Consider the following 72,089-nt stretch of genomic DNA (forward strand, 5'->3'; position numbering starts at 1 on the left):
AACCTATTATTAAATTAACAAGTTGGCGTCGACCCGCGCGTTGCGGCGGGAAGTTAATCATGAATGTATTAGCTTCACTATACTATATGTCGAAATTCTTAAGTTATGCAAAACGTTTTTCATTTTGCCTAACATCCAGAAACCTACAATATGCTTCTTACTTCAATATGTTCTTTTCTTTTTGACTTGCTTCAAAAAAATGTTAACCGTGCACTTTACCAGTCAAACTCAATACTATTAAGCATATTAATTTGTAAACATGCTCCTAAATGCATTACAAATGACTCTTGTTTCAGTGTATGAAATGCGAACGTTTTTTAAGTTTTTCCAAAACAGTTTTTTTCGCTTAGCCTAACCTCTAGCCTACAACATTACACTAAAGCATTATAGTTAAGAACTATGTTTTTCAGTTTGATCAAGACAAAAAAAAGTTAAATCGTTTTTTTTTTTTTTTGGGAATTTTTTGTGGTTTTTTTTTTAGTTTTGCCACTAATGTTGTGGAGTTTTGTATTTTGGCAAAAGTAACACTGTTTTAAATAGTTACTAAAACGCCTTTAATTTAATATTGTTGATTTTAGTTATCTTATAGCTTATTATTATTAATACATGTTTCCTTAATTTATTTTTTAAAATTTTTCTTAATTTATTTTAATCTAACATGCATTCTTAATCTGAGAAAAAAATAGTATATATTTATAAGATGAGGACACGGTTATATAATATCTGACCAAGTGTGATAATTATAAAATTAAATAGTTCGTAATAAATAATAATACTAATAATAACGTACATACTATTACATATTTATCATTATCAAAACCATGTTCTGCGTCTTCTATTTTCTGCACTGCATTGGTTAAAGTAAAACCGCTTATCTCATCCCCTCTATCCGTTGTTTCATAAAAACCATTCCAAAATGCAAACCATAAACCACAATCTGATGCATCCACCTTCTCACCATCGTAATGTTCACCACCGGCGACAAACCGCAACCGTGAACTATACCCGTCGCTGAGTGAAACCCAAAGAATCAACCACTTCAAAACCTCCGATGGCCGGAAAACTATCACTCTTTTCCTCTTTATGTGAGCATAAAACTGCCTCTCCTAATAAAGACTCATTCGCATCCATGTTCATGCACCGGATGCATCATGCATGCTCATGGATCATATACTTCCTACGACTCATGTCGAATACATCCCAAAAAACATTAAAGCCATGGCGGTGGTGGGTGTTATATAGGGTGTGAAATGGTGGCGAACAACGGGGAACGGTCGAGGTAGGAGACGCGTTGGTTGGTGAAAAAAAATCGAACGGTGTGTCGGTTTGGTTCCATTGGCCACCGGTAGGGTTTGAGAATAGACAAATGCATACGTCACGTTGCCTTTAGAAATTTTATATGGATGTTTTAGTTTTAACGTTCGCGTCGGAGGAACTCAGGAAGTATCTGGTTGTTGCTAATGGGATATATCATCTATAATATAAGGTTGTGTCGGTTTGTTAACGGAAGCAACGAAACGGTGTTGTTATATATACAACTAGGCTATCACCCGCGAACATCGCGGGGTAGAAAAATTTATGTTTGAATTAAAAAAATAATACATAAGTAATACTTATAAACTAATGAGTGGATTGTTTCCTTTAGTAACAAATATTTTTTTTTCGGTTTGAATAATATTCACAATTGGCGTCCATGTGTGTTTAAAGGTTTCAGTTAGAATTATTAACTTTTTACATGGGGTAACGGCATGAGGAAAGTTTGTTCGATTTGTTATTATTTTGAAATGCTTTTATTGCAGAAAGTTTACAAAAATAAGTTAGAAATAATGGGTAGTTTAAAATGTTTGGTGAATGTATTTTTTTTGGTTCGCCTTCTATTGAATCAATTTGGGCAATCATGTCTTCGGCTCCAAATGATTATTTTGAAACCTTCTACAGGCAAAATAAAAAGGTGTTTTCATAATGGCCCAACTTCCCTTTGACTCACACAAAATATGTTATGCAATTTATGTTGCTTTGTGATAGTTATGTATTAGTGAAATAACTTAACACAATAAATGGAAACAATAAGAAATCGTTTAAAAAAATACTATACTCTTATGAATATGTGAAATGTTATTCAAGTAGTGTTTCAATAAAATTATAAGTGACCGAGGTTACTTACTGTTAGTAAACACCAACATATGTAAGGTGATATGATAAAAAATAACTAATAATAACCATTCTATTAATAACAACAATTCAAGTAATTTTTAGTACACCTATTAGAATGAAAATTCAATTCAGACACATATCATAAATGTGTGAACACTTCTTTGTAAACCACATTAGTTGTTGTGTTGGTAGGTTTGCCATCCTTATCAAGAATTAACATCTTCACACCTTCCCTTGATTTAACTCTTGACAATGCTACATATAGCTGGCCATGTGTAAAAACGGGCTCTTTTAAAAACAACCCAACCTTAGATAAAGATTGGCCTTGACTCTTGTTGATCGTCATAGCAAAGCACACAGCAACAGGAAACTGTCGTCTTTGAAAAGCAAAAGGAATTTTTTTGTCGGAGGGAATCATGCTAATTCTTGGTATGAATGTTCTGGTTCCGACATTAGCACCTGATATAATTTCAGCTTCTATGACCCTCTTTCCAAGAAATGTAACCTGTAACCTTGTACCATTACACAAACCATTTTGCTGATCAATGTTCCTAAGAAGCATAATTGGAACTCCAAGTTTTAAAACCAAACGATGATTAGGTAAACCAGATATCTTTAAACCATTAAGGACATCAGGTGAATACAACTCTTGTTGGAATGAATCGATACCTTTCTCCGTCGCACATATACTATCAGAACTCAGGTACTCTGTTGCTTCACCAGGAAACAATTCTAGTAGTCGATCATTTATTTCATGTACGACCTCGTTTTTTGGTGTCAGAATCGCCCTTTCAGAAAAATAATCTCGATCCTTATATCTTTCAAGAACAGATGGATATACAAATTGAATTAAACTTTCGATGGGATCCAAAGAATCTGTGATTAACAAATCAGATGGTATTTCTACAGTTGCTACACCATCATTGTCCCCTCCAACTTTACCCTCGCCTATATCAAGAAGCCATTGGGCAAATCTCTTTGTCGACTCGACTGTAGATGGTAAAACACCAACAGTCAATCTCATGTTTTTGGTCAAAGTAAGTAACTTGCAATGAGGCCATATATAGGATGAACTCAATGAAGCGTTAACAATTTCTTGCCTACTTCCGTTTGGAATAACAGGAAGAATTTGTCTAAAATCACCACCAAAAACGATAACCTTACCTCCAAACAAAACATCCGACTGACAATTGCTTTTATCGACAAAAATATCTTTTAATGTTCTACCTAAAGCTTCAAACGCATGTCTATGTACCATGGGTGCTTTGTCCCATATAATCAACCTAGTTTGTTTAAGCAGATAAGCTACATCACCGTCGGGCCTTATGTGACACATAGAACTCTCATCTAAATTAATGGGGATGTGAAATCTAGAATGAGCCGTTCTACCTCTTGACATTAGAAGTGAAGCAATACCACTTGAAGCCACATTTAAAACAATCTGCTCTCTCGACCTAACGGTTAAGGCTAACGTCTTCCACAAAAACGTCTTCCCCGTTCCTCCATATCCGTAAACAAAAAATACACCTCCTTTCTCGCCTTCAACGGCTGTCATTATCTGATTATAAACATATAGTTGTTCGTCAGTCAATGAAGATTTTAGACTATCCAACTCGCTCTGTACCTGAGGAACACTAAAAGACAGTTCTTCGTCAACCAGACGATTGTTTCCAACTGCAAACGAATCGTAATCAGGATAAGGAATTGTTGGCCATCGTGTCAAAGAGGACCCATTTCGAATGAGGTACTTCTCAATCTCCACCAATGTCTTGTTCTTCAATCTGTCATCTGACATTACAAGATCTGTACAGCAAAAAGTAAAGCCATTTAAAATATGTGGGAAAAACTAACTATCAATAGTATTATGCTTAATAAATCATAAACAAACCTTTGTTCTTTGTTTCTTTTCTCGTTTTATATAAAATGTCATCCCCCAAGTATTTCCATGTTTGTTCGAAAACAAATTCAGGTCTTGATAATGTGTTTGACAACAGCAAAGTGACAAACAATGCACGAATATACCGACCATCTCCCGTAAAACTCGCTTCTTTAATAGCTTCTATGTATTCCATGTCATCGTCTAACAAACCCATTGCATAACATGCATCCCTGAAGGTTGGAAACAACTGGCCATCAACAGTTCTAATTTCTTCAAAGGATCTTGGTCCTTTGACTTTGTTTAAAAGAATTCTAAGAAAATATGGTTCACCCAAAGCAGGGGAAACAGAATGAATGCGTCCAATCTGTAATAATTTTCTTTTACGTTCTGCCCAATTTCTATCCTTTAGTTTCCAACAGAATTTTGTAGGAAACTCAACATACGTAAGCTTCCGTGCTTCCTCATTATTTATGTTCATCTCCATCCACTTTAAAAAAATTGATGAAGAGACTGATGGCTTGTCCAACACTTCTTCAATATCATCTTCGGCACCAAAAACAACATTTTGTTGACCTTCCATATGAAAAGGAAGCCTCATAACTGGAGGAAACCTATAGTGAACTTCATTTGCAAATATTCTCCAAGAAGCTTCACAAGCGGAAACGTACCTACAATCATAATAAGCTTTGATCTCATCCTTTGCTGTTTTTTCGTTATCTGTACCGTCTCCATTTGACACCACAAGCGATGCTTTGTCTGGACCTTTATTAATGTATTTAAACAAATATTTGATAGAACCCGCTTGATTGCACCATTCTACATTAATGTGAGCTTGGTATCTTTTCAAAAGAAGCGGATTATATGGAACGACACTTCTGTTGTCCAATTGAACTTTGGACTTCATAATGGTGTTTCCATTATCTCTTCTTCTGTATACAGGGAAACCTTCAGCATCGGTAATTGTTTCATTAATGAATTTTTTTGGAAATTTTTTTGAACATCTATTATCAACCATACAAGGACAATTGGGATTTGCATTTCCACATGGGCCATGAATCATAAACTCGGATACAAGAGCATAAAGAGCGGGATCTTGAATCTTATCTGGTATCTCAGCAGATATGAATTTGTCTATGTGATCAACGGAAAGAAGCTTGGATTCAGGTTTCAAAAAAATACAAATGTGAGCATGTGGCAACCCACGTTTTTGAAATTCAACAGTATAAACCGCTACAAAAAAAAAATTAATAGTATTAGAGTAAGTGTAACAATTTCATACTAAAAATAATAATAATAATAATAATAATAATAATAATAATAATAATAATAATAATAATAATAATAATAATAGTAATAATAATAATAATAATAATAATAATAATAATAATAATAATAATAATAATAATAATAATAATAATAATAACATTTACATTGTATTTATACCTGCACTTAGTGCTCCAAGCACTTTCTTGTCTTTCAAATCCTTTATAATTGAATCCAGTTTCATCTTAAACAAACGACACATAATATCTGGTCTGTCCTCTTGCTTAATAGAAGTATTTCGAAGGTATCGGATAATCTCTGGCCACTTAGGATTACATGTCACCGTAATGAAAAAATCAGGATACCCGAACCATTTGCAAATAGCCATAGCATCTAGATAATTTTGCTGCATATACCGAGACCCACCAGTAAAAGATGATGGTAGTACTAACCGTACCCCAGTGTTAGATAGATCCTCTTTTCCTTCATTCTTAAATTTCTGAAGATTTGTGTATGATTCAGACCTAAGATGTTTTTGTTGAAAACGGATATAATTAAGTCTTTCACTCTCGATCATGGTATATGCATCAACCAAAAATTGCTGGAACAATCTGCGGGCATTTAATATTAGCGAAAATGAAGTTGATCGATCTTGGATTCTATAAGCAAAGAATTCTCTCATTGTACACTTGGGACTAATTTTCTTTAAAGTACTTATACCATCCCTATGAGGAATGTCTATTCTATATCCGTCATCACCATTGGGAAAAAGAATTGGATACTGAAGTGCAAGATATGATGGATGAAGTTCACTTATTCGTTGAAGACCTTCAGTGTGAGACTCAACAACAATATCACGATGGTCAACTATTTGTTGGATACCACCAACAATCAATGCAGCAACTTCGGAAGATGAAGGCAAGTTGTAAGTACGACCATCAAGATCTCTTTTGTAAATGATACGAAGTTTGAAGTTCTCATTAGGATTATCATTGAAGTGGTTTCTTGCTATTCTGTAACTTTTAACCAACTGATTATTATTATCAAGGAAGTCTTTTAAAAACTTTATGAGATGAAGATCTATTTGCTTTAAATGCAAGTCGGACTTATTTTTGGAGTCACTGTGAATTAAGAAAGACGTGTTAACTAAATTTAGCACATAACATAACATCTGTGTATTGATAAATAAAAAAATAATAAAAAGAACAATAGTTTGTACGAAATACCTGAACAACTTATTTCTATTTGAAACTTCATTCTCAGTGTCATAAATATAAAGCTGGGAGAACTTTGGCTGTTTTCCAGGTGCAGGTACCAAACCACCTAATGTATGAAAATTCTGTCCACTTATACGAAATACATAAGGTGCCCTCCCACTATTGATGCTTGAATCTACTTTTCCACCCATGGATGTGAATGAGAACATAGAATTATATCGACGGATATTCTTTAGAAAATACTTGCTGTTTTCATTAGAATTTGCAAATAGATCCTTGTATATTGAAGAAGGCTCTTTCAAATCCGGAAGCTCCACTTTTCCATAACCACAACATAAGCTATAGGTTAACTTACCCAATGTAATTCTCCCTTTACCACCTTCGTCAGTCCATAACAATGAATCACACATCTCACATTTAAGGCTTTGATTACCGTGATCCAAATAATCTAACATAAAACAAATTGATCACTGAGTAATGAATAAATTAACGAATAAAGTTTATGTAACTAATAAATAAAGAATAAATACTCAGAATTATTATAACCTGTCGATACACCCTTACAAGGGTCTTGGATGGGAGCAAAGACTACATTCTCATCATCAGACGTAAGATCTAACATTGGAATAGGATCAATACGGCGTTTCTTAGGTAAAAGCTTTTGTTTACCGGAATTCAGCTTTGTTAACGTTGAAGAAGATTGACCAATGGAGTTACTGCTTTGTGTAACAATGTTTGAAACAATAGAAAACCGAGTACTTGTAGAAGTGGTAAATTCGTTATGCAAAGGAACACCACCTATTGAATAAAAAAATAGTAGTTACTGAGATATATTTAGCAATACATAAAGTATAAAAATTTATAGACTATAATGAGAAATAAAAGTTGATGAGATAACATACTTTTTGTGATGGTACTTGATGATGCTGATGTGTTTACATATTTCAAGTTCCGCACTGTGTGAAAATTATTAGATGATGAAGAAATGTTTGAATTATAATTCTCTTTGTCGATGACCTGAGACCGATTATTGACTTTTGAGCGTCCTCTACTAAAAGGACCAGTAGTGTGTTTCTTTGAATTCGAACGTTTGCTATCAAGTACGAGCTTGCGCATCTTTCTTCTTTCTTTAGCAAGTAATCCTCAAATATTCAATTTAATAAAACTCTATAGATTAGATCGTATTCGTGTAACAAACTAATATAACAACGTAAGAAGTGTAGTCAATGAGAAAACATATATTAAGTTAGTTTAAGATATGACATACCATTTGAGTTATAAGTTATCGAAACTGAATCATTTGTACCTAATATATTATGTATATACAAAATCAATAAGCACAACATACGATATGAAATCGTTAAATAACTGAAAAAAATGAAATATATAACATACCAATAACTGTTTGAGGTGTATGAGCGAATGATATACCTAGATTAGTGGTTAAAAGTTGTCCACAAAATAGAAATATATTTATATTGTACAATAAATTAATTTATAATGATCCAATAATAAATAAAAACTTGTAATATAACAAATTTACCATTGGAAATATTGGACAACGGTGTTCTTGGAAGCGTACCTAAACACATAGTTTTTAACGTGTGAGTATATATAGAGATTACTAATATCAAATGGAATACATGTAATTGTAATTGTTAAAAAAATCAATTGTACTAAAATAACTTACTGTTAGATGATTCCCCGACTAAAGTATTATCAATCAACGGTGTATTTTTAAATCTTCTGTTACTTGCCATTTGCTGTATTCATAAGTCAAAGCAGACAACATACGTTAAATTGAAAAAAAAATGATATAAAGGAATAACAAAATCAAAATATAATAAAGTGTTAAATAGGTCGGTTAGGCAATTGTTAAAAGCCCTAAAATGATGCATGACCAATTCGTATGAAGTATGACTACATTTTTTACTTCACGTTTGTAACTTGAAAACAGATATAAGAAATGTGGATGGAACCTAATAAAATTGACAATAAGAAGGTAATAGGTGACTCAATTGGTTTAGTGTGATGCAATAAGGTTATGCTTAATCTGTAATATGAGTAAATCTGCATATGTACAGGTTATTAGTACTTACGTAACCGTGTATTTTGCGAATATGGAATGACTGGATGATATAAGGTGATGATCAGGAATCTGTATTGCATTCAACTTAAAAAAACAATTTTACGCGCATCGGATATTATAATTTAACAATGGTTAAAACATGAACATATAACATAATATTAGTTTTGCAGATACCTGAGAAATGAGGTTATGTAGAATCGTTGGTATGACGACGAATAAAAGAAAAATGATAGCTAAAGACGAAAGAAAGATAGTGTTAGATGCTTTGACAAGGAATTCAAGTAAGTGGTTGATGAATAACAAAAATGATAACTACTTTTATTCACACAATGAACTTATTTATATAACGTATGTAGGATAACTAATAATTACAATTCATAATATATAAGGAAGTAAATTAAACTAATTAATATTAAAATTTTCGTTACGTTAAAACAAAAATACGTGGTATTTAATTAGAATCTTGTAATTAAAAGAATTATTAAATACTTGTATTTACAATTAGTATAAAATAATACACGCCAAATTTAAATAAGGTTTTACATTCTTTCCATATACTGGTGTTTTATCTATATATAACTCATAGGGTAGGTTGACTAAATATTGTAGAAACAAAAAATTCGATTGCTTTTCCAGTTTTGAAGTTATTTAATATATTTTTAATATTAATAAAATAACCCGAAAATATATGTAAAATTTATAGTTCAGCCATTTTACAAACTTAAGTTCACATAATATGTAAATTAATTTGACTAATGAGTTTGTTTGTTTTTTTGTTATAATTGAAAAAAGGGGTGTATTTAAGTAAGTTGGGCTATGATTGATTATGTATAAGTGTTATATATGCAAAAATAGTCTTTTCATAATGGCCAAAGTAAGTTTTGAAGTACACCTTTTTTTTTATGTATTATTTGTTACTTTCCAATAAAAATTTAGAACATATCTGAAATATAACACCGCTATAAGAAATCCGTCACATTGAATTAAGATAATGAAAACATAAAACACCGAACATTTTGCAAACATAAAAAACCTAAAATCCAATATGATATTATCCATAAATATAAAAAACAGATATTTATTGAAAAACCTAGAAGACAATTCGACACAAAATACGGCCCCCTCATATTATCAGATGAGAAACGGATCAGGATGGATGCCTTCTTCAAGAAGCTTTTCCTGTTACAAATTTCGAAAATAGTTTGACAATCACTACAAGAAGTGTTAAATATAAATATAGCAAATTAAATTTCTTTCCATTTATTATATGGAAAAAAAATATATTACCAATCTATTATTAACGCGGGTGCAATGCTTCATCAGAAATTCAAAACTTGTTAGTGCTTCATACCAATCTTTACATACACTTCTGAACCGAACAACTAATTTGAGTGGGAGCCTAAAAAAAATTTCCATTACCAACAATTCAAATGGCATATTCTCCATGATACAAGCAAACCTAGGAAAAAAAACACACATATAATAACCAACTAAAGTACTTCGTTATCATAAATCAAAAGAGAGTAGGTATTACAAAAGATATTTCGATAGTACCTTATAGAAGAAAGAGAAAAAAAGTATAGAAGTTGATATGTATTGAATGAAAACATTGTTGTTAATTTATATGAAAAAAAAAATTATAAATGGAATGTATATATATATCATTCATTACAAGATTTTGTCATACGTGAGATTATATAATTGGGATAGATATATGCTAGGAATATGTGAGATGAGAATTTAATTATTATGTTTATTATAATTCTTTAATATGTTAATATTATGTTTGAAAAATATTGCAAATTTATCTTCGAATTTGTCATAATTGTTGAGACAAGGATTAGTTTGCTCATAATTATTATTATCAAACAATAAACTAATTTACCGAATTTTAAAACTTTCCAAAAATGAGAACAATAATTTAAGAATTATTAAAAACTTGGCAGGTGTATTCGCATATACTTAACTTAGGAAAATAATGGAAAACGTATATTATATCATAAAACTTTATAAATATGTATTAACTATGTGTATTAACATTAATTTTAAATGAACACCAAAACTTTGTATTTTAATTAAGTGTCTAAATAGATTTTTAAAAAAGTCCATAAAATATAGAGCAACCTAAATTTAACCGGGATTCAATGTAGACTTTAGAAAATTTAGGATGTGTTATAAGTTTATAACATTGGTTGTTGTCTAATAGATAATTAATTAGAATCTTCCTATAGGAACAATATCATAGTAAGTTTGACAACCTAGCAAACGTCCGAACAGTTATCATTCATAACATCATGACGCAAACATTCCAAATCCGTAAAGTTAAAAGATTTAGAAAACATGATTGAGGAAGTTGGAAAGGGAAAATACTAAAACATGTACATATCATGCAAAAATAAGTGTCTGAACATGTCGTTAGTGAATCTAAAGTAGCATACCAAGAAAAACGGCTAATGTACTAATAAGTAAACACAAAAGGATAAGAATACTGTTTTTAAAACCCAACACATCCGATCAAGCACCACCACGTCAACGGTAAATCAAGATACCTTTACTTTTTACGTAAACCATATGAAATTCGGAACCTTTGACTAACTGTTTGTCTCGAACAAAGTTCTTCATACCAGTCACGTTATAGCGCGGATATCCTTCAGAGTGCTCGACACCAATTGACACGTCCCAAGTCAAACCGGCAGAGTCCTTAATAATCAAATCCCTCTTGCGATCCAAACCGTGCAACTGTGCCCACTTCTTTTTTAGTCGCTACGAATAACAATAAAATAATTAAATATTTATATTGGTTATTAAATTGGTCATCGATTTATAATGAATACAAAACAACACATGCAATTGCAGAAGTAATATGTAAATTTCAAAAACTTACATAATGATTGTCAACGCGAAATACAATCGGTACTTCATCGTCCGTACTCTCTTCAACACCAACTACCGGAATGGGATTAGGCAAATCATCATCAGAAATATCAATCACCTCATTTGTAGGTTCTTCTTTGACAACACAAAGTTCTGGTGGTAGAGTTAGTAGGGTGGGTTTGCAACAGAAAACACTCATCTCAAATGTATGCAAATCAAGCATTTCAAAAACGACCAAATGATGATCAGTAATAGACATCTCCTTCTTGATTCGATTCCAACCAGTTGTAATATAGATATCATTGTCAAAAATATCCATACGAACGAACCATTTCCGATTACAAGAGGAACGTACCACAACAGGATAATATGGACAAGTTGAAAGCATCTTGTGATCAACAAACAACCTACTCACAAACTACACGTGATATGCAAACATATATAAGTTCAAACTGTCACACCCCCAAATTACCACCTAGGGAGTGTCCCTGTTAGGCGTGTGACGACTAGCAATGAGCCACCAATTACATTGAATCACAAGTTTGAAATAAAGTTTCATCATTTAATAATACCGAAATCCCAAACATAAGTTGTTCAAAAACCATAAGTTCAGCGGAAGCGTTAACGTAACATAATGTAAATACTTTCCAAACAACCATAGCAAATAAATGTTTGATAAATAGACTCATCAATGTAACCATGACCACTCTCGCCCTCCAGCCAGCAAGTTCCTGTTTCCAAGTACCTAACGACCTGCGAGCATGTAACAAGTGTATCAGACAAAGCTGGCGAGTTCACAGTTTTAGAAAACGTTTGTTACCAGTTGTATGTAAAACAGTTCAATAACCAATGCAAGTAATATTGTTAATATCTCATTTCCGAACAATGACGACTCCTGAAATACACGACTGCCCTTCCCACGTACTCCTATCTAGTACTGGGCCAGACTGGGTCATTAGTTCACCTCCGTCCTCTACAGGAGCGGTGTGAGGGTGCCAAACCTAAGTAGCGCTACTAACTAATACCCGATGAGGGACTTACAAAAGATGATAGGTGAGATTATTAACCAATATACCCGTTTTTACCCAAAGACTTATCCCCCCATGGGATACCCCCTGACTGTCCCCAACCACTGGGACACATGCTCGAATGTAGTGAACTCACCTTGGGTTTGCTCGGTGAGATTGAAATATGTGTTCACAGTGGCTCAATCAATCCTAATATAATTACCAATAACGATCAGTTTCATACACCAAAATCCACTTATTAAAGCAAGTTGTAACACAAATTGATCACTCATGACGTGTATGACATAATATTCATGTTAGTTCATATTACCAGTTGAATCACATGTAATTCACATAATGTTCGACAATTATTCGAAACACATGAAACCACGTATTGCAGCACTTGACTAACTAACAACACTTGACATCCCATCGCATTATCTAAACTGAGTTGGGGTCTAGCGCATTACCAACCCGCCACTTAATCGAACAACCCAGCCCATTTGACCAGTGGCCGAGGATACAGCCCAACATCTTCTGGCCCGCCCCTTAAACCTTCCAGTCCTCATGTCGCGGCCCAGCTGAGCAAGTCCAAGCAACTCGGCGGCCTTCAAAATGTGTCGGCCCTAACGCCTTTTAACATGAATTAATTTGATTGAATTGGCCTAGTTACATCTAAGACTCAATCAATACAAACTAATGTGGTAACTGTTGGGCCCAAAGTTTAAACAGAAACCAGTTCGTGATGTGTGTGCATACTCGGCCCATTCCTAACAACGGATTGTATCAAGTGTGTATTTACATCAGGTCTTTTCCTCATGGTTTGCAATTATCACATGGCAGCATTGAAATTAACAACTATCATACATTTATCCTAATCATTCTCCTCAATTAATTCACTTCACATGGTCATCAGACCATCACATGTAGAATTGGCAACAACTATGTGATTTCTAATGCTTATTGGACCAATTCACTTTAGTGGGTCTGACAAACCTCACTACTAGTTTATCACTACATGGAAAATCATCAGCCATATGTCATGCCATATGAACCAAAATCATTGTTCTAATTAGCCTACTAGGCTTTCAGACTCGTCACATGGTAAGCGATTTATCATTATCAAGAAACACATTGGGACTTAATCTATCAAGATCATTGAAGTCTTTAGTGACACCCTAACCGATAAATGATCAAACCACGGATATACAACAAGTCATGCAAGGGTTATCGGCACCTATTATCCTTGAAAAACAGGATTATCGTCATAATGGATCTTCTACAAATGCATATTAAACACAATAACAATCTCGCAATATCCATGCACACAAGTATGAATACATATCATTTTATGTGAAGATCACTAAAGTTGAACCTCACAATTGTTTAATAGCACATCAGTACATGTATATATCCAAATTTCCTAACATTCATGAACAAAACATAATACCTTACTCTAGTCCCTACAATACGGCCAACACATCATTGAGTCCAGATCATACAAAAACACAAATAATTAACATAGATCATGCAAGGACACAAATAATTAATATAGATATACAAGAACACAAATAATTTCTATAGATATGGTTACTAACCACCAGTCTTGATCAAACCAGGAAGATATCCAAAAGGGGTATGCCTACTGCCGCCACTCAATAGGTAGGTAGGGTTTCTTTTTTTGTTTTTTTTATGTGATAATTTGGAAATATGAGGAGGTTACATACACGTTCTATTCAAATTATAAATAAAGTGCAACCCTAAATCATTGTGAGTGGGCCAACTTAACAGTGTGGGTCGGATCAACATAGGTGTGGGCCGAGGTGTGCAACAACTTAAAGGAGTTCGTGCGTGAGTGCGGCCCGAGTCTTCATTCGGCCCAACATCAAGTATAACGTTTAACAAGTTTAACATAAAAAGAAACGTTTGCGAGGGATAGAGAGAAGTTAAAATCAAGAAACGAAACGACACTAACCTTGGAAGTCGGGTTGTCACATCATCCCCAACTTGAAAGAAATTTCGTCCCGAAATTTGACAAGTAAGCACAAAGGGGTGAAATGAGGAAATCGAGATCATTGCGGGATCATTGCGGATTTTGCTCAGGTGTCACATCATCCCCAACTTGAAAAGGAATCTCGCCCCGAGATTCACCAGTTTTGCTTGATTCTGCTTTGTCTTTGGGAAAGAGATGAGGGTACTTTAGTTTCATCTGATCCTCGCGCTCCCACGTGAACTCCGGTCCCCGTCTTGAGTTCCAACGAACCCTCACAATAGGAATACGACTGTGTTTACGCACTTTGACCTCACGATCCATGATCTCGATAGGTTCTTCTACAAACTGCAGTTTGTCGTCGATCTTTAACTCTTGTAAAGGTACTGATAATGGGTCGTCAGCATAACATTTCTTCAACTGTGACACATGGAATACATCGTGAACATTACCCCGTTCAGTAGGTAACTCCAATCTATAAGCCACTTTACCGATACGCTCCAGAACCTTAAACGGCCCAACATATCGTGGGTTCAGCTTGCCACGTTTCCCAAAGCGTACAACCCCTTTCCACGGTGAGACTTTCAACATGACTCGGTCATTCACTTCAAACACTACCTCTTTGGCACGCTTGTCTGCATAGGCTTTCTGACGATCACGAGCAGCTGCCATACGTTCTCTGATTTTCACGATCTTTTCTGAAGTTTCGAGTACGATCTCAGGACCTGTGATCTGACTATCACCTACCTCAGCCCAGCAAAGAGGTGAACGACACTTCCTCCCGTACAGTGCCTCAAATGGTGCCGCCTTGATACTGGTGTGGTAGCTGTTATTGTAGGAAAACTCGACTAACGGCAAGTGCTTCTCCCACCCCTTTCCAAAATCAATAACGCACGCCCGTAACATATCCTCTAGCGTCTGAATGGTGCGTTCACTCTGACCATCCGTTTGTGGGTGGTAAGCCGTGCTCATATCGAGACGCGAGCCGAACGACTTATGCATAGCCTGCCATAACTCCGAAGTAAAACGAGGATCTCGATCAGAAATAATAGAAGTCGGCACCCCGTGCCTAGAAACCACCTCTTTAAGGTACACTGCTGCGAGCTGTGAATACTTATCTGTCTCCTTGATCGCTAGGAAGTGTGCTGACTTTGTGAGACGATCGACAATCACCCATATAGTATCGTTCCCAGCCTGCGTTCTCGGTAACCCCGTAACAAAATCCATAGCGATCTGTTCCCATTTCCACATGGGTATCTCCGGCTGCTGGAGTAGACCCGAAGGTTTCTGGTACTCTGCTTTGACCCTAGCGCAAGTCAAGCACTTACTCACGTATGTTGCGATGAGAGCTTTCATATTCGGCCACCAATACAAAACCTTGAGGTCCTGATACATCTTATCTGACCCTGGGTGAATAGAATATCGTGACTTGTGTGCTTCGTCCATTACAAGCTCTCGAAGATCACCAAATAAAGGAACCCATATTCGTTCCATGAAGTAGTAAATACCGTCAGACCGTTGCTCGAACTTCTTCTTGTGCAGACCTCGTAATCCTTCAGCCTCGATATTTTCTTCCTTTAATGCCTCAATCTGAGCTGAACGGATCCGAGCAGGTAGATCAGAGTGAATAGTAAGCTGTAGGGCACGAATACGCTTCGGTTTCGGTTCCTTGCGGCTAAGAGCATCTGCTACAACGTTAGCTTTACCCGGGTGATACTTGATGGCACACTCGTAATCATTGAACAACTCTACCCAGCGACGCTGACGCATATTCAATTCTTTTTGGTCGAAGATATGCTGAAGGCTCTTGTGATCCGTATAGATGGTGCATTTCGTGCCGTAGAGATAATGCCTCCAAATCTTCAGTGCAAAGACCACTGCTCCTAGCTCCAAGTCATGTGTCGTGTAGTTTTTCTCGTGTACTTTCAGCTGACGAGAAGCATAAGCTATCACCTTCTCGCGTTGCATCAACACGCAACCGAGACCCTGAATCGAAGCATCACAATAAACCACGAAATCCTCGGTACCATCTGGTAGAGATAGAATCGGCGCGCTGCATAATTTTTGTTTCAAAAGTTGGAATGCATCCTCCTGTTTCGTTCCCCATGAGTAAACGACCTTCTTCTGTGTTAATGAGGTGAGTGGCTGAGCAATCTTCGAGAAATTCTGAATAAAACGACGGTAGTACCCTGCTAGACCGAGAAATTGCCGCACCTCTGAAGGATTCTTTGGTGCCGCCCAATTTCTAATGGCGTCGATCTTGGCAGGATCCACATGTATGCCCAACTCATTAACTATATGCCCCAGAAAATGCACCTCTCGTATCCAAAAATCACACTTTGAAAATTTTGCGTACAGCTGCTCCCTCCTCAGGAGTTCCAAGATGAGGCGCAGATGCCGCTCATGATCTTCCTTGCTCTTGGAATAAATTAGAATGTCGTCGATAAAAACGATAACGAAGTCATCAAGATATGGTTTGCACACGCGGTTCATGAGATCCATGAAGACCGCTGGTGCGTTGGTCAACCCGAATGGCATAACCAAGAATTCATAGTGACCGTATCGCGTCCGAAACGCTGTTTTGGGAACGTCTTCTTCTCTAACTCGCACCTGATGATATCCCGACCTTAAGTCGATTTTTGAATAGAAACTTGACCCTTGCAGCTGGTCAAACAGGTCGTCAATACGAGGCAAAGGATAACGGTTTTTAATCGTCACCTTGTTGAGCTCGCGATAATCTACACACATCCGAAAAGACCCATCCTTCTTCTTCACAAATAGAACTGGGGCTCCCCAAGGGGAAGAGCTAGGTCGGATGAAACCCCTATCCAACAGCTCTTGGAGTTGGTTTGACAATTCCTGCAACTCCCCTGGCGCAAGACGGTATGGCGCACGAGCAACCGGAGCTGCCGCTGGGGCGAGGTCGATCTGGAATTCCACCTGACGATGTGGAGGTAGACCAGGGAGTTCCTCAGGAAATACGTCAGAATATTCACGAACAACTGGAAGATCTTCAATCTTCCTTTCATCTGACTGTGAATCAATGACAAGAGCGAAAATTGCAGGATAACCCTTACGCAGATACTTCTGAGCCTTCATTGCTGAGACAATGCTAACCGGGGTCCCACTGCGATGACCCTGAACTGATAAAAATTCCCCACCAGGAAGGGGAACACGTACGATCTTCTCCTTACAGAGAATCTCCGCTTGATACTTGGACAACCAGTCCATTCCAACGATCACGTCGAAGCTTCCAAGAGTAATAGGTATTAAGTCAATGTCGAATACTTGGCCCAGAAGATCGATTTTACACCCCAGTAGAACATGTGTAGCTTCGATTGTTTTACCATTTGCGATTTCTACTATGTGCTTCATTACGAGAAGTGTAGGACTTAACCCTAACTGAGAACTAAATTCCAAAGACACGTAACTCCAGTCGGCACCAGAATCAAATAAAATTGAAGCAATAACACCGTTCACTGAAAACGTACCAGTAACCACGTTGCCGTCGTTCCGCGCTTCACCAGCTCCCAAAACAAACCCGCGCCCACGCGCGACATTACCCGCATTGTTGTTCCCATTACTACCCCCTGTGTTCTACTTCAGCTGAGGGCAGTCTCGCTTGAAGTGCCCCTCAGCCCCACACTCAAAACACCCCTTCTGAGTACCCTGGTTCTGCTGAGTCTGTTGTCTACCCATCTGCTGTGACTGCTGCTGCTGAGCTGGAAAAGTGGCCCTACAATCCCTAGCCATATGCCCTGGTCGATTACATCGATGACAAACACGAGCACACTGTCCCTTGTGATGATAGTTACACTTGCTGCACAAGGGTAGCTTCCCTGCGTATGATCCCTGCCCTGATTTGTTACTCGAGTTCTGATTCACTGATGCTGTCTGACTGGAACTGCGGGTGCTGCCAGTATCTGTCTTCTTCTGGGGCTGTGCAGAATTGGACCCCTTGTCCGTATCGTTCCACTTACGTTTGCTATCGGCAGCAGATGCAGTGGAAGTAGTGGCAGCTGTGGTAGTGCTAGATATACGAGGTGGCAATGAGTCGCTCTCCACCTCCTGGTCAACGATTTTATGTGCCAATCTAACAATCTGGGTTAGGTTATTGAGGTTCGCTGCTGTAACTAAACCCTTCACCCGTGGTGGTAACCCCTTAATAAACAACTCGATTCTTCGTGGCATGGGTCGGGACAAGTTTGGACACAAATCAGCTAACTCATATGACCGCTTCACATACGCCTCAATTTCAGACCCCACCATTGTCAGATGGTAGTATTCATTCTCTAACTTCGCTATTTCATCTCGAGGACAGTATTCCTCCCTCATCAGTTCTATAAAATCATCCCACGTAGTGGCGTTCGCCGCCTCAATACCTAGCAGTTGGACCTGAGCATTCCACCAGGTCAAGGCACCATCCTGAAGCGTGCCTGCTGCAAACTTTACTCTATCCCCAACTGGGCAGTTACATATCGCAAACACTGACTCCGCCTTTTCGAACCAGCGTATAAGTCCTACAGCCCCTTGAGTGCCACTGAAGGTCTGTGGCTTGCAATCCATGAAAGTTTTAAAAGTGCAGACCGGTGGGTGAGGCTGGTTTTGTGGCGCCGGCTGACCTATTAACGAGGGAAAATAAACCAACAAATAAGACTCAAGTTTACAATTCAAAGGAAAAGAATGTCTGGTACATGTCATACCAGCCTGGTAAGCTGCCAAGGCTGCAGCCACCTGAGCGTTGAGTAATGCTTCTAGCTCAGCTTGGGTCATATGGATTTCGCCACGCCCACCACCGCGGCCTCCATTACGTCCACCACGACGACCTCCACCACGTCCGTTCATTTCAAGCGGATGTCAAGTATTGCTATAGTATTCACAGTTTTCGAGGTTCTAATACAAAATTGACTATCAACGTGGGATTCCTTTTTCACACCAGTCGAGATTTACTGGGACTCACATGCACCCCACGTTGTTATTGTGTGTGCACCCATAATAATAACCCGATTTGCATGCTTATCTCAGTTCCTCCCTACTCATGTTAAAAGGTTTCCCCAGATTCATGCAGTTCGACCGACGACATCACAACATAGAGCATGTAAGTTCAAGTAGAGTCCCATTCTTAAAACACGTAGTATGAACAGATAGCATAGTAATTCGTATTTGCAATATCAAGTGTGCGTTCGAGTGTGGTACTAATCATGAGTATGTACTAACTATGCTATGTAATGGTAAACAAGAGACGAACCTTGCTGCCTGGGGCTGAGTGTCATGGTCAATGTCGTATCAGTTCAGTTATAGTCTGGTTTTATAAATCATTTTTAAAACCAAATTCACTATAACCAGTGGCTCTGATACCAAACTGTCACACCCCCAAATTACCACCTAGGGAGTGTCCCTGTTAGGCGTGTGACGACTAGCAATGAGCCACCAATTACATTGAATCACAAGTTTGAAATAAAGTTTCATCATTTAATAATACCGAAATCCCAAACATAAGTTGTTCAAAAACCATAAGTTCAGCGGAAGCGTTAACGTAACATAATGTAAATACTTTCCAAACAACCATAGCAAATAAATGTTTGATAAATAGACTCATCAATGTAACCATGACCACTCTCGCCCTCCAGCCAGCAAGTTCCTGTTTCCAAGTACCTAACGACCTGCGAGCATGTAACAAGTGTATCAGACAAAGCTGGCGAGTTCACAGTTTTAGAAAACGTTTGTTACCAGTTGTATGTAAAACAGTTCAATAACCAATGCAAGTAATATTGTTAATATCTCATTTCCGAACAATGACGGCTCCTGAAATACACGACTGCCCTTCCCACGTACTCCTATCTAGTACTGGCCAGACTGGGTCATTAGTTCACCTCCGTCCTCTACAGGAGCGGTGTGAGGGTGCCAAACCTAAGTAGCGCTACTAACTAATACCCGATGAGGGACTTACAAAAGATGATAGGTGAGATTATTAACCAATATACCCGTTTTTACCCAAAGACTTATCCCCCCATGGGATACCCCCTGACTGTCCCCAACCACTGGGACACATGCTCGAATGTAGTGAACTCACCTTGGGTTTGCTCGGTGAGGTTGAAATATGTGTTCACAGTGGCTCAATCAATCCTAATATAATTACCAATAACGATCAGTTTCATACACCAAAATCCACTTATTAAAGCAAGTTGTAACACAAATTGATCACTCATGACGTGTATGACATAATATTCATGTTAGTTCATATTACCAGTTGAATCACATGTAATTCACATAATGTTCGACAATTATTCGAAACACATGAAACCACGTATTGCAGCACTTGACTAACTAACAACACTTAACATCCCATCGCATTATCTAAACTGAGTTGGGGTCTAGCGCATTACCAACCCGCCACTTAATCGAACAACCCAGCCCATTTGACCAGTGGCCGAGGATACAGCCCAACATCTTCTGGCCCGCCCCTTAAACCTTCCAGTCCTCATGTCGCGGCCCAGCTGAGCAAGTCCAAGCAACTCGGCGGCCTTCAAAATGTGTCGGCCCTAACGCCTTTTAACATGAATTAATTTGATTGAATTGGCCTAGTTACATCTAAGACTCAATCAATACAAACTAATGTGGTAATTGTTGGGCCCAAAGTTTAAACAGAAACCAGTTCGTGATGTGTGTGCATACTCGGCCCATTCCTAACAACGGATTGTATCAAGTGTGTATTTACATCAGGTCTTTTCCTCATGGTTTGCTATTATCACATGGCAGCATTGAAATTAACAACTATCATACATTTATCCTAATCATTCTCCTCAATTAATTCACTTCACATGGTCATCAGACCATCACATGTAGAATTGGCAACAACTATGTGATTTCTAATGCTTATTGGACCAATTCACTTTAGTGGGTCTGACAAACCTCACTACTAGTTTATCACTACATGGAAAATCATCAGCCATATGTCATGCCATATGAACCAAAATCATTGTTCTAATTAGCCTACTAGGCTTTCAGACTCGTCACATGGTAAGCGATTTATCATTATCAAGAAACACATTGGGACTTAATCTATCAAGATCATTGAAGTCTTTAGTGACACCCTAACCGATAAATGATCAAACCACGGATATACAACAAGTCATGCAAGGGTTATCGGCACCTATTATCCTTGCAAAATAGGATTATCGTCATAATGGATCTTCTACAAATGCATATTAAACACAATAACAATCTCGCAATATCCATGCACACAAGTATGAATACATATCATTTTATGTGAAGATCACTAAAGTTGAACCTCACAATTGTTTAATAGCACATCAGTACATGTATATATCCAAATTTCCTAACATTCATGAACAAAACATAATACCTTACTCTAGTCCCTACAATACGGCCAACACATCATTGAGTCCAGATCATACAAAAACACAAATAATTAACATAGATCATGCAAGGACACAAATAATTAATATAGATATACAAGAACACAAATAATTTCTATAGATATGGTTACTAACCACCAGTCTTGATCGAACCAGGAAGATATCCAAAAGGGGTATGCCTACTGCCGCCACTCAATAGGTAGGTAGGGTTTCTTTTTTTGTTTTTTTTATGTGATAATTTGGAAATATGAGGAGGTTACATACACGTTCTATTCAAATTATAAATAAAGTGCAACCCTAAATCATTGTGAGTGGGCCAACTTAACAGTGTGGGTCGGATCAACATAGTTGTGGGCCGAGGTGTGCAACAACTTAAAGGAGTTCGTGCGTGAGTGCGGCCCGAGTCTTCATTCGGCCCAACATCAAGTATAACGTTTAACAAGTTTAACATAAAAAGAAACGTTTGCGAGGGATAGAGAGAAGTTAAAATCAAGAAACGAAACGACACTAACCTTGGAAGTCGGGTTGTCACACAAACGTTCAAAACAATTATTCACTTCAAAATTTTAAACACATAGAATTTAAAATGGGATAAGTACCATGCAGTTATCACGGTCCCAAGGATTTCCAGGTTGGTAGTAGAAATACTCTCCCGGCGCAAGATTTATGTCTTGATAAAAGTAGATGAGACGAAACGAAGATAAAGCTTCTTCATATTGGAAAACCACCCAGGCAGATGACGGTAACTTCAAAGACGTGACCATATCAAGCCACCCGTTATACAGAAAGTAGTCGCCTGCAATCTTAATAATTTTTACTTTGAAAATCATCCCATCGACAGTGCGGATGACAGCATTCTTAGATGGGTAGTTGAATTGTTTAATCCAGTCGACATATAATGCCGGAAGTTTCTATAAAGAAACACAGTATGTAATGTTAATGTTAATTATAACATGAATAATCAATGACCATTACTTAAAAATTGAATTATGTTGGTCCAAAATTTTATAAGATTAAAACTAACCAACGATTTTCTGTCCTTGTTATGGACACGAGCAGCAAATCCATAAACCATTTTAGCTTCCTACGTATGCGTTCAACATGACACCATTAGTTTAATATTTATACAAGTATAAAAGATAATAGTAAAATTGTAATACTTGAAAAAGGATGTTAAAAAAATATAAAAAAGAAAAATTATAAATAAAAAATGTATCTATATAATCATGAAATCTAACCATTAACAGTTAATCTAATCACAACAAAATCCATTAATAAAAAGACGAAATCTTCAAAATAAGTTAATGTCTAACCGAATACTTTCGATAATTGTACCGTAACAATATAAACAACTTTATAAAAGTACAAAATTGCAAACATAGATTACTAAACTACAGTCCAAACGATTTCGAATGTTTATCTTATATCCGGTTAAATCAGAGACAAATTTAACATCAACAAACACTTAGTATCTAAGATTATACATACTTAAAATGTTATACCAAAAACTCGTATAAGATTCAAGACATTGATTACTACCATAAAGAACAAAGATTTTCGAGTAAAAAGGATGAAAAAAATACACAAAGCGGGTATGAAATCAAACATTTAACCAGAATTAAAAGATGAACACAAAAAAACGATCCAGATATGCGATTGAATCTAAGGTAACATAATCGCCGATGGAAAGCTAACTATGAATGTATGATATTACCGATGAAGATTTTGAGATATTTTTGATGAACTTGTTGAAGATGAAAGTATGCCTTGGTTCTTGTGTTGAGAGATTTAGAAAAAGTGAGATATTGTGGTTATTATTACTAAAATATCTATTTATAATAGTCCGGATAACAAAATGGTTGGGCGGGTCGGGTTTTAGTCCTCTATATCGCGGATACATGTTTAAGGTTTGTAACTTTTAATTAAAAAATATATAATGTATTGAAAGTGATTAATATGTGTATCCATGTACATTAAATATTTTAAATTTGAAAATGCAAACTTATAAAATTTGAAATTTATATTTCTATCTATATAAATGTAATGTATTTAAAGTGAGTACGGGAGATTTTTGAGAGTTAGGTTCATTCATTTGGATGTAGTGCTTTCCTTTTTGTAGGGATAATCACATGGACCACTAAAGTCACCCCACTTTGGTTAGTCAAAAAGAAACTTTTGGACCAATTTGGGTATTGGGCGTTTTGTTTCAAAAGCTATTAGGATTGTTTTTCAAAATTATTAAAGTTTAACGCCCCATGTAATGGGGTTGGCGGCTTTTTAAGGCATTATTTTCCAATGTTTTTTAAAAATTACACCCCACAACGGATTGTGTTATATATAACTTTATTAAGTTGGGAGAGGGGTAATTTTCCAGTGAGAGTTATCAACTTGAAATAGAAAATTAGTTTATGATAATTGTATAAGGTGATAAAAATATTATTCTCAAAATGGGGCAACATCTTTGTGACTGCTTGAACAAATTGTAAGCTTTTAATAATATGTCAAATGGTATCCAAATAGTGATTCTTAAAAAGTGTCATTTAATCATCAAATTTTTAACTAATTGAGGTTAATCAACGTTAATCAATTCGAAAACATGAATATAACTTGGAACATCGAGGAGAGGGAAAATTATATTTGAATTACAAAAACATATAGCAAATTAGTAAACTAATTAGTGTCTTCTCTACCTTCCTAACAAAATCTTGTATTCGGTTTAAGTCAAATTCAAATTTGGCCTCCATGAGTGTTTAAAGTTTGTTATGTAATTATTAACTTTTATGTTACGCGTTCAATATAATTATTATAATGTTTGGAGATTAATGTTTAACTATAATTGTGGTGTTAGAAAATAATATCTATAATTTTTAAAAATAAAATAAATAGAGATTATACTATACAAGTTTTGTTTTTTTATTTTTTTTTATTGTTTCAGATTCAATTACGGTAATTAATTATTTAAAGAAGGAATATCACCACAATGTATGGAAAAATATGTAATTTAATAAACCAAATTTTTGGACAAAAATAAACATTAAAAGCAATACACATAATTCTATTAATATTAAAGTAACCAAAATATAAAACACAAGACACTTAAAACAAATAATATAATTCGATAAACAAAACAGAAAATACTTTCAATTTAAATCCATTTTCCTAACGGAAAGGCGAAACGATTGTCTCCATAAATAATGCGCCTTTAGGTCCGTTAAAGCTGTCAACGTGTTGAATGTAGTTCAAAGATTCGTTGGACATTTGAACTTCAACTGTATCTCCCCAAATACTTGTTACCAACCACTTATTCTCTTGAATTATATTCGTCCTTTGGTGCGGCTCCAACTGTTGAACTTTGCGAGCATTGCTGAAAGTAAAAAACGTTATCCAATCATCATCTTCATATTTCACCAAGTCTGCAATTACCTCATCAGAATATCGAACAAGAATGCCATGTAGCTTGTTCGAAATTGTTATAAAATGCACTTGGCAAGGATTCGCTTGAATACGTTCGGGAAAACGAAGAATACTGAAGGATTCAGATACAACATCAAAAGCAACAATGTTACATTCACCAGGAGGAATCCAGTAATTAGAAGCAGTGAAATAAATTGTTTTGCCTGAATAAATTCCAGTCGACCATGAATAAAAGTTTGAACCTAACAGACATCCTTTGATGAAACTCAGATTTCTCCATGAATCATTATATCGTGAGTATACACGAGCAGTAACTGCACCTGCGAAACAGTTAATATGAAGAACCTTCAGATCGTTGTTCTCGTCAAAGTACATCCCACCCGTATCGTCATGTCGACCAAAATAACGACTAAAATAGTCGTCCGATATCAACTTAAAACGCCGAGTTGTTGGATTCCAAAGGACGAGCTGATTCGCATCAGTCCGCCTAATGCAAACTAACATCAGTCCGTTAAACGAAGCTATAATTAATAGTCTTGATGGCTGGACATCGTATGGAAAATTGATGACTTTTCTGGTATCGACCTCCAAGTTGCCAGATACTATGTCGTCAACGACAATGGTATGTTCATCCAAAGACAGCAGCTTCTTTTGTAGTAACTTTGAAAGTCGTCGTGTATGTATTAAAGCAAACTTTGGTGTAGATAACTCATAACACCATTGTTTGCAAACACACTTGAATTGAGAAACTACCTTTGAAGGTAGTCTCGATAAGATTTCTTCAAACAACATGTCATCACCAATACGATCCATTATCCTTAATACGCTGAAAACAAAAAAAATTTAAAAATTGAACAAAGAACGATCGCATATAAACTTGTTGTATAAACACTTCATAAGTATCATTTGAATAGCAAATATTTTGTAATAGTAAAATTTCATACAATAACCATAGTAGAACAACTTTACCACTGCCAACAGGATGTTAAAAAAATATTAAAAAAAAAGACAATAAAAGAATAGATACATTTTATATAAAATTGCCAAATCTAACCATCATAAGTAAACCTAATCAAAACATAGTCCATTAAAAACAAACGAAATCTTCAAATAAATTTATGTCAAACCAAATACTTTCGATCACTATACCTTAACTATATAAACAAAAATCAATTGTATAAGAATGAAGACATTTCTTATTATCATCCAGACCAAACAATATCGAAAATTGTTTTGGTTTCCGGTTTACTCAGAGATAAAACATCAACAAAAACATACTATCCAAGCATATGATTCGAGATAACCTTATACAAAATAATTGTATACGACTGAAGACATAGATTATTAACATAAAGAACAAATAACTACCAGTAAAAAAGATGAAAAAACACACCAATCGGAGATGTAATCAATCATTTAACCAGAAATAATACATGAAGACAAAGAAAAGATTCAAGTATGCGATTGCATGTATAGATACATAACCGGAAATGGAAAGGTTTACATTTAAAGTAAATAAGATGAAAATAATACACAAACACCATTTTAGGTATGAATAATACATGAAATTACCGATGAAGATTTAGAGGTTTTTTGATGAACTTCTTGAAGATGAAAGGTTTCCTTGGTACTCGTGATGAAGGAATAGAAATAACTGATATATTGTGTGAGAGATATTACTAAAATATCCCCTATATATAGTGTTGATACACATGTATTTTTGGTGGGTTTTTTTGCATATATCGTGGAATATGTTATAAATTTGTAAGATCAAGTTTTAAACTATATAATGTATTGAAATTGACTAATAATATGACTGTACAAGAAATATATTAACTTTGAAAATACAAACTTATTCAATATATCAGTTATATATGTAAATATATATATAATGTATTTTAAGTGAATATGGGAGATCTTTAAGAGTTAGGTTCATTCATTTCGCTGTAGTACCATCTTTTTTGTAGGGATAACCAATGTGAAGACCTTTATGGCGATGCCATCTCATTATCGAAGGCCACTATAACATGACACATCATACCATATTTAGCATGTGTATTACATATAACTTTCTTAACTTGGGATACGGGGTCAGTTTCTAGTGAGAGTTATCGAGTTGAAATACATACTTAGTTTATCATAATTATATTAGGTGTTAAAAATAGTCTTCTCATAATGGCAAAACTTCGTTGTGACTCACACGAAATTGATTATGCATCAGTTCTTATTTTAGGATAAGTATGTATTAATCAAATAATTTTAGACAACTATAAACATAATAAAATTGGTTAACACAAATTCTATACTTTTATGAATATGTGAAATGGTATCGAAGTAGAGATTCTTAAAAAGTCTCATCGAAGCAACAACATTTTAACCGATTGAGGTTAATCAAGGTTAATCAACTCAAAAGTATGAATATAACGTGATATTCAAAACACCTTTTCCGGTACATTTTCTACCAAAAAGCAACTACTGATAAAGCATAAGATATTACCAAATGCAAATATAAAAAACCTTAAATACTTCCAACAAATTGTCAAAATGAAATCCATAAAAACTTCAATAGCATATAATGCCTTATTCCAACACATAAGTCTTAAAAATATGTAAAATGGAAATTCAAATTAAGACCATGCGCAGATTCCTTCATTTCTCTAATTTTGGAGTGATGAGGTCAAACTTGATAGCATCTTTTATTTCAACATCACCCGGAATGTTCGGACGTTTACTTGAAGAACTGTCAACAGCATCAACATCATAAACTTCTTGAAGGTTACGTTTGACGTTTTCCAACTTTGACTGACCATGATCGGCAACATCAACATGTTCTGGTGTAACATTGTCACCAATTACAGATTGTGATTCCTGCAGAATAAATAAAATAATAACATTCAAAATTAATTTCTATGGTTATTATTGTATTAAGTTAAGTGACACTGTGCAAAATTTAAATGTTACCTTGGATATGAATTTTACATTACTGACCGAATCAGACAGTGATTGAACATTTGACTCAGACTGATCAACCTACTCAAAAAAACATATAGATAAAAAAAGTTGTATATTAAGAATAACGGTGATTATAACACCCGCGGGGAGCGTGCTCGGTGGAATAAAAAGATGTTTATAATAGAGATATTTCTTGGGTACTACTAATATACCTCATTAATTTTCCATTTTTTCTCTAGCGCTGAGAGTATGTCATCGTCAGAAGATAACATAGAAATACCATAGTTTTCCGACTGGTTAGCAATGTTATAACTGGAAACTTTGATTTGAAAAGCAAACTTTCTGTTGATCAGCGTATCAAACTCATCTGGAAGTGCTTGAAAGCCTCCTTCAATCGAACTGTCAACCTATTTAAAACATCCAGGAGTTGTTTGAAAGCCTCCTTCAATCGAACTGTCAAGCTAATTAAATTGAGGATAAATAGTTAAAAGGTGTACCTTTGTATAAACATCCAGGAGTTGTTTGGCGGTTTTCTTAAAAAGCTTAATAGCTTCATAATCAAACAACGTACAAGACACAGTCCCTGTCGAATCCTGAACCCTTAGAGGTATCTTGTATCTAGTAGGCAGCAATAAACAACAAAAATCCAAACATGCACTTAGATTATATGTTATGTATGATTACAAAAAACCAGTAATCAAAAGATATATATTATACCGATGAATAGGGGTAATGTCAACAGCCTCGCAATCACCGTTTGAACACTCAATGATATTCTGATCTAAAACGTCAAAGCTGCCATCCTCTTTTTCAACCAGCTGAGATCTCTCTTCAATTTGTTTCTTACGTGATTGCATGCTAAATAGTACCACGGCTTATTATTTGATAATGCAATAACAGTACCAACGATGACAACCTTCTTTTCCTATTATAATAAAGAATTAGAATATAAGCCACAATTAACGACAAAATACATGATGTAGGAAATGTACCACTTCAATGGAAGAAATGAAAGCATTGAACACAAAGTCACCAGCATTTAAAAACTGTTCTTCCACATTGGATATCACTTGAGAACATGACTGTTTACTGGAAGACGACTGAGAAAACTCCTTCTCCACATACCTAGAAATGGAGAAATGTATTTAAAAAAGAAAAATAAAAAAGGACAGTTTAACTTTAATTCCAAAATGAATCAGAAATACCTTTCTTTGAACTCTCTTATCTCATCAATATCAGAATTCATGAAAAGACGACTTGCTTCAAACATATTGGTAAGGCCAACTTTTTCTGAACATCGTTATGCAAATGGAAAAGGAACATAAATAGCATATTTATTTATTAGTATATATATAAGAAAATAAAATAGATGAAAATTTTTTATGTTTCTTGATTAAATTTATTTGAAATGAGTACCTTGATAGATGTTTACCGTGCCAAAATGCACAAGAAGAACCACATGATCTTCTCGGTCCTTACCATTCATGTAATCGGACATCTCGATTGCATAGTTTTCCCATAATGTAAGACTAATCTTGGTATCACTGTACAATAAATTGTTTACATTTTAAGAATAAAAGCTTATATAATATGAAATCTATATATATGTATATATATGTAATGTATTTAAAGTGAGTACTGGAGATCTTTGAGAGTTAGGTTCATTCGTTTGGTTTTAGTGCCATCCTTTTTATCCACATCCTCAATAGGATAAGACACAACCACATATCCAAGAAAATCTACGAAACAGAACAATGTGTTAGTTTAATATACGTTTGACTATTTAAAAAGTATTAACATAGTTTTGATAAAAATACAGACAAGTTAACTATAACTGGTATATAATCCATACCTATAGGAGTATTCGTTGGAACTTTTTTGGTCAACACAGATTTAAAATCAGTGAAACGAAAATAGTAGCGAGGCCCAGACCAATTATCTATTTTAAGAACAGAACTAAATGGATACAAAGATAGCTTCTGATCCTTTCCCGTAACCTTTATCTTTGTAGTATCTTTCGCAAGAGATGGTTTGTAAATCAATAAACAGTCATCAACAACCAAATGCTTGAGGAAGCGTTTGAAAAGCTTGTTCAAACAACTACATTGCATAAACGAACCCTGAAATCAAAATTACATAATGTATTTAAGTTCATCAAGATGCATAACAAATAATCTATAATAAATTGTTAGGAAGTTTCATAAAATAAAATGAAAACAGTAACCTCCTCATCCATCAAAAACCATATCAACTCGATATATTTGCTTTTCATCACCATTCATTTTTTTATGCCACAATGATATGATCTTCGCCTTGATGGTGTAGTTAGTTAGGTGAGCATCGAGTGACCGGAACATAGTAATCTTATTGTTCTCCATTGAAGTGGTATACAAGTATTATCTATTAATCCGTAAACTAATTTATAAACTACGAAATGCTAATTTTTTGGAATGATTGGTAAGTATTTTTGGAAGTTTAAAAAAGACAATCAATCACATATTATTTTAAGAAATGATTGTCGGTTACATTTCAAATATAGAAGATTCAATTTCCTAGTTTATTAAGTTTTGATTATTTTTAAAAATCATGCAATTAATATAAGATATACATTGTATTTATAAGGTCAGTTTTTTCTGTATAATCAATTACAAAATTCAAAAAACATTTCAGCAGTTAAAAAAAACCTACATAGAAGATTTATTAAATCTGTATAATATGTGTATTGAGCAAATATAGTTGATTAGTATACTTTTTTTAACTTATACATGAAAAGATGTTCAACTCGCAAAAATATGGAAAAGAAGAACCACATGAACTTCGACGTTGTTACCATTCATGTATCTGGACTGCTAAAATTTAAAATAACATATCAATTTAAAATTTGGGTACACATAAAGAGTAACAGCAGACTGCAAAAATCAAAAACACCAAATTGTAGAATTGCACTCTGCTACTATATACGGAATAACGATGAGATGTAAACACAAAGAAATACACAAATCTATACTAATCTATACCAATAAGTCAAATAACAGTATTTTCTGATACGTATCTATACCTGGAGGATAAACAACACCATTATATGTGATTTATAAATAAATAAAAGAAATACTTCAATAAAATCCTTCAAACCTAAAGACGAAATCGATCAGGGGATTTAAAGGTTAAGTAATGGAGGATAAACAACACCATTATATGTGATTTACAAATAAATAAAAGACAGACTTCAATAAAATCCTTCAAACATTAAGGTAAAATCGATCAGGGGATGTAAAAACTAAGTAAATTAAAAAGAACAATTACTGGTGAATAAATGGTATACGAAAAGTGAAATAAGAATAGTAGAAATGAAAAGTTAACTAAAATACGAAACATACAAAGGTTGAATCAGTTACGATGATCAACAATCAACGGATGTAAACCCTAACTAAATTAATCATCGAATGTAAAAACAGAAATTAGGAGAAATCATCAGTGAAACAAAATATACATAATACAAACCTTGAATCATATGGAATGATCATGAATGAATGAATATAAGATTGAAGATCGTGTGAGCGGGAGTAGAACAACCGGAGCCGGCCGATGAAGATGGGAGAATTGATAGGTTTCATTTAGGTAGGGTTTTTGTTTAAGTCTTTATATACTCGGGTCACCAATCAACATATGGATACCCAATACGGGATCCGAATGCGAAGATCTACTTTGTGGCTATTGTTTCCCGCCAAAACCATCCATCTAGTTGCATGATGTAGGGACACGTGTCCCACATCTAATTCATTTATTATATATATAGATTAATATATTAATGTATCGGTGTCTTTTTTAAATGATTCGATGCCTTAGATTGAAGGGATGGGAGGGTGTATCGGTGTCTTTTTTAAATGATTCGATGCCTTAGATTGAAGGGATGGGAGGGTGTTATGAGACACCCTAAGTTACTTTTTGTAGTATATAGTAATTTACATAATTTTTCCCATCCGTAATTTTTTAAGGAAATTAATTAGGTCAAATAATAATCAACTTAATTATTCTTCCATGTTTTACAATTCGGTCAAACTTAAACTTTTGCGAGTTAACCACCGCGAGGTGAGTGTTTGATTCAAAGTTTTTATGTATACTTTTTTGTTCGGTCCCGCCGCAAAACGCGATGTTCTAAAAACTAGTTATTATCATTATGCATGTCATCAAGATTCATATTAACCAACATTCTAAACTCAAGAAATTATATTACACATGATTCCAAAACACGGATCCTCATGCTTTATCATGAATAGACTTCAAACCCTCATGAATCTAATCTGGAATTCACATCAAATTATTAGATGAACTAACCAAAAATAACCAGAAACTATGACCTCGTTCTGTTCAAGCAAGGGCGTACCCACATGTATGTTAAGGTGGGCGGGCGCATCCCTTGAAAAAATAAAATTTAGTGCTAAATTTCTGGTAAAATCCCGACTGCACCCCTTGAAAATTTTCGTTCGCACCCTTTGGAAATTTTCGACCACCCCCTTAGAAAAAAAAATATTATGAATTTGTAAAAAAATTACGTAAACACTGATTTTTTTTTAAATACAACCTAATTAACTTTCCACTTAACTATTTAACTTTCAAAAGAATTAACTTTCTCTTAACCTTTAACCCAATAAACACACTTAGTGGTGCACAAATCGGGTTTTTTTTAAAACCGGTTTCGGATATGGAACCGGGTTCGGGTAGGATCGGGTTTTACAAAATCGGGGTTTTTTTTAAATCCTGGTCGGGTCCGGGTCCGAGTTTTCTACCAAAAATGTATACCCTATATACCCGGGTTTGGGTAGGGTTCGGGTTGGGTTTTATAAAACCCGGGTATTATATTACCCTATTTCCGAGTTCGGGTATTCATCGGATAGGGTTCGGGTATGCATCGGGTTGGGAAAAAACCCGCACCGGGTATTAAACAAACCCTACCGGGTATTAATGCTTCTTGCACATTCAAAGAAGGGACCCGCTTCAGCATTGTTGGACGGACAGGGAGCGGAAAAACAACATTAATAACTGCACTTTTCCATCTGGTAGAACCTGATAGTGGAACAATTCATATAGACGGTTTGGACATTTGCTCTATAGGACTAAAGGACCTTAGAATGAAACTAAGTATCATCCCTCAAGACCAACACTTTTCAAGGGTAGGGGCTGTTTGGCTAAGCTCATTTTAGTGACTTATTTACTTATTTACTTTTTGAAAAGTTAAAAGGTGTTTGGGTTGGCTTATTATGTGAAAGGAATAAGTAAATAAGTCATTCCATTATGACTTATTTGCTTTTCAAATAAGCAAATAAGTAAATAAGTCATTCCAATAAGCTTAGCCAAAAAGCCCCGTAGTATAAGAACAAACTTGGACCCATTAGAACTTCACTTTGATGATGAAATATGGAAGGTAAGAGAAACGATATTAAAAAAGTAACTGTTACTTTTATTTTTCTTATCGGAAGTTATTACTTTGTAAAATCGGTTCTTAAAGCGATCATGAGTTCTAACTTCTAAGTAGCGGTGGCAAATGGGTAGGTCGTATCTGGTTAGGTCAATGGATCTTTCCAGCAAATAGAGGGGAATAATGACCAAATACTTCAAATATCATTAGAAACCTAATAATTAAACAAGATTACATCAAAGTGCGTACATAATTTTGTTAAATCATAAGAACTAGAAGTCTTAATGCTTGAAAACATAGATAAAAAAACATAGATATGACTTGAATCGTCATCGCTTCTTGATCTTCTTCTTTTTGGTCGTCTTCGTTTAGTGATATTCCCCCAAAGCTTAAAAGCCCTCACGAAGCCCATAAGCTTAAACAGAAGTGGAATGTCCATAATTAGGTGTGTGTAATCATATTTTTAAAGATGCATTTACTTAAAACTAGAGGTAGCTATATAACCGGGTATAAAAAAACCCAGTTCCGGGTATTCATAAAACCCGGTTCCGGGTATTTATAAAAACCGGGTTTCGGGTATAAACCAGGTATAAAAAAACCCGGTTCCGGGTTCGGGTTTTAGATCAAATATGAACACCTGGTCCCTACCCTATGGGTAGGGTCGGGTATAGAAAACCCAGGTTTTATAATTCCCGGTTCTGGGTTTTTTTCCGGGTTCGGGTTTTTTGTGCACCACTAAACACACCAAAACTCAAGCCCAACCCAATCTAATAATCTAATTTGAACTAAAATATAATAACCCAACCCATCGCAATTTCGGCCACCAAACTCACGAAAACAACATCTCATCACTATTTTCGGGTATGGTTCGATTATTTTTTAGTTTTCTTGTTTTATTTGAATTTTTAGGAGAAATACAATTGTTAAAAAAGTTTGAAATTTTAGTTGTTTTGTTGTTTTTTGAAACTTTAGTTGGTTGATTTTGTTGTTTTAGTTAAAGTTTAGTGTGTTTAAATGGTTAGTTAGAAGGAATCAACAATTAAATCTAGGGTTTGATTTTAAAGTTGAAAATTATGAAGTTTGGTGATGATTGTTTAAGTGTTTAGTGTTGAAATTAGTTGTATATGTTATATAGAGAAAGGCTTGCTAAGAAATAGTAGTTATAGATGTTTTGATAGATTTCAAAAATTGAAAACCAATAGAGCGACATTTTAAATATGTTTGTAACGACGTTTGACATGTTTTTGATAGTTATATAAATTTTAGCTTAATATTTTTTTTTTGTTACATGACCAGACCCAACCCGACCCGATATGATATGAACTGAATTTTTTTATATTCCTAGGCCTAAAATCTTTAAAAATATTCCGCACCCCCATGAAAAAATTTATGGGTACGCCACTGTGTTCAAGACCCGAACCGAGCAAAGCCATGGCTAGGTCAGGCTCAGCTCAAATTTAACCGAGCTAGCTCAGCTCGGCTCAAATTTGAAACCAAGCTAGAAATTTGAGCTGGAGCCCGGCTCAGATTATTTTGGCTTAGGTTTTGAAAAGGAAATGAATGAACACATTTCTAACATAATACATAACTAGTCCAAATCAAATTCAACCAATTTTTTTTTGAAAGTTCATTATCACCCAAAATGTAAAAATAATTCGAGCCGGAACCGAGCTGGCTCGTTCTCAAACTAAGCCAGATCGGCTCGGTTTGAACGACTTTTTTTTCAAGTTGAGGTTTTTGAATCCTAAACCCTACTTACTAAACGTAAAGTAAAATCACACCGTAAGTTGGGCCGTATTTTACATAATACACAAAGTAAAGTAAAATCACTAATGACAAATTTGAGCAATTTTACAAATTTCAAAATGCAATAAAATTAAAACAATCTGAACAAACAAGTTTAACTGAAATGAAATCGGTAATTTCAATTGATGAACTTACATTCGACCGATCGGAGAAATCAGGGATCGTTGGATGGATGACCGATGAAATGCTGTAAAAGTGAAGAAGAAATTAGGGTAAATAACAATTGGAGTGTGGTAACTTCGGACGACACAAGTGGGCTGTGAATGATATTGGGCCGAGTAATTGGAGTCGTTTAGCAAATAGCGATTTTATTACAAACGAGTCCTCACGTTGTGACGGGATTGTTAAATCGAATAAAAAACTAGTCTTAAAGGCATTAAACTATGTGCGCGTGTTACGACATGTTACCTCACAATCCAATGATTGTTTCATTTTAAATAATTAATTAAATACAGAAATGGTAAGTATATAGAGATACTTTGAGTAAAATAATATAAAATAAATGTATATAAATACACGTATGTAATAAAGATAAAGAAAATAAATATGAATACAAACATGAAAAAGATATCAAAATTAAAATCTTTAACTTATTAAAAAAATAATATTCTTTATACTTTTTGAATAAGCTTAGCAAAACAATTTGATTTAGTGAAGTTCACAACTACACATTCTTTAGGGTGTACGGGGCACTAGCGGGGAGGGGGATCGGTGACCCCATTCCCCGATCGGGAACACCGCCGCCATCACCGCGGGGACCCAAATCGGGGAGGGGAATCGGGGGGGGGGGGGGGGAGACACCGCTTGAAATGGCACAAAGATTGAGGAACGGTCATTTTTTTAAACGTTGGCAAACGGTAATAATTAAAAAAAATTCAATTTTAACCAATATAAATAACCAACTTCAATCTAATTTTTTTACCACACTCATTCTCAAATACTCTAAAAATCTATCAAATACAACATAAAGCCAAACCGAGTAATGGAGAACCAACCCCGCGAAGCCAAGAAAAAATCTAAGCGACGCGGCTCGCAACCGTCTCGTGGTGGTTCGAGCGGTGCAAGTGCGCAACCACAACCCCCTTTCGGATATACTTCACAACCCCCCTTTTTTTATCATCTGTTGATGCAGATTTTGTGTCCGATGCTTGTCGAATAGATTAGTTTTATTTTACACTGAAATTGTAAAAGGTAGTGAAACGGTCTATCGAACGTGTATAGACCTGCTCGTTTGAAGTGGTCAAACGAGAGGGTTATTCGGTTGACCGTGTGTGTGTTTGCAAGACAAGGGGTGTGACTATAAATAGAAAACACTTGCCATTTCAAACACTTGGAGATTTTAGGAGGTTTGAGACCTCACCAGGGAGAGATCACCACTTGGTCTCTCACCGGATGTGTACTCCTTTGGTATGGTTCGGTTAGCTTGTTAATCGGGCCGACTTGCTTTGTTATGTTTCAAATCTATACAAGTAAGTACTTTTATCCGTCTCTAATCTCTCCCGTCTTGAACCGATCTCACAAGAATCACGGTTTCGGTCCGAAACAGGGACCTACAACTGGTATCAGAGCCATGGTGCCCGATTTAGTAAATCTAACCGTTTACTAAGTCACATGTGCTCTAGATTTGTGATTTTTGTGCTTTTTGTTCAAGATATAAAAATGGTGAAAATGAAGAAAAACCCAGATTCGAGACCGAATATACGGATCTGAGCTGAGTCGGACCGTACAAAGTGTTGGGTTTTATGTTTCACACCGAAATCAACAAGTTTTCATCATCAAATATCATGTTTTTAAGGATTTTCGTCAGATCTGCATAGTTAACAGAGGCTGTGTTCTTGAAGAAATGGTGGCGGCTGTTAAGAATTTTTAGGGTTTCCGACGAAACATCACTACCTTTGACGAAACAGAAATCCTTCGGCGAAACACAGTATTCCTGTTTCGTCGACCAGTCACACCAGATCTGTTTTGTCGCCAACTTTCATCAGTTTCGCCGGACCTTATACACCAGTCAGTTTCGTCGACATCAACAACTCAGTTTCGTCGCAGCACCTTTAACATCTGTTTCGTCGATTAAAACAACCAACAGGCCCGATATCATCGATCCAGCACTGTTAAGGCCACCGGACGAGGAGTCACGTTATCAGATCTTTAAATTCCCGTTAAGGAAGTTACCTATTTCTAAAGATGTTGATCTCCGAGCTCTTGCCAGGTTGGTATCGCAGAGATTAAAAAAAAGGAAATCTCTGGTTTCTGATGTGTGTGTATCGAAGAGAGAGGATGAGGGAAGATGACACTGCACAATTTTTTTTTTCTTCTTCGGGTTTTGTTTTGTATCACAGAAGAAGAGGGTAATTTTGGGGTTTTGTATGACTTTTGTGGTTGGTTTGACTTTTGGGGTGTGGATGTTTGTATGTCGGCAGAAATGGAGATAGGGTTAGGACTATTGGGTGTTTTACATACCATCAAATGAAATGGGCCGAAATCCTTATGGGTAGTGGAGTTGGGCTGTGATTGCTTAATGATAACTCTTTTGTCTTGGGCCTCTAATATTGAAAGAAATCAATAATTCATGTTGTGGGTTTTGACTAATGAACCCAAGTCTTTGTGGATAACCAATTTCCTTTTCAATCATAAGTCTTCATGGCCCACTAGTATTTGTGGCACAAGTGTTTGTTGGATTTCATTAAAAAAAAATCCATTAGTTGAATTTTTATTCATAGTTTTGGATATGGTTGTATCGAGACAGATCCGATGTATAGTGGCTGATAAACAACTTTACTGTTGTTGACTTTTAGCTAATATTGGATGCCTTTTTTTTATGAAATGGGTCTTGGATTTCTATGATGGGCCAATAGAGTGATGGGCTCATCTAAAAGTCAAGCTGTTATGGGTATTGGATTTTCATTAGTTTATTTGTTTGAGTAAACAAATTACTAGTGGGAGTCGAGTCGGGTGTTCGCGAAGATTATTTGAACCGGGCTTCCAAATCTCAACATCAAATTCGTACGAATTTGGGAGCGCGCGGGATGATGCGACATGATGAAAACAAGAGATGATGAAAATTTGATCTTTGAAAAATGTGGGGTAGTCACGGTTACCGACGCAAACGTCAAATTTGGTGACTTGACTACTATGGGCCAAAAACAAAACGGTATGTTCACTTCCGCACGTCAATGTTTATGATTGATTATCGGTGTTTGTACATGCTCGAAAGAATTTTGTTTATTGTCATATTCTCGCATTTGGTAACGTTGGAGGAACCTAGAGAGCCAAGACAGGTCCTAACGAGTTCACAAAGTCGAAGAGTTATGCCTATGATGGAAGTTTTCAGATTAGGTGTTAGCAGAACTTTGGGGGGATACAAGTCGGATCCTACGGGGCTAGGGGACTGTCACAACCCCCGATCCCTATTTCCCGGGAACGGGCGGCCGTGAGCCAGTTGCGGTGGTATCACGTTATTAATTTATTTGGCAGCGGAAATTTCATCAGGACCGTAGTTAGGAAATATTTAAATCAGAGTAAACCACCTCGTTTTATAATATTAAACAAATGGGTAAAACCCAAGTTTTTTATTACAAACTGAAATACAGGGATAAATCCCACTTTATTGAAATAAAACGCTTTCTTTTATTTGGGTAACTTTTATAGCCACTTTTCCAAGCCTTCAGTGATGTCCAGCTGGCTTCTAATTGGCTTTCACATTGTGTTACCTGAAACGCGTTTTAAAAAGGTTTTGTCAGTGGAAAAATACTGGTGAATAAATCTCAGTTTAATCAAGAATTATTAATTTAATTTAAACAGTATTGAGGGCGATTACAATGTTTATATCTACCATGTGACAACCCGAACTTTCAAGGTCGGTGACGTTCCATCCTTCGATCTTTGCTTCTCGTTATCTTTCTCTAACCTTGTTAGATTGATTGGTACAATAACGTATTAAACAATGTTTTGACATTTGGGCCGCACATTAACTAGGCCGCATCTTCACACCCGAGCCCAAATACACCACTTGTTTTAATTTAATCCTGGCAGCCCACTTACTTTAACTTAATCTTGGCAAGTACTGTTCGGCCCACTAAGCATTCTTATGCCCATGTTCTCCGATTAAAATTAGATTATTTGATATTAATGTGGGCTTAGGCCCAAACCGGTTATGATTACTTATGACTATAACCATACAAGTCGGCCAAATTGGTACCAATAGGTATACGTATATGATTAGGATTACTTCACCAATAAAAACAAACCCTACTCTCTTTTTCTTAATCTCGTTCGACTGAAGAAAACCCCCCCTCCTTCGAGACATTACAGTATCGGATCAACCTTATTTGCTTAGTAAGTTCTCATGTTAAATTTATGTTGAAAACCTTGTTGTGTGAGATCTTGATCGCATGATATTAGATTGCAATAAATATGTTATTAAAACTTTCTATTGAGCCTATCAAGAGGAGCTAGGATGATAGCTTGGTAATGAATAAGTAGGGTTGTATGTATGTTAGATTCGTCGGATAGTGAGAATATGATACGTGTTGCTATTGTTGTGATTCATGTGCAATATGTTAATGAAATCGGTTGTTGATAGGTTTGTTCTTAATTATCACATATGAATTAATTAGTTAGTTGGCAGTAGCATAAACGGTCCAATGGAATATGTGTAAGGTTGACTAAAAGGGGCGGCGCATGTGGATCAATACATATTAAAGAATAAGCTTGTCAGTAAGCATGTGTGCATGATGTAATCCTTGACAAAATAATGTTGGTAATCACAATTGACGGTTAATATTAAATAATGTTTTTATGTAACAAATTCAGAGGTCCAATCGTGCATAAGGTTTTGGGCGGTTTGTATGTATGTATATGTTATATGGAATCAGCCATGACATTATCATATTAATAGGCAAGACATTTAAAATACATATATGTGAGTGGATTGTTCGGCCCAATCAAAAGTCCCACATGTATGCAAGTCATAAATACTAAGAGTACCTTCACGTGATGTGTTTATTAGTTTGCATTATGTCTGTTGTTGATGGTGAGCCGCCAATAGCCACCAATAAGGTGCAGACCTCACCACAATAAGAAGCCATGTGGTTGAGTTGGGAGGTCCAATGAGGCCTTACCACATGGGCATGAAACCATTCTTCACCCATGTGAGTATAATATGGCATGATTAAATGGGAACAACGTTAATTAATGAGTGGATGTGTTGAAATTGGCGGCCACATCTAATCAAATAGGAATAATAATCATTAATCGATGGTCAAATATGGTTGTAAAGCATGATGTGTGATTCGTGTATATAGGCGGCCAAGTAACAACATGTGACCACACCATCACTTGGGCTGATTTGGAGTGATGGGCCACACTCATGAGTAAACTGCACATCCACTTAGTGAATCCGTGAACTTGTAACATGCATAAGGATTTAATTGAGCCGAAGAGTTTCAGTAGATTGCACCAATCCTAAGTGAAGCATTAACTTGAATTATGTACATACTTGTGTGTTGAAGGACTAAACATTGTATTGTCTTACAAGCATGAAGTCATGAAACGAACCTGCTTATTAACAAAATACATGCTAAGTGATTACTTGACGGTGTACTGGGTTGGGTTTAGATTAAATGGTTGGGCGAGTAGTTGCAAGGTGTTGGGTAATATTTGTGATTTAATGCGTGTAACAGTTTAGATGTCATGAATTGATAAATGTTTTCGTGAGACATTTCACACTGTTGATGGATTGATATCACTTGCACAACTTGTTAAATACTAGTGCACTATCTGATGAATACATGTGAAACAATACGCACTAAGCTTGTATGCGAACTAACTGTTATGTGCAACTATCATAGGATTCGATTGATCATTTCTGTTTAACGTGTAACTAGTCTTACCGAGCAAACCAAGGTGAGTTCACTGCACTTTTCTCAAGCATGCGTCCCGGTGGTTTGGGACAACGGGTAAACATTTGGAAGGGAAACATTGGGTAAACAACTTAATCGGTTTTGGTTATTGCCTGGAGGGCAATGGGGGTAATTAGTTGATAGCGCTATTAGGTGGGAAACCTCACACCGGGCCGTAAGGACGGGCGTGAACTAATTATCTGGGTATGGCTATGGTTGTTAGAGGCACACTCCTCGGATACATATGGGCACACTCCCTAGGGTATCTAACGATGGCAACATAGCAAACGGTCGTTAAGGGGTACCCACTCCCCGGATACTTATGGGCACACTCCCTAGGGTATCTAACATGAGCAACATCGAAACGTCAAACATCATAACAACAAAAAACACATCATTTTGCAAACTGTTTTACTCACTTGATCGGTAACACAACTTGGTAAACGAATACAAACCTTGAACTCACCAGCGTAGTCTGACACACTTGTTTACATGCTTGTAGGTGATTATTGAAGGAACTTGGGAGCTTGCTGTCTGATGCTGCTGGAGTGGTCGTGGTCATAATAAACAGTTATTTGATTTGCTTTCGATACATTTACACATTTATACTTCTTATGCTTCCGCTCAGTACTTTGGTTTTGGTTTAACTTTCAAACAATACATTTCTATTGATTTGGTATTTATTTATAACTCGTGTTTGATATGATTGGTGGCTCTTTGTTGAATCGTTACACCTCCATTAGGGACACGCCCTAGGTGGTAATTTGGGGGTGTGACAGTTTGGTATCAGAGCCACTGGTTATAGAGAACTCGGTTTTAAAAATGTTTTCATAAAACCAGACTATAACCGAATTGATCCAAACGATGACCATGACACTCAGCTTCAGACTGCAAGGTTCGTTCCTCCTTAGCTTATGCTTTATATGCCTAGTAAACGTAACTATATATATATGGCATGCACGATACGACATGGTAGGCATCATGACACATTGTTAGTGCAACATAACACTTGTATCTAGTAAACTTTAATCTTGTTGGCAGTGCTTATTTTTGTGTTGATTGGAGTGGGAGAAACTTCAAACATAAGTTAAGAAGCAATGAGAGGAGCATGCAAACCGCCTTATTATCATGGGTGCACACATAATAATAACGCGTGGTGCATGCAAATCCCAATGAGGCTTAACGAGTGTAAGAGGGGTTCTTCCCTGTTTGTGTATGAACATGGTAGTTAATCGTCCCTAACGTGATAAACCTGAATACTTTCCTCGTTTTCGACTCCTAAATTCGTTTCCTTCCCCTAATATAGAACCATGAGTGGACGAGGACACGGTCGCGGTAGCATCAACATGACTCAGGCTGAGTTAACAAATCTGATAAACACACGTGTGGCTGAGGCTCTAGCAGCCTACCAAGCTGCGCACCCAAACAACCAGCCTGTCTGTACGTTCAAAATGTTTATGGATTGCAAGCCACAGACCTTCAGCGGGACGGAAGGGGCTGTGGGACTTATAAGGTGGTTCGAGAAAGCTGAGTCAGTGTTTGCTATGTGCAACTGTCCTGTGGGGGATCGCGTGAAGTATGCAACAGGCACGCTTGAGGATGGTGCCTTGACCTGGTGGAATGCCCAGGTCCAACTGCTAGGTATTGAGGCGGCGAACGCCACTACGTGGGATGATTTTAAAGAACTGATGAGAGAGGAATACTGTCCTCGAGATGAAATAGCGAAGTTAGAGAATGAGTACTATCATCTGACAATGGTGGAGTCTGAAATCGAGGCGTATGTGAAGCGGTCGTATGAGTTAGCTGATTTGTGTCCGAACTTGTCCCGACCCATGTCCCGAAGAATCGAGTTGTTTATTAAGGGGTTACCTCCACGGGTGAAGGGTTTAGTTACAGCAGCGAACCTCAATAACCTAACCCAGATTGTTAGATTGGCACATAAAATCGTTGACCAGGAGGTGGAGAGCGACTCCTTGCCACCACGTATTTCTAAAGCTACTACTGCCGCCACCACCGCCACTACTCCTGCCGCTGATAGTAAACGCAAGTGGGGTGATATGGACAAAGCGTCCAACTCGGTTCAGCCTCAAAAGAAGACAGACACTGGCAGTACTCGCAGCTTTAGCCAGTCATCCTCAGTGAATCAAAGTCAGAGGTCTTATGCAGGGAAGAAGCCTCAGTGTGGCAAATGTGGGTTTCACCATTATGGGCAGTGTGATCGGGTTTGTCGCAGGTGCGACAAGATAGGCCATGAGGCCAAGGATTGTAGGGCTCCTCAGCCAAAGCAGCAGCAGCAGACTCAGTCGAATCAGAGACAGCAAGGGCAACAAAACCAGGGAAATCAAAAAGGGTGCTTTCAGTGTGGTGATGAGGGTCATTTTAAGAGGGATTGCCCTCAGCTCAATCAGAATGCTGGCAACAACAACAATACTGGAAGCAGCAACAATGGGAACAATGGTGGGAACGGAGCACATGGAAGGGTATTTACTATTGGCGCTGGGGAAGACTCGCAATGATGGCAATGTAGAGGCCGGTACGTCTTCTTTGAATGACCTTTTCTGCTTCGGTTTTATTCGACTCTTGTTTCAATTGGAGTTTGTACCTTAGGGTTCAGTCGTTAGTTAGGACTGACTTCCACCCCCCCCCCTGTAAATAAGCATGTAGTAGAACTGACTGATAGTAAAATCGATAGAAGCTTCTCATGTTCTTTTTGGGTGTAAACTTGATCTCGTGGGTCAAGTGTTCGACATTGACCTACTTCCCAATACTCTTGTAAGTTTTGACATGGTCCTGGTTATCTATGTATCAAGCAGAAAATTCTCTGCAAAAAGAAAATCGTGCGTTCCCTCTCCCCAGTGGGGAATCCTTATCAGTTTAAGATCATCGTGGTGGTGCCGTTGTTGGCATTGTCATCGTCCTTGCAGCTTTTGAAACCCAACCCTACAACACGCGGAGCATCGCTTCTATCCGAGGGTACCGATGATCGCTAGATGGAACTTCCGAACGAACACGGGATTAGGAGAACTATACCCACGCATCCCTATAGACGAACCTTATCACTTTCACTTGTCATCACTGCTAGAAGTGAAGCAGTCACAGTTACACGCGTTTGTCGTTTTGCAACACTAACCTTTACCCACCAAACTCTGTTTTGGACAAATAATACACTCGCGCGACCGCAATGTGACGAACCTCCCTGTTGTGCCATGCCGCCATACACCACTACTGGAAATTACTTCTAGACAATTGAGTAGCTGGTCGAATCCTTCGGATGTTTAATGGACCCCTGTTTCGCTCGATTCTTTGTACGAACCTCATTAATTCCCTGTTTCTTTGATTGACAACTAATATAACAAAACGCTAACCACCATACCATGATTTCCACTGATCCCAAGATTAGCCCCCAGGCGTTGTAAAGTATCTATAGATCGAGTTCGTCGGAACTCACTTCAAGCCATTGCTTTAGATCAATTTTCGGGACGAAAATTCTTTCAAGTTGGGGATGATGTGACACCCCGCGAAAACGCTTAACAAAACTAGCTTCCTCAGTGACTGTTTGCTAAATTTCGGGACGAAATTTCTTTCAAGTTGGGGATGATGTGACAACCCGAACTTTCAAGGTCGGTGACGTTCCATCCTTCGATCTTTGCTTCTCGTTATCTTTCTCTAACCTTGTTAGATTGATTGGTACAATAACGTATTAAACAATGTTTTGACATTTGGGCCGCACATTAACTAGGCCGCATCTTCACACCCGAGCCCAAATACACCACTTGTTTTAATTTAATCCTGGCAGCCCACTTACTTTAACTTAATCTTGGCAAGTACTGTTCGGCCCACTAAGCATTCTTATGCCCATGTTCTCCGATTAAAATTAGATTATTTGATATTAATGTGGGCTTAGGCCCAAACCGGTTATGATTACTTATGACTATAACCATACAAGTCGGCCAAATTGGTACCAATAGGTATACGTATATGATTAGGATTACTTCACCAATAAAAACAAACCCTACTCTCTTTTTCTTAATCTCGTTCGACTGAAGAAAACCCCCCCTCCTTCGAGACATTACAGTATCGGATCAACCTTATTTGCTTAGTAAGTTCTCATGTTAAATTTATGTTGAAAACCTTGTTGTGTGAGATCTTGATCGCATGATATTAGATTGCAATAAATATGTTATTAAAACTTTCTGTTGAGCCTATCAAGAGGAGCTAGGATGATAGCTTGGTAATGAATAAGTAGGGTTGTATGTATGTTAGATTCGTCGGATAGTGAGAATATGATACGTGTTGCTATTGTTGTGATTCATGTGCAATATGTTAATGAAATCGGTTGTTGATAGGTTTGTTCTTAATTATCACATATGAATTAATTAGTTAGTTGGCAGTAGCATAAACGGTCCAATGGAATATGTGTAAGGTTGACTAAAAGGGGCGGCGCATGTGGATCAATACATATTAAAGAATAAGCTTGTCAGTAAGCATGTGTGCATGATGTAATCCTTGACAAAATAATGTTGGTAATCACAATTGACGGTTAATATTAAATAATGTTTTTATGTAACAAATTCAGAGGTCCAATCGTGCATAAGGTTTTGGGTGGTTTGTATGTATATGTTATATGGAATCAGCCATGACATTATCATATTAATAGGCAAGACATTTAAAATACATATATGTGAGTGGATTGTTCGGCCCAATCAAAAGTCCCACATGTATGCAAGTCATAAATACTAAGAGTACCTTCACGTGATGTGTTTATTAGTTTGCATTATGTCTGTTGTTGATGGTGAGCCGCCAATAGCCACCAATAAGGTGCAGACCTCACCACAATAAGAAGCCATGTGGTTGAGTTGGGAGGTCCAATGAGGCCTTACCACAATGGCATGAAACCATTCTTCACCCATGTGAGTATAATATGGCATGATTAAATGGGAACAACGTTAATTAATGAGTGGATGTGTTGAAATTGGCGGCCACATCTAATCAAATAGGAATAATAATCATTAATCGATGGTCAAATATGGTTGTAAAGCATGATGTGTGATTCGTGTATATAGGTGGCCAAGTAACAACATGTGACCACACCATCACTTGGGCTGATTTGGAGTGATGGGCCACACTCATGAGTAAACTGCACATCCACTTAGTGAATCCGTGAACTTGTAACATGCATAAGGATTTAATTGAGCCGAAGAGTTTCAGTAGATTGCACCAATCCTAAGTGAAGCATTAACTTGAATTATGTACATACTTGTGTGTTGAAGGACTAAACATTGTATTGTCTTACAAGCATGAAGTCATGAAACGAACCTGCTTATTAACAAAATACATGCTAAGTGATTACTTGACGGTGTACTGGGTTGGGTTTAGATTAAATGGTTGGGCGAGTAGTTGCAAGGTGTTGGGTAATATTTGTGATTTAATGCGTGTAACAGTTTAGATGTCATGAATTGATAAATGTTTTCGTGAGACATTTCACACTGTTGATGGATTGATATCACTTGCACAACTTGTTAAATACTAGTGCACTATCTGATGAATACATGTGAAACAATACGCACTAAGCTTGTATGCGAACTAACTGTTATGTGCAACTATCATAGGATTCGATTGATCATTTCTGTTTAACGTGTAACTAGTCTTACCGAGCAAACCAAGGTGAGTTCACTGCACTTTTCTCAAGCATGCGTCCCGGTGGTTTGGGACAACGGGTAAACATTTGGAAGGGAAACATTGGGTAAACAACTTAATCGGTTTTGGTTATTGCCTGGAGGGCAATGGGGGTAATTAGTTGATAGCGCTATTAGGTGGGAAACCTCACACCGGGCCGTAAGGACGGGCGTGAACTAATTATCTGGGTATGGCTATGGTTGTTAGAGGCACACTCCTCGGATACATATGGGCACACTCCCTAGGGTATCTAACGATGGCAACATAGCAAACGGTCGTTAAGGGGTACCCACTCCCCGGATACTTATGGGCACACTCCCTAGGGTATCTAACATGAGCAACATCGAAACGTCAAACATCATAACAACAAACAACACATCATTTTGCAAACTGTTTTACTCACTTGATCGGTAACACAACTTGGTAAACGAATACAAACCTTGAACTCACCAGCGTAGTCTGACACACTTGTTTACATGCTTGTAGGTGATTATTGAAGGAACTTGGGAGCTTGCTGTCTGATGCTGCTGGAGTGGTCGTGGTCATAATAGACAGTTATTTGATTTGCTTTCGATACATTTACACATTTATACTTCTTATGCTTCCGCTCAGTACTTTGGTTTTGGTTTAACTTTCAAACAATACATTTCTATTGATTTGGTATTTATTTATAACTCGTGTTTGATATGATTGGTGGCTCTTTGTTGAATCGTTACACCTCCATTAGGGACACGCCCTAGGTGGTAATTTGGGGGTGTGACATACCAAATTACTCATTCAGTACTGTCAATCCTGACTGGTGGGTCATATTACACATTGGCTAACTCTTCGTCCAATGGTAACGTTACTCACATTTTGTATACAAAACCCCAACATACCGGCAGTAATTGTAGAATTACAAAGACTCAATCACTGCTAAATTGCATTATAAAAAGGTTAAGGTTTTGTAAAAACTATTAACAAAAAGGAGATTACTCACAAAAATGAGTATTGAAAAAGGAGATTAACTCACATTGCTATTTTAGGGTTTTCCTTTATGATTTCCTGGTGAATATCTATAATTTACACAAATGCACGTGTGTTAGTATAATAACCCAATTTAACATTAGTAATACCCTCCCCGAGACGGCATTCCAACGACCACGTCGGGCAAAACCACGACAGCCGTTACGGAACCCTAGATCAATCGGGCAGAGTACCTAATACGTATCCAGGGGTTATAATACTTACAACAGAGCAGAATCTCGCTATTTTAGGGGATATTGAACTCGGGTATAACGCCCGCTATTTAAAAATTTGAGAGACAGAAAGAAAAGATGAGCGAACAGACTGAAGGCTCGATGCCTCCTCTTTATAGTGCCTGACCCGAGGTTTCTCGCGGCCCGCGTGAAGTTTGGCCAGGCCTTACGCGGCCCGCGTTGACCCAAAGTCAACGTATAGCTTGTTCCGGTCATCATCTAGGGTTGACACGAGTTGGACACGTGTCAGCTCAGAAACGTGCCACCATCTGGGACACTCGCGGCCCGCGTTTACTTAAGGATACCCTGTCGCGGCCCGCGTTAACTTAATGATCCAAAAAGAATCCGGATCACATCCTCTCGCGGCCCGCATAAGTTTGAGGTCAGGCCCTACGCGGCCCGCCTCAATCTTAAAAATTATTGTTTTTATTTATTTTATATAGTATAATCTATTTTGGGGCTCGGTTTTCACATACGGGATACATATGAAGACAAATAGATATATTTAGAAATATATTAGGGTGTCGGAATTATTTATGAGGATGTTGGTTTTACCGAGGGTTGTTATATCCTCCCCACCTTGTTTTAGAGCTCGTCCTCGAGATCTACTGGAATAAGTGTGGATATTTCTTTTTCATTTCTGACTCAAGCTCCCATGTATACTCGGGTCCTCTTTTGGAGTCCCATCTCACTTTGACCAGAACTAGTCTTTTATGTTTGAGATTCTTAATTTTCCTATCTTCAATTTGCAGAGGCCTCTCCACAAACTTGAGTTGTTCATTAACCTCTATATCTTTAAGAGGTACTACAAGTGATTCGTCAACTAGACACTTTTTAAGATTAGATACGTGTAACACATCATGTATTCCTGCCATTTCCTCTGGTAGTCGTAGCTGATAAGCTACAGGTCCTATTCTTCTGATAATTTCAAAAGGTCTAATATACCTGGGACTTAGCTTTCCTCTTTTGATGAATCTTACCACTCCTTTCCAGGGTGAAACTTTTAATAATACTTTATCTCCCACTTGAAATTCTAACGGTTTGCGTCTATTGTCAGCGTAGCTCTTCTGGCGATCACGTGCGGTTTTCAGTCGTTCCTTGACTTGAATGATTTTGTCTGTTGTTTCTTGTACTATTTCGGGTCCAGATAGTTGCTTTTCTCCAATTTCCGCCCAACAGACTGGGGTTCTGCACTTTCTTCCATAAAGTGCTTCAAATGGTGCAGCATTGATACTCGTGTGATAACTGTTATTGTAAGAAAATTCTATCATAGGTAAGTGTTCATCCCAATTACCTCCGAAGTCAATTACACAAGCTCTAAGCATATCTTCCATCGTCTGAATTGTTCTTTCACTTTGTCCGTCTGTTTGAGGATGATAAGCGGTGCTTAGGTTTAGCCTGGTTCCCATTGCTCTTTGAAAACTTGACCAAAAATGAGAAGTAAAACGGCTATCCCTATCAGAAACAATTGATAAAGGAATGCCATGTAAAGAAACGATTTCATTTACATACAATTTGGCTAATTGTTCCATGCTAAAGGTTTCCTTCATTGGTAAGAAATGAGCTGATTTGGTTAACCTATCTACAATCACCCAGATTGTATCATTACCTTTCCTTGTTTTGGGTAATTTAGTAACAAAATCCATTGTTATCAATTCCCATTTCCAGACTGGCATTTCTAATTGCTGTAACAAACCTGAGGGTTTCTGATGTTCAGCTTTAACTTGTGAGCAAGTTAAACATTTAGAAACATAATCTGCTATGTCCTTTTTCATTCCTATCCACCAGAAATTTTTCCTTAAATCCTGGTACATTTTATCACTTCCTGGATGCATCGTATATTTAGATTTATGAGCTTCTTCTAATATACGGTGACGTAAGTTTGCTAATTTAGGTATCCAGATTCTCTTTTTATGAAACCTCCAAATTCCATCCATTCCCTGTTCTAATTCCTTAATCATTCCTTTTAATTTTTCAGTATCTTCCTTGATTACTGATTCTTGTGCTTTTCTAATCTGTACATTTAAATCTACTTGCAGATTCAATTTAAGAGAACGTACCCTTTTTGGCTTTTCATAATATTTTCGACTTAAAGCATCAGCCACTACATTGGCTTTTCCTGCGTGATATTGGATATTGCAGTCGTAATCGCTAAGCAATTCCATCCAGCGTCTTTGTCTCATATTCAACTCTTTTTGCCCGAAAACGTATCTTAAACTTTTATGATCTGTGAATATGGTAAACTTACTACCATACAGATAATGTCTCCAAATCTTAAGGGCAAAAATTATAGCTCCTAATTCCAAATCATGGGTTGAATAATTTTCTTCGTGACTCTTAAGCTGTCTAGAGGCGTAAGCTATAACCTTTTGACGTTGCATCAATACACTTCCATAACCTAATTTAGAAGCATCACAGTAAATTACAAAGTCTTCATTTCCTTCTGGTAATGCTAATATAGGTGCATGGGTTAATCTTTGCTTAAGGATTCTAAAAGCTTCTTCTTGTTTTGGTCCCCATTCAAACTTAACAGATTTACAAGTTAACTTAGTCAAAGGAATGGCTATTCTAGAAAAATCTCGAATAAATCTTCTATAATAACCGGCCAATCCTAAGAAACTTCTAACCTCGGTTGGTGACTCAGGAGTTTTCCATTTAGTGATTGCCTCTATTTTTGTTGGATCTACATGAATTCCTTCATGATTCACTAAATGTCCGAGAAATTGTACCTGTTCTAACCAAAACTCACACTTTGAAAACTTAGCATAAAGCTTTTCTTTTCTTAACAAGCTTAAAAGTAATTGCAAGTGCTTTGCATGCTCTTCTTTACTTTTAGAGTAAATCAGAATATCATCTATGAAGACAATTATGAATTTATCCAAATATGGCTTACATATTCGGTTCATCATATCCATAAATGCGGCTGGGGCATTGGTTAAACCAAATGGCATGACAGTAAATTCATAATGACCATACCTTGTTCTGAATGCGGTTTTAGGAATATCCTCTTCCTGTACCTTTAATTGATGATATCCTGATCTTAAATCGATTTTAGAGAAAAATCGAGCTCCTTGAAGTTGATCAAACAAATCATCGATTCTTGGTAATGGATACCGATTCTTAATCGTGACTTTGTTCAATTCACGGTAGTCAATGCACATACGCATTGATCCGTCCTTCTTTTTGACAAATAGTATCGGTGCTCCCCATGGCGATGAACTTGGCTGTATAAATCCTTTTTCCAACAATTCATCCAATTGTTTCTTCAGTTCTTGCATTTCAGCGGGTGCTAAACGGTAAGGTGCTTTGGCAATTGGAGTTGTTCCTGGTAGCAGATGGATCCTAAATTCGACTTCCCTGTCTGGCGGTAATCCTGGCAATTCTTCTGGAAAGACATCTGAAAATTGGGAGACTACTGGGATATCTTTTAATTCTTTTCCTTTAGTGTTAGTGATTATAGAAATCAAATACACTATAGACCCTTTTCTTATACAACTTGCAGTTTTCATCACAGAGATGAATTTAGTGGATCTAGAGGGTTTATCTCCTTTAATTGAAATCTTTTCACCTCTTGGTGATTTTAATTGAATTGTCTTTTGATCACATAAAATGCTGGCTTTATTGGCTATTAACCAATCCATTCCTAACACAACATCAAATCCAGCCAGATTCATTGGGTAAAGGTTTGCCATAAATTTTTGATTAAAAATTTCTATTCCTGCTCCTTGCAAGATTTCAGAAATTCTAACAGTTTCTCCATTTGTGGTTTCTACTAGACATTCTTGTGGTAGTTTAGTTAATGATTGATTTAGGAGTTTGCAAAAAGAAGTATTAATAAAACTTTGGTTTGCACCAGAGTCAAATAATACTTTAGCAAAAATATCATTAACTAAAAACGTACCAGCAATGACGTCTGGGATCATCTTGGCTTCGTCTGCAGTCAAAACAAATGCTCTAGCATTTTTAGGGTTCTTGTTGTTTGCAGCTGGGGTCAACTTTGGGCAGTTTGTCTTGATATGACCTGGTTCCCCACAGTTGAAACATACCCTGTTATTAGCTTTCTTCCTGCAATCTTCTTCCTTATGACCTGGGAATTTGCAGAAATTGCAGTATATAGGGCATTTTCCAGAATGCTTCCTTTTGCAATATTTGCAATAAGGTGCAGATGTAGAACCTACATTCCTACGGTTGAAATTCCTAGAACGGAATTCTTGGGTAAGCCTTTGGGATAAATTTTTCCTCTGATCTTCTTCCCTAGTACGAATTAATTCATCTGTCAAGGTATTAGCTAGTTCTACAGCTTCTTCTATGTTTTGAGGTCTAGCTGCCTTGACTACATGCCTAATTTCTCCAATTAATCCCCAAATGTAACGGGAGATTAACACTGGTTCAGGTGATGCAAGGCTTGGCACTATCTTAGCATATTCAAAAAATGTAGTAGTGTACCCTTTACTGTCTACCCCGGTCATTCTAAGATTCAGAAATTTATTTGCTATTTGTTCTTTTTCATTGGGAGGGCAGAATTTCCTTTCTACCATGTTCTTAAATTCCTCCCACTCCATGTTATAAACCCTATCACTTCCTCTGGTTTGGAGGATAGTGTTCCACCATTCTAGGGCTGCATTTTTGAACAGATTTGAGGCAAACATTATTTTATCTTCTTCAGCACACTTGCTTATTTTCAGAACTGCCTCAGTTTTCTCTATCCAGCGTAAAGCTGCAATGGGTCCTTCATTGCCCGAGAATTCTATTGGTTTGCAGGACCAGAATTCTTTGTAAGAACAACCAGTTGGCATGGTTCTTCTTCTTTTGGGAATGGGCGCTTGAAGTACAAGTCCATTGTTCACGCTGTTTTCAGGTTCAGTTGGTCGCTTACTGCTATGCTTACTTTTATTATTCGCTTCTTGAACAGTTTGAATAATAAATGGCATCGCATCTATGATTCCCTGTGCCACAATATGCTGAACGGCACTATTATCCATTTGATTTCCGTTGTTATCGTTGTTCAGATTTTCGTTAACCACATTATTGTTACTCTGGTTATCATTATTCAGATTTTCTTGATTTTCCGCGTCGGCCATCTGAATTTTAAACATTTACCAAATATTAAGATCACAAATAATATTTGTATATAACCAATCACATAACACGCACTTTTTAACCAAAAGCGTCGAGCATTGCGACTTTTACTCTTTTTATATACTATGCATCAATACACACCAGTACAGAAATAAAAATTACAGTACCGACTGAAATGTAAAGTTACAATACTAATAGTATGCATCCGTAGTCTTTTTTTTTTTTCTAACACATATACACATATATTATATTATTATATTATTACTACTACCATTTTACCATCACATTCACTGATATGGATTCATCCAGAAATCCATATTGCGCTCGTCATACTTCCAGACGAGACGCTCTCCCACCTGTCGCATTCTCTCACTGCTTTCTAAAATTTCCTCCCCAAAAGTCCTAAGTTCTTGGACATTATCTACACTCACTGGGGGTGCAGGTTCCAGGACTGGGTTTGGAATCTGTGGTGCGGGTGCCTGGTACGGGGCCTGGTAAGGGTATGGATTTTCTAAGATTTCCCTAATGTAAGCATCGTTAATATTGTAGGGATCTTGAGGATCTAACCCTGGGTAGGCTCCTAGATTTGGCATCGGCACGTTTTCCTGAATTGGGTTTTGTTGCACATAATCCCTAACCTCGTTCCACCAGGGGTCGTAATTATCTGGGTCTAGGGGATTGGGTGCAGGTATCCTAGGTATCTCTTCTGGGTTTTCTACTTCCATGGGTTGGTCAGGATTTGGTAATTGTGGTTGGGGTGCAAGCATTTGTTCCAGGTTTGGGTCAGCAGCAGTGGTTGCTAAAATACGGATATTGGCTATACCCCTATTGAGCATATCCTGGGCATAGGCATCGGTTTCTCTTTTGGCTGCGGCTAACACTCGCTGATCCTGTAACTTTTTCAGACGTTTCCTACGCTCATGTGCTCCCCTACTGAACCATCCCCTCTTTTTCTGAGGAAATGGCTCTTCAGACTGAGCCTTAAACACAAAGATTCCTTCTTCAGTATCAGCAGAATACCCTGAGAGGGCAGGCTGAGAAGAGGTGCCTTCGCTTCTAGGCGAACCAGACAATTGACGATACGCGTCAGAGGGTCCTTGGTCGCTCATACTGTAAACTAACAGATAGTCAGATAACACATAACAAGTAAATACAATTATGTACGTATTTCCGTAATTTATTTCCTAACAATTTGAATTTTGATGTCAGAGGAACACTTCTGTGGCTGAATCAGTGGCATAGCTCTCATACCACCTCCTGTCACAACCCCCGATCCCTATTTCCCGAGAACGGGCGGCCGTGAGCCAGTTGCGGTGGTATCACGTTATTAATTTATTTGGCAGCGGAAATTTCATCAGGACCGTAGTTAGGAAATATTTAAATCAGAGTAAACCACCTCGTTTTATAATATTAAACAAATGGGTAAAACCCAAGTTTTTTATTACAAACTGAAATACAGGGATAAATCCCACTTTATTGAAATAAAACGCTTTCTTTTATTTGGGTAACTTTTATAGCCACTTTTCCAAGCCTTCAGTGATGTCCAGCTGGCTTCTAATTGGCTTTCACATTGTGTTACCTGAAACGCGTTTTAAAAAGGTTTTGTCAGTGGAAAAATACTGGTGAATAAATCTCAGTTTAATCAAGAATTATTAATTTAATTTAAACAGTATTGAGGGCGATTACAATGTTTATATCTACCAAATTACTCATTCAGTACTGTCAATCCTGACTGGTGGGTCATATTACACATTGGCTAACTCTTCGTCCAATGGTAACGTTACTCACATTTTGTATACAAAACCCCAACATACCGGCAGTAATTGTAGAATTACAAAGACTCAATCACTGCTAAATTGCATTATAAAAAGGTTAAGGTTTTGTAAAAACTGTTAACAAAAAGGAGATTACTCACAAAAATGAGTATTGAAAAAGGAGATTAACTCACATTGCTATTTTAGGGTTTTCCTTTATGATTTCCTGGTGAATATCTATAATTTACACAAATGCACGTGTGTTAGTATAATAACCCAATTTAACATTAGTAATACCCTCCCCGAGACGGCATTCCAACGACCACGTCGGGCAGAACCACGACAGCCGTTACGGAACCCTAGATCAATCGGGCAGAGTACCTAATACGTATCCAGGGGTTATAATACTTACAACAGAGCAGAATCTCGCTATTTTAGGGGATATTGAACTCGGGTATAACGCCCGCTATTTAAAAATTTGAGAGACAGAAAGAAAAGATGAGCGAACAGACTGAAGGCTCGATGCCTCCTCTTTATAGTGCCTGACCCGAGGTTTCTCGCGGCCCGCGTGAAGTTTGGCCAGGCCTTACGCGGCCCGCGTTGACCCAAAGTCAACGTATAGCTTGTTCCGGTCATCATCTAGGGTTGACACGAGTTGACACGTGTCAGCTCAGAAACGTGCCACCATCTGGGACACTCGCGGCCCGCGTTTACTTAAGGATACCCTGTCGCGGCCCGCGTTAACTTAATGATCCAAAAAGAATCCGGATCACATCCTCTCGCGGCCCGCATAAGTTTGAGGTCAGGCCCTACGCGGCCCGCCTCAATCTTAAAAATTATTTTTTTTATTTATTTTATATAGTATAATCTATTTTGGGGCTCGGTTTTCACATACGGGATACATATGAAGACAAATAGATATATTTAGAAATATATTAGGGTGTCGGAATTATTTATGAGGATGTTGGTTTTACTGAGGGTTGTTATAGGGACTTTCATTATCAACTAGAATATGCAAAGAAGAAAATTGCTTTCGTGATCTTTAGAAAAACCGAGAATGTTTGAAAGATTCTGCTCAGTGGAGATAATCTGTTCAGTGAAGATTGACGATAGTTCCGCTCTGTGGAGGGAATTGGTGAACATTTGAAGATAAATTCTACTCAGTGGAGAGAATTTGTTCTATGAAATTGATGACAGTTTCTTTGAAGTGGAGAGAATCTGTTATGGTTTAGAGATTTTACCAAAGAAATGGGGGGATAAAAATTTTTCAAATGTTGAATTTCTTCGGTAAATTTCTAAACGCAATCACAGGTGGTAGAGTTTGTGATATTCTGGTGATACAAACGGTTCGGCGTGGAATGTTTTGCACAGACACATATTTGAGGATTTTAATTAATTCTCCAGCCAGCGTGAAGGGTTTTGCACGGAAACATACAGGTATCTAAAGTCGACAGTTGTTTCAAAACGCTGTTTACTGAAGACCTGTGGGAATCCTTATGAAAGCTGATGGTTCAAGACTGAAGACCTGCAGGATTCGGTTTTGGGTTTGATGTTTCTTTGGGATTTTAAAGGGATCTGGGGGTAACTCAATTTGTTGAGTTTGCAAACGATGTACTTGGTCTAGCTGACTTCCTGAGTACTGATGCTGAAGATCCGTAGTGCATTACGTGGTCAACTTTACAAAGGCGAGACAATGAGATCTGGATGTAGATCAACTAAGCATGCTGGTTGAGCTTGCAAGGGATACACTTGGTCTAGCTGACTTTCCTGAGTGTTGATGCTGAAGATTAAAGTGCATTACTTGGTCGATTCCACAAAGACAGTTTACAGAAGACAGTTCACCAGAAATCTCTATCAATGTAGTATGCTTGAAGATCAAGACTTGATGCCGTTTTTTTTAAAGAATGGAACCCTTATCAAATGCCGTTTGGAGTATTGGAAGATCAGCGGAAGATCGGTCAATTAAGGAAATTGCACAACACCCAACACGGATACGCGTACTTTAAGGGGGAAATATTATACAAGGAGCATCAAGATACTACTTACCTGGATCATCGGTCAAGGGGGAATTTTGGTAACACAAAGAAGATGAATACTTGACTGAAGATCGATTGCATTTGCATTTTCAGCATTCGACAGCAACGGACAAGGGGGAATTTGTTGATGCAGATTTTGTGTCCGATGCTTGTCGAATAGATTAGTTTTATTTTACGTTGAATTTGTAATAGTTAGTGAAACGGTCTATCGAACGTGTATAGACCCGCTCGTTTGAAGTGGTCAAACGAGAGGGTTATTCGGTTGACCGTGTGTGTGCTTGCAAGACAAGGGGTGTGACTATAAATAGAAAACCCTTGCCATTTCAAACACTTGGAGATTTTAGGAGGTTTGAGACCTCACCAGGGAGAGATCACCACTTGGTCTCTCCCCGGATGTGTACTCCTTTGGTATGGTTCGGTTAGCTTGTTAATCGGGCCGACTTGCTTTGTTATGTTTCAAATCTATACAAGTAAGTACTTTTACCCGTCTCTAATCTCTCCCGTCTTGAACCGATCTCACAAGAATCACGGTTTCGATCCGAAACAAGGACCTACACCAACAACCTTCACACCTCTCTTTTTACAACACCCAACCACAACCCCCTCTCGGCTATTTTCAAAATTTGTTATCAATGGATCCTCAAACCCCCGCCTTCGACCTATATGGTTTTCGTTCCCCACAAGTTCCATCTCCACGAGAAAATGTTGAACGTCGTCTACCTATTTACGACGACGAGGACGAGGAAGTAGTGCCCGAAACTCAAAATTTGGGCGATTATGAAGAAGACACCGGTGACGATGAATATAATGTGGATGAAGACGCCAGAAACGAAGAAGATGACTCTCAGGATAAAAAGGGAAAAATGGAGAGCCAAAAATGGACAAAGGTCCAAGAAGAGGCGTTGGCGAAGGCGTGGGTACATTGCTCTACCAACAAAAAGAAGGGCAATCAACAAAACCGCGATAGTTTTTGGCGTAAGATTTTAGATCATTATAACGCCACCGTTGGTGGAAGTAACCGGACCAGTACGGTCTAAATGGACCCCGATGATGACGAAAATAAACTTTTTCAACGGCCTATACCAACAAGCGGTAAAAATTATATTTTTTAACGTTGTATTTTTTTTTAATTTTGTTTACTAAGTTCATATTTTTTTAACACTTATTATTTTATAATATGTAGGATCGCACACGAGGAAGCGGGTGTAACGATCTCAACGTGATGAAAGTCGCTTTAAAGGAATTTAAAGATAGATATCCGAACGGTTTTCAACATGTCGAGGCATGGGAGGTCGTTCGAAAACACGAAAAATGGGCCCAAATCCCATTGTTGGGTGAGGAAGGGGAAGGTTCGGCACAAAAAAGAAAGCCCGTTGACGTGGACCCTTCCATACCCGATATAAACGAAGACCCCTCGCCACAAAGAACACAACGGCGAGACAAGCGTCAAGCGACATCGTCCGAGGGCTCGGCCGAGTTGGCGGCACAATTCAAAGAGTACACCGCCATGAAAGAAGCGAAGCACGCGATGGAATTGGAGGCGATTGAATTGAGGAAGAAAAGAGAGTGGAGGCTCGCGAGCTCATAACGGAACAACGCGAGACGATGAGAAACTACGCGTACGATCGAGATATGAAAACATTCCTCAAGCCGCACGACGATGCTCCGCCGGAAATGTTGCCGTTCATCCTCGCCCGAAAGCGCGACATCGCTAACAAGTACGGGTGGCCGTGCAATTTCCAAAATTTTTATTTTCTAGTTTTAATGTAATTTTTATTTTCTAGTTTGAATTTAATTTTTATATTCTAGTTTGAATTTAATTTTTATTTTTATTTTCTACTTTGAAATGTCTTTTGTTAAATTTTATTTAATTTTTATTAATATTTTTTATAAACATGCATAATTACAACAAATAAAAAAAACCAAGTCACCTAAGAGAGGAGTGCCGTCATCAAATTAGGGTGTGAGGGGAGTTTAAGAGGGGAGTTGACGTGGCATAACCTAATTGGGTGTGCGTAAGAGAGGGGACTCCCCTAAGAGGGGAGTGCCCCTCTCACCCTTATAAAAGAATAGAAATGGTCGTTGTTGTCTAGGTATGAGAGAGAGAGGTGACCAGTTAAAACAAAGAAAGATGGAGTCTTGATCAATCAATAGTAAAAGTAAATTAGTTATCAACCAACTTGTAAATTGCGAAATTATCCCTAAATTTTGGGCATGTTTGTCATTCTCATCCAAAACATTTTTTTTGTACAATATGGTCCTTCACTTTTAGGATTTTTTGCCATTTCATCCAAATGTCTAATTTGCTTTATTTTTTATATCAAACATTTGGATGGAAATGGCAAAAAATCACAAATCTCAGAAACGTTTTTGGCAAAAAAGTCAAACATTTGAATGAAAATGGCAAAAAAATTCCCAAAACTGAAGGACTATACGGTACAAAAATATTGTTTTGGATGAAAATGACAAACATGCCCAAACCTCATGAACGATTTTGACAATTTACCTTTTATAAGTATTATTATCTAAGTGAAATAATAATTTTTTAGCTTTGGCTGAGAGAATCAAGATGTCAAGAAAAAACTATTACGCGAGGTGATACTAATTACGTGCTGGTGTTTATGGAAAACAAGAAATCAAAAGGTATTCTCAAATTTGCAACCCTCCATACAAAAAAAAATAATAAAAAAATAAAACATTTCAAATGTCTAGGCAGTTGGTGCGTCGTGGGTGAATTTGAGATCAACATACGTGGGCCCTATGCAAATGGGATAAACCCGACCTGCACACAACTAAGCCCAATCACATTTTTGCATTATGAAATCTCAAAAAAAAAAAAACAAAAAAACAAAAAAAAAAACCAATCAAACAACCAATTTACAAATTAAAAAACACACACACACACACTAAAGTAGTAAAGTCCATCTTTAAAAGATGCAATCGGCCCATGCAATTGCATGATCTCACACCTCAAATATAACACCGGTTTATAAAAGACCACATAAATACGCCAGCCGATTCGACGGCATGGGCTTACACTAACATAACAAATTAACAATTATCCATCAGATCGGCCCATGTAACAATAATAGTCAATAATAGCCAACTTATACAAGCCATAGTTATACCACATAAAATCACATATCTGTGACTGTGAAGTATATACTCTTTGGGCCTGTTCAATCCACAAGTACATAACCCACTCCAGTAGTCCAGTAGTAATTTTTAAGTGCTCTACGTGAGCCTATTCTTCAAACACACTTAGTCTAAGATGTAGAAATCCATTGTATAGCCTGTGTATCATAACCGAATGCCTCAGTCTTCATTTCATGGTTTTGGTAGTAACAGGCTACTTGCGGCTACTTGCACCACTGAGCCAGTACGGGCTTATTTCTGGCCTGTTCATCCCAAAACTTGACTACCCATCCAAAACATGCCCAGTGCAATCTGCAATGGCCGACTATTCGAAGAACTGTGCACAATACAAATTCGAATAAAACCAAGACTCCCTTCCACCGTTGACCACTGTTCACTCTATGGACCACTTTGACAAAAAAAAAACATACTTTGACTATTTTGCACCTTTCACCAATAAGAACCTCCCTGAAGGCTGAACATGAAATTGTATATATGTCCTAACAATTCCACACCCTAAAATCTTAATTTCACACCCTGCATACGGGCCATATAACGTTATACGGCCCGTATAGAATAATTTAACGTGACAAATATTTGGCCGTATAATGTTATACGGCTCGTATTCATACATTTCGTATAACATTATATAAGGTTTGGGTCGTATAACATTATATGGGTCGTATAACATTCTATATGGGTCGTATAATGTTATACGGCCCGTATACATGGACAAAGAAAATTCGCTGACATTTTTTTTGTGCAACAATCAGTTATACGGCCCGTATAACTCTATACGGGTCGTATACATGTAGGGGTGTGAAAATAAGATTTTAGGGGTGTGGGAATAGTGAGACCCTTAATTAAACATAACTGAGGCACTTAAGTGAACATAAAACCTGGTCACATCCTATTGATAAATGAAGATTGGATAAAAATTTGGTTGAAAGAAATGATATATAGATATTTTTCATAAAAGCCTCTTTTAAGTATCAAATATTCACATCTTTTTGCCAAACAAACACATTGATTTGGAACTAATGGCAATTATTTTCAGATGTTTTGTCCAGTTTCTTATATTTTTTAATTAAATTTTTCTCTGCTACATAGAATCCATATGCAGAGACATGTTTTGCATGTCATCAAGCTTCATATCAATCAACATTTTAAACTCAAGAAAATATCATACATTATTCCAAAACACAGATCCTCATGTAAAGAGCAACAAATTAATTATCGTCCTTCAAACCCTCAAGAATCTAATCTATATCTATATACTACCTTATTAAGTAAACTAGGTTTTCTACCCTTGTGGTAATTTTACATTGTGTACACATTTTGAAGCAACATGTACAAGAGAGCCAAGCTATTTTAGAAGGGGTAAACTTGCACATTCTTCAAAGATTTAAGACACTTTAGGGGTAATATTATAGGAATTTTAACCATGAAATCTATTTTCCTCTTTTAATGATTTAATAATTTGTATAATTTTAAGATGGCATACAAAGAGTCTCCTGTTCAACCCAAAACTCTTTCCATTCCTGCCCCTGCCCCTGCCATATGGCCATATCGACCCTGCCATTGAATGTTGACCGTCCTTGTCACACCCCCAAAATCCACACGCGGAGTACCACCGCTTGGAGGCGTGACATGACCAGGATCAAGCCACCAATCATATTGAACATATAAGTAATAATAAACATAGTGTATATCAACCCACAATATGAAAGGTGTTCAAATAACATAGTTTATGTAGCGGAAGCATAGTATAAAAATCCAACGTAATTATTAAGTTTTCAACAGCCATAAGTGTTTAGCAAAACATCCACGATCCACGTCCACAACGACTGTGCCTCCCGTGCAAGCTCCATGTATACCTAAGGTCCTGCAAGGCATGTAACAGAGAGTCAACAACTAATTGAGCGAGTTCACAGTAAGTAAGTTCGTAATAGTAAGGCCGTTGCATCACCATGCGTTATTAACTAAGTCAATTGTATGTTCATTTAGTGGGGGCTTCCCATGTACGTATGTACTACTAGTGGGGGCTTCCCATGTACGTATGTACCACTAGTGGGGGCTTCCCATGCTTATATTTACTAGACTATTTGTAACCATTAGTGTTCTTCTTAACCTGAGAACAGGAGTACGTACGAAGTTTACGTAGGCTTTACGTAAGTGCCCTTCTTTACCCGAGGGCAGTGGTACGCGTGGGGTTTACGTAGGTTTTACGTAAGTGTCCTTCCTAACCCGGAAGACAGTAGCATGTGTGAGTTTACGTAGGTTTTACGTAAGTGCGCTTTCGTAACTTGAGGACAGTGGTAAGTACTTGTTTACGTAGGTTTTACGTAAGTGTCCTGCATATCCCGAGGACGATGGTAGATAGTCTAGTAGCCGTGTGAGTACGAGTAACTGTTCAATCCCATCATTCAAACTCATTCCCAACCCACCGGGAATCCCATGCCTTGGTAAGAGTGTGAACTCACCTTGGTTTGCTCGGCAGATACACAGAAAGGTCAAGTCTAGCTGCTAGTGGTCAACCACGTCCTAACATGGTTACCATACAAGTCAGGTTTTTGGTTTCGAGTAGTGCACATAAGTATCACATAAGCTAGCAGGTGATTAACACATATCAATACGGCAAACACACAGTGCACGTAAACATATTAGCAGTCAACTCCATAACAACTGATACTTGTACGATCAAAAAGATAAAGCCCGATAACAGGCGGCCCAACATGTTGTGCGTTCAGCACAGCCTTGTGCGATCCACAACATGTTGTGCGATCCAGTTAGACACCCGACCCAAATGGTCCAAAGCCCAAACATAAAATACGCGGCCCAATCAAATAACATATACACCCAGCCCAACAATTAGCATAACAGTCCTAACATGTATCGGCCCAAATAGAGAACACAAGTCTTGTGCGATCCGATTTGAGTTGTGCCACTGGGTTTGGGCTTTGAGGCCCAACAGTTAGACAAACATCATCACTTGTGCGATCCAATAAGCCTTGTGCGACTGTGGGTGCCTTGTGCGACTGGACTCCTTGTGCGACCAGGAATCTTGTGCGAGTGGACCTCTTGTGCGACCAAGAGGTCTTGTGCGATCATTTTAGACATTCGAATATCTTGCCATTCGGTTACAACCATTTAACAGTTTCCAATTTTACAATAATCAATCAACAGTTTCTTATTATCCAAACAACCTACAATCGATCAAACTAAGCAATCTAGCATCTAATTCATATGAACCCTAAATGTAATCAAAACATGTACATCAATCATAATCATATCATTTAGTCTGATTACATGAACATACAACCGGTTACATACGTTTAATCCTAAATCATTATGAAAACAACAAGTCATGATAGCCGATCAACATCATTATACATATCCGATTGGCAAGAACATCATCATATGATTAACAATCCGAAACATATCACATAACAGCCGATTTATCAAGCATCATCAAATACAATTCGATTAATATGACACATCCGATTAGTGTGAATCATTATCCAATACATGCATGTGAGCCGATTTTAAGAACACAAATCATTAACAATTTACATCGCTATCAATCATGTAAAGCATACACGTCATAACATCATGCCACATAAAATCAAATAGATAAGCACTAACCGGAACTTAGAATGATCGAACAAGGAAGTCGGCTTCGAAGGAGATGGGACAGCCGTCGGGTTCGTGAGGGAGAAGGGAGAGGGCTAGGGTTTGTGTGTGTAAAGTGTTTTGGTAAAGTGTGAGATGGTTACTAACACCCTAAGTGTTATGCGTATATGGTGAGTGGGCCGAACCCTCACTTGGGCTGCCCTTGATCCGAAAACAAGAGATACGACCCCAAGTGGGCTTGTGCGATCGGGTTGGGCTCGTTTAATACAAACATTCAATAACATATAATCATAACATTCATTAAATAAAATTCACGTAAGTACATAACGTTACACAAAGATAGGTTTGAAATACGAGTTGTCACATTATCCCCAACTTAAAAGAAATTTCGTCCCGAAATTTGGTACGTACTCACTGAGGAAGCTAGTTAAGTTGCATGGTTTTCCTGGGGTGTCACATCCTCCCCCCGTTGATCTGGAATTTCGTCCCGAAATTCCGTGGTAGCTTCAGTCTCAGCAGTGGTTGTACTGTTCGCGAACAGTTGGGGATACTTTTTTTTTCATTTGGTCTTCTCGTTCCCAGGTGAATTCTGGGCCACGACGGGAGTTCCAACGAACTCGAACAAGAGGGATTCTCGTGTTCTTGAGGACCTTAACATCCCGGTCCGTGATTTCAACTGGTTCCTCGACGAAATGTAACTGTTCGTCGATAGTGAGCTCCTTCAAAGGAACTATGAGGGTCTCATCTGACAGACACTTCTTCATATTCGACATGTGAAAGACGTTGTGAACTGCACCGAGTTCTGCTGGTAGGTTCAGTCTGTAGGCTACTTTGCCTATTCTTTCTATGACCTCGAATGGTCCGACATACCGCGGATTGAGTTTGCCCCGTTTGCCAAAACGAACTACCCCTTTCCAGGGTTAGACTTTAAGTAGCACTCGATCCCCAACCTAGAACTCGAGTGGTTTCCTGCACTTATCAGCGTAACTTTTCTGACGGTCACGAGCCGCCGCCATGCGTTGCCGTATTTGTGCAATCCGTTCAGTAGCATCAACAACCATTTCTGGACCTGTGATTTGACTATCCCCCACCTCTGCCCAACAGAGAGGTGACCGACATTTACGTCCGTACAATGCCTCGAATGGAGCGGCTTGGATGCTGGTATGGTAACTGTTATTGTATGAAAACTCCACTAAAGGGAGATGCTTTTCCCAGCTGTTGCCGAAATCAATAACACATGCCCGAAGCATGTCTTCTAGGGTTTGAATCGTGCGCTCAGACTGCCCATCCGTCTGAGGGTGATATGCTGTGCTCATGTCTAGCCGTGAGCCAAAAGCTTTGTGCATTGATTTCCACAGTTCTGAAGTGAATCGTGCGTCGCGATCCGAAATGATAGAGGTTGGCACCCCGTGCCTCGAGACCACTTCCTTCAAGTAGATGTCTGCTAATGTGGAGAACTTGTCTGTTTCTTTGATTGCCAAGAAGTGAGAAGACTTTGTGAGTCGATCCACGATCACCCAGATAGTATCGTTCCCACGCTGGGATCTAGGCAGGCTAGTAACAAAATCCATGGAAATTTCTTCCCATTTCCATTGTGGTATCTTGGGTTGCTGAAGTAGGCCTGAGGGTTTCTGATATTCCGCCTTGACTCTCGCACAGGTCAAGCATTTGCCGACATAAGTTGCAATGTGGGCCTTCATACTAGGCCACCAATACGTTGTCCTGATATCGTGGTACATCTTATCTGAACCAGGATGTACCGAGTAGCGAGACTTGTGTGCTTCATCCATCACAAGTTCTCGTAAGCCGCCATATAGTGGGACCAAAATACGCCCCGTTACATAATATGCACCGTCTTCCTTCTGTTCTAATCGTTGCCTTGAGCCGCGTAAGGCTTCAGCCCTTACGTTTTCTGGTTTCAATGCTACCACCTGAGCATCTCGTATCTGTGTAGGAAGACCAGACTGAATAGTAAGCTGTAGTGCTCGCACGCGTCTAGGTAGAGTGTCTTTTCGACTGAGAGCGTCAGCCATAACGTTGGTTTTGCCTGGATGGTACTTGATGGCGCATTCGTAATCGTTCAGTAGTTCGACCCATCGACGTTGACGCATGTTCAATTCCTTCTGCTTGAAGATATGCTCGAGGCTCCTGTGATCGGTGTAGATAGTGCACCTGGTACCGTACAGGTAGTGTCGCCATATCTTAAGCGCGAAAACAACAGCTCCCAGCTCTAAATCGTGCGTCGTGTAGTTCCATTCGTGAGCCTTGAGTTGGCGCGAAGCATAAGCAATAACTTTATCCCGTTGCATCAATACACAACCAAGCCCCTGTATCGATGCATCACAATAGACCACAAAATTGTCCGTGCCCTTTGGCAATGAGAGGATAGGTGCACTGCAAAGTCTATCCTTAGGTGCTGAAAAGCGGTTTCCTGAGTATCACCCCAATGGTAGGTGACACCCTTCTGTGTCAGTAGTGTAAGCGGTTGAGCAATCTTTGAGAAATCTTTGATAAACCTCCTGTAGTAACCTGCTAAACCCAAGAATTGGCAAATTTCCGTTGGTGTACGCGGTGTAGGCCAGTTCCTGATCGAATCTACCTTGGATGGATCAACATGAATCCCATCCTTGTTTACCACATCGCCTAGAAAATGAACTTCACGAAGCCAGAAGTCGCATTTTGAAAACTTGGCGTACAGTTGTTCCTTTCGAAGAAGTTCCAAAATAAGTCGCAAATGTTGTTCATGCTCCTTCTGACTCTTGGAATAGATCAGGATGTCGTCAATGAAGACAATGACAAACTTGTCTAGGTAGGGCTTGCACACCCTGTTCATAAGGTCCATAAAGACTGCTGGTGCGTTTGTCAACCCGAATGGCATGACAAGAAACTCGTAATGGCCGTAGCGAGTTCTGAATGCGGTTTTTGAGACGTCCTCATCCCGGGCTCTCAGCTGATGATAATCTGACCTCAGGTCTATCTTGGAATAGTAGCTCGACCCTTGCAACTGGTCGAATAAGTCATCAATACGTGGAAGAGGATAGCGGTTCTTCACAGTCACCTTGTTCAGTTCACGGTAATCAATGCACATCCTGAAGGTACCGTCCTTCTTTTTCACGAATAACACTGGAGCTGTGTAGAGAGTTCTTCCAACTCTGATGGAGCTAGGTCGGATAAATCCCTTATCCAAGAGTTCTTGTAGCTGTGTAGAGAGTTCTTCCAACTGTGATGGAGCTAAGCGATATAGTGCATGTGCTATCGGTACTGCTCCTGGTGCTAGCTCGATTTGAAACTCGACCTGGCGATGAGGAGGTAGATGTAACAACTGTCACTAAAACCCGTAATTAGGATAACAATTATCCAATAAGAAAATGCTAATTAAGACACCCAAGTAATTTGGCATAAACCCTGAAATTTCCGGAACAATCGGAATCAGGATTAGGGCCCCTAAAACCCGAGGGGGGCAAAACCTAATTGATAATTATCTAATTTAATTCGTTGCTAGATACTGATTGGTTGAAATTTTTGAATCATCGAGGCTAGAACCGAACTTAGCTAGGCTAGGAAATAGGCTGCAACCTTTACGGACCGTAAAGGTTAGTCCTTACGGACCGTAAGCTTACCAGGTCTCCTTACGGACCGTAAGGGGTTAGGCATACGGTCCGTAAGCGAGACGAAATTCTGGCTATAAATAGCCGACCTTGGCACTTGAACTGTGGTGTTAAAGTGATGTTCATAGCTTCTGTAGACGTCGAGTTATAAGCAGAATACTACAATCACACACACACAATCACGAAGTGCTGCCGCAATCAGGGTAATAACTCGATCGCTATTACGATTCAACGTCCGATCGATTATAACTATCCAACGATAGTCCGGGTGCTGCTCAATTGAGCTTGTACTTTGATTATTCCTCGTGATTTCGACTTGAATATTAGAGTGCTGTTCGAATTCGGACTATGCTCTGTTATTCGTTGTGAATCCGATTGAATTATCGAGTATTGCACTGATTAATCGTTATGAGGGTTTAATCTCGTGAATTGACGTAACTGCTGTATTAGTTACTAACCTGCCTGTGTGCGCATTGTGTTAATTTAGGTTAATTTAGGTTAATCAAGGCTAATCAGTAGGCTTATCTATTGCTCGTTAATCTGCAATGCGAGTCATTCCTCTTTTTAAACTTTTTTCTCACAGTTTGTGAGTAAGTTGTACAAAACTCCAAGTTATTTTCAAAGTTATAATTACAGGGATTAAGTCTATGTAATCACCATATTACAGCCGGTATGTGGGGTTTTGTATACATTACTTATTTCCCGTCACACTTGGACAAACGGGTGGCCAAAGGGTGATCTGACCACAGTCACAGACACCATTGGACAAATGGGCTAGCCAATGGATGGTCGAGTGACAAATACTGTGGGTAGTTGGTTTGTTATCAGAAACATTGTAATTCCCCTTAATACTGTAATTTATAACTAACGGGTCGTTTTAGAAAACGGAATGATTCACTCAGTATTTCCCCGCTGACAAAACCTTTTTCAAACATGTTTCAGGTGATCTGTGTGATCCAGGAAAAGTGCAGTAAAGCACTACAAGCTCAGAGAAGTGGCTCATTGTGAATAAATAAATAAAACATGTTCTGGAAAATAATGATTTCTGTGTGAAATCAACTTATTGTAAATTATGGGAATTGATCCCTAAATCTTGGTGTAATATATTAAACGAGCATTTTACGGTGAAAAGATCCTGTAATAAAAGACTTCCGCTGTCGCATAAATCAGATACCACGGGATTTCTGTCCCGCGGCCCCAGGAACGGGTCAAACCGGGCCAGGGGCCGTGACAGAAATAAGGTGGTATCAGAGCTAATTAATAATTATTGAGCCACTGATCGAGCCACTGATTTAAGCCTATTACTAAATTAAGTATTTGACAAAATACTTAATTCTATCAGTTGTCATTTTGTGATTATCTGTCTTATTAACTGATTATTTGTTAGTTACAGTATGGGTAAACAAAAGCTTTCTGCTATCTACCACAAATTAGATATTGCATCTTCTTCTAAAAACCCAGTAAACCTAGAAGAAGGAATCTTTGTCCGCAAGGCAAACTATGAGAATCCTCTTTTCCCAGAGAAAAGGGATTCGATACTTAAAAAGAGTCAGGAGAAAAAGAAACCCCGAACCAAGAGAGTTAGGTTTAACCCAGAAGTCCATGAATTGGGTAATAGTACACCTTGGGAAGATAAAATAGACAAGAAAGGGGCAAATCTCTATATGCTAGCTACTGTAGCAGAAAGTGCAAACCTCTAAATATCTGATAAGTTGGGCTAGTAAGAAAAATCACTATCCAGTAAATAAATAAAATCCTAGTGTGTTTATTTCTGTTGTCCGCTGTATAAATTAGTATGCAATAAAACTTCAGTGTTTGTTTGTTTGTTTGTTAAACTTTGTTCCAAAGTTTTAACATTGCATTCTTGTATTTTGCATATATACTATGTAGCATGAATGAGATATCGGAAGCATTTCAGAATCTCAACTTATATCCAGTGCCTATCGAAGTCTCTTACGACTTTACTGGTTACATTGCTGACATAGAAGAACCTGTGGAATTCAAAGCTCCACCGCTGGAAAAAAGCCAAACCTAAAAAGAAAAGAAGATACGTAGGGAGGAGGAAAGTACGCCGTAGGAAACCAGCCACTAGGAGACTTCCTAAAATAGAAAATCCTGTGAGTATGAGCAAGGGACAAGAAATAGAACCTGGAGACAGTTCTAAATCACCAGAAAAGGAAATAGGAATAGATCTTAAGCAAAAGGGAATAGAGATTGGAGAGAGCTCAAAACAACCCGGAAAAATCACGTTCCAAGATGAAATAGACCGTCTACTAGAAAACTGTGAGGTCATAAGCCCGATCCGCAATAATTTGTACCCTTACCCGGCTACAGTCCAATTTCCCTTAAACATAGCACCAACTATTCCGGAACCTTTAATCCACACCCGACCACTAGGCGAGCTGGAGGAATGGTGGACAAATGACTGGCAATTCCAAAGCATAGTTAATAGTCCTTATAGTTTCCTTCCACAGTTCGATCCAGAACCAATCCCTAATCCTCCCATGAGTAATGAAAACTTAGCCGAACTTCGTTAGTTCGGTGAAGAACTGATAGGTACGGGTAATAGGATCAGGGAAATGGGGGAGCAACTATCGTGGAAATACGATGAGAGGGAGCATCGTTACTAGAACTGTCGGACAACCAACGAAAAAGTCAGGAAGCAATATTGTATGATAGTGTAAATAAGTAACCTAAAACTTTGTAAAATGGGCTCTGTAAAATACGGTGTGTACGGATGCATATACAATATACAATAACAAAATGAAAGTCGAGAAATCGACAATTTTGGTTATGTTTGTATGTTGTAGTAATTTATGTGTTCATCTATGCTAAATTTGGTTATTAATAAGTTAGACACTAATAATTCCTACTAAATTAGCAGATGGAAAACGCTAACAATGAACCAATTAATGAAGTAAATCAATCTGAGCAAGAACAGGAAGATCAATATATAACCCGACAAGATATCGAGCACTTTATCGCCCAAGGGATAGCCCATGCTATTCCAGAAATTGTGGCTGCTATTCAAAAACCTGTCGAACCACAACAATTAAATCCTAGTAAACGTACTCTGGAAGATAACGGCAGTAACAACATAAATGGAGGCGGCAATCATAACGATCATGATCCGCAACAAGTCCCACTTCTAAAAAGAATAAAAGCTGCAACATCTGGTTGCACTTACAAAGAGTTTCTTGCTTGCAAACCCACTGAATTTGCAGGTAACGAAGGGGCAACTGCAACACTGCGTTGGTTAGAGAAAACCGAAGCAGTGATTGCAATAAGCAAATGTGCTGAAGAAGATCAAGTGATGTACGCATCAAATCTATTCAAAGAAGGGGCGCTAGAATGGTGGAACACGGTCCTACAGGCAAAAGGTAGAAGGATAGCTTATGCCATGAGTTGGGAAGAATTTGAGAATCTTGTAGAAAGAAAATTCTGTCCCGAATATGAAAAAGATCAAATGGCAAACAAATTCCTAAGTCACCGCATGACAGGGGTAGATTGCCGGGGCTATACTTCGATATTCTTTGAATACGCAAGGGTAGTGCCAACATTGGCTTCGCCAGAACCGGTACTCATTTCCCGTTACATCTGGGGGTTAATTAGTGAGATCCGAAACATCGTTAAAGCTGCGAGACCTCGTACCATTGACGATGCTGTGGAATTAGCTAATACCCTAACAGATAAATTGGTGCGCACAAGAGAAGAAGACCGGAAAAAGGAAGTAGCTCAAAAGATTACCCAAGGATTTCGTATGGGTAATACCAAGAAAAGAGGAATAGGGCAATCCTCATCACCTCCTTTTTGCAGAAATTGCAAAAAGAAGCATTATGGACAATGCAATGTAGTTTGCAATTTTTGCAAAGCAAAAGGACATCATGAGGAAGACTGCAGAAATAAAACAAGAATTTGTTCTAACTGCAGAGAAAGGGGACATTTCCAATCCGAATGTCCTAAGCTAGCTAAACCAGTAGACAACAAAGCTAAACCAACTGAAGGAGCAACCAAGAAGAATGTGCGCGCATTCCAACTAACCACTCAAGAGGCCGAACTCATTCCAGATGTGATAGCTGGTACGTTCCTAATACCTGACGTATTTGCAAAAGTATTATTTGACTCTGGTGCGAACCAAAGTTTTATTAATACTTCATTTTGTCAAGCTCTTAAGTTACCTTTAACCACCCTTAAGCAGATTTTTATAGTCGAAACCGCAGAAGGAAATTCTGTAAAAGTAGATAAAGTCTGGCAAGAAGGAAAAATAGAACTATTAGGCCATAAGTTTTCTGCAAATCTGTTACCAATGAATTTAGCCGGATTTGATATAGTATTAGGAATGGATTGGTTAATAGCCAACCATGCTCGAATCCTATGTGATAAAAATGCCGTAGAAATTCAAACCCCTTCAGGAGAGGTAATTTTAATTACTGGAGATACTTCATTTTGTCAAGCTCTTAAGTTACCTTTAACCACCCTTAAGCAGATTTTTATAGTCGAAACCGCAGAAGGAAATTCTGTAAAAGTAGATAAAGTCTGGCAAGAAGGAAAAATAGAACTATTAGGCCATAAGTTTTCTGCAAATCTGTT

The 72,089-nt window shown here is 37.7% G+C and overlaps 3 protein-coding genes across 3 annotated transcripts; all 3 read right to left on the reverse strand.

Annotated features, from left to right (window-relative positions):
- Window positions 1-351: 351 nt before the first annotated feature.
- LOC110932942 lies at window positions 352-11,795 on the reverse strand. The gene is made up of 9 exons (XM_035989212.1): window positions 11,487-11,795; window positions 11,152-11,365; window positions 7,060-7,311; window positions 6,523-6,961; window positions 5,477-6,417; window positions 4,043-5,263; window positions 2,324-3,957; window positions 801-1,106; window positions 352-363 (listed from the first exon to the last, which is right to left on the reverse strand). Exons 1-9 carry the CDS (start codon window positions 11,793-11,795, stop codon window positions 352-354), a joined length of 5,328 nt encoding a protein of 1,775 aa, XP_035845105.1.
- Window positions 11,796-25,011: 13,216 nt separating this feature from the next.
- Window positions 25,012-26,079, reverse strand: LOC110932941 (putative F-box protein At5g41500). Its single transcript, XM_022176192.1, has one exon. The coding sequence runs from the start codon at window positions 26,077-26,079 to the stop codon at window positions 25,012-25,014; it is 1,068 nt and encodes a 355-aa protein (XP_022031884.1).
- A 3,098-nt stretch (window positions 26,080-29,177) lies between these two features.
- Window positions 29,178-30,596, reverse strand: LOC110932939 (replication protein A 70 kDa DNA-binding subunit C-like). Its single transcript, XM_022176191.2, has 6 exons — window positions 30,462-30,596; window positions 30,071-30,338; window positions 29,858-29,957; window positions 29,635-29,762; window positions 29,424-29,508; window positions 29,178-29,343 (listed from the first exon to the last, which is right to left on the reverse strand). Exons 1-6 carry the CDS (start codon window positions 30,594-30,596, stop codon window positions 29,178-29,180), a joined length of 882 nt encoding a protein of 293 aa, XP_022031883.2.
- Window positions 30,597-72,089: the final 41,493 nt, after the last annotated feature.

Source organism: Helianthus annuus, chromosome 4 (assembly GCF_002127325.2).
Source record: "Helianthus annuus cultivar XRQ/B chromosome 4, HanXRQr2.0-SUNRISE, whole genome shotgun sequence".
Classification (NCBI taxonomy): domain Eukaryota; kingdom Viridiplantae; phylum Streptophyta; class Magnoliopsida; order Asterales; family Asteraceae; genus Helianthus; species Helianthus annuus.

Coding starts and splice junctions, on each gene's coding strand:
- LOC110932942 (XM_035989212.1), bottom strand. CDS start 11,795: ATGGATATTTTTGACAATGATATCTATATTACAACTGGTTGGAATCGA. Junction 11,366..11,486: donor TTCGCGTTGACAATCATTAT/GTAAGTTTTTGA, acceptor TGTTATTCGTAG/CGACTAAAAAAGAAGTGGGC. Junction 3,958..4,042: donor AAAAGAAACAAAGAACAAAG/GTTTGTTTATGA, acceptor TTTGCTGTACAG/ATCTTGTAATGTCAGATGAC.
- LOC110932941 (XM_022176192.1), bottom strand. CDS start 26,079: ATGGATCGTATTGGTGATGACATGTTGTTTGAAGAAATCTTATCGAGA.
- LOC110932939 (XM_022176191.2), bottom strand. CDS start 30,596: ATGGAGAACAATAAGATTACTATGTTCCGGTCACTCGATGCTCACCTA. Junction 29,509..29,634: donor CACGGTAAACATCTATCAAG/GTACTCATTTCA, acceptor AACGATGTTCAG/AAAAAGTTGGCCTTACCAAT. Junction 29,344..29,423: donor ATAAGAGAGTTCAAAGAAAG/GTATTTCTGATT, acceptor CTCCATTTCTAG/GTATGTGGAGAAGGAGTTTT.